The 71,039-nt window shown below is 39.9% G+C and overlaps 5 protein-coding genes and 2 long non-coding RNA genes across 10 annotated transcripts; 2 read left to right on the top strand and 5 right to left on the bottom strand.

Moving 5' to 3' along the window:
• Positions 1–1,675: 1,675 nt before the first annotated feature.
• On the top strand, positions 1,676–7,164 carry LOC141656255 (uncharacterized). 2 transcript variants are annotated; one of them, XM_074463082.1, is made up of 9 exons: positions 1,680–1,795; positions 1,912–1,959; positions 2,525–2,572; positions 3,632–3,686; positions 5,290–5,326; positions 5,523–5,587; positions 6,095–6,180; positions 6,490–6,575; positions 6,906–7,164. In XM_074463082.1, the coding sequence occupies exons 1-9, from the start codon at positions 1,767–1,769 to the stop codon at positions 6,950–6,952; spliced, it is 501 nt and encodes a 166-aa protein (XP_074319183.1). In that variant the 5' UTR covers positions 1,680–1,766; the 3' UTR covers positions 6,953–7,164. The 2 variants fall into 2 exon arrangements, with proteins under 2 accessions (XP_074319184.1, XP_074319183.1); XM_074463083.1 differs by lacking the exon at positions 5,290–5,326 and having other exon boundaries at positions 1,676–1,795; positions 3,632–3,698; positions 5,501–5,587.
• Positions 7,165–9,876: 2,712 nt separating this feature from the next.
• On the bottom strand, positions 9,877–14,493 carry LOC141657879 (octanoyltransferase LIP2, mitochondrial). Of its 2 annotated transcripts, XR_012548879.1 has the most exons (3): positions 14,399–14,493; positions 12,910–13,877; positions 9,877–10,390 (listed from the first exon to the last, which is right to left on the bottom strand). XR_012548879.1 is itself a non-coding variant. In XM_074465268.1 (2 exons), exon 2 carries the CDS (start codon positions 13,872–13,874, stop codon positions 13,191–13,193), a length of 684 nt encoding a protein of 227 aa, XP_074321369.1. In that variant the 5' UTR covers positions 13,875–13,877; positions 14,399–14,493; the 3' UTR covers positions 9,877–13,190. The 2 variants fall into 2 exon arrangements, 1 of the variants encoding a protein (XP_074321369.1); XM_074465268.1 differs by having other exon boundaries at positions 9,877–13,877.
• Positions 14,494–15,588: 1,095 nt separating this feature from the next.
• Positions 15,589–21,100, bottom strand: LOC141657877 (uncharacterized). Its single transcript, XM_074465265.1, has 8 exons — positions 20,658–21,100; positions 19,036–19,145; positions 18,756–18,812; positions 18,232–18,531; positions 17,372–17,619; positions 16,642–16,948; positions 16,295–16,568; positions 15,589–16,059 (listed from the first exon to the last, which is right to left on the bottom strand). Exons 1-8 carry the CDS (start codon positions 20,958–20,960, stop codon positions 15,805–15,807), a joined length of 1,854 nt encoding a protein of 617 aa, XP_074321366.1. The 5' UTR covers positions 20,961–21,100; the 3' UTR covers positions 15,589–15,804.
• Positions 21,101–22,438: 1,338 nt separating this feature from the next.
• Positions 22,439–28,173, top strand: LOC141657880 (protein EMSY-LIKE 3). 2 transcript variants are annotated; one of them, XM_074465269.1, is made up of 10 exons: positions 22,439–22,881; positions 24,143–24,351; positions 24,843–24,952; positions 25,039–25,270; positions 25,818–26,000; positions 26,103–26,171; positions 26,869–27,111; positions 27,217–27,285; positions 27,384–27,447; positions 27,801–28,173. In XM_074465269.1, the coding sequence occupies exons 1-10, from the start codon at positions 22,854–22,856 to the stop codon at positions 27,953–27,955; spliced, it is 1,362 nt and encodes a 453-aa protein (XP_074321370.1). In that variant the 5' UTR covers positions 22,439–22,853; the 3' UTR covers positions 27,956–28,173. The 2 variants fall into 2 exon arrangements, 1 of the variants encoding a protein (XP_074321370.1); XR_012548880.1 differs by having other exon boundaries at positions 22,554–22,881; positions 27,384–27,539.
• LOC141657881 (uncharacterized) lies at positions 28,102–29,690 on the bottom strand. Its single transcript, XM_074465270.1, has 2 exons — positions 29,255–29,690; positions 28,102–28,703 (listed from the first exon to the last, which is right to left on the bottom strand). The coding sequence occupies exons 1-2, from the start codon at positions 29,592–29,594 to the stop codon at positions 28,381–28,383; spliced, it is 663 nt and encodes a 220-aa protein (XP_074321371.1). The 5' UTR covers positions 29,595–29,690; the 3' UTR covers positions 28,102–28,380.
• An 8,001-nt stretch (positions 29,691–37,691) lies between these two features.
• On the bottom strand, positions 37,692–39,026 carry LOC141656257 (uncharacterized). Its single transcript, XR_012548451.1, has 3 exons — positions 39,001–39,026; positions 38,146–38,357; positions 37,692–38,027 (listed from the first exon to the last, which is right to left on the bottom strand). It is a non-coding gene; the product is annotated as an uncharacterized LOC141656257 (long non-coding RNA).
• A 5,678-nt stretch (positions 39,027–44,704) lies between these two features.
• Positions 44,705–47,836, bottom strand: LOC141656256 (uncharacterized). Its single transcript, XR_012548450.1, has 4 exons — positions 47,692–47,836; positions 47,525–47,592; positions 46,407–46,493; positions 44,705–44,984 (listed from the first exon to the last, which is right to left on the bottom strand). It is a non-coding gene; the product is annotated as an uncharacterized LOC141656256 (long non-coding RNA).
• Between the last annotated feature and the right edge of the window lie 23,203 nt (positions 47,837–71,039).

Raw genomic sequence — 71,039 nt, forward strand, 5'->3', positions numbered from 1 at the left:
TAAGCTCTCTAACATCTCAATATAAAAAAACCGTGCATTTATGTGATTTACACTTATTTTTATATGGTATGAAGTTATTCTACTGCATATATGAAGCCCTTTTATTCCAGGGCCCAATGGGCTTAAATTACGTTGTCTTCAGAATTACCTGTTTTTGGTTATTTTCCGATATTAGTGATTTTTTTGCTAAAACTAATGAGATTTTTAGTCGAAAACTTGTCGGCGGGACTAGTCCGCTAATAATGACCATCACAAAACTCGGAACAGATAAATGATGCAAACACCTTATTTCGTCTATTTCCGACACAACTTAAATGGTATTCTTAAGGCCTTTAGTTGTGTTCATTTCAATTTGTATGCCCTCCTTGTACCCGAGAAAATTTTATATTGTATGCAGCTGTTCTGGTGTGAATATGAGCCATTTTATTATGGGGCTCAATGGGCCTTAAATACGTGGATAATAGCTTTCAAAATATGTAATTTTCGGCTAATTTCGACATCAGCGAGTTGTTTCCGCTGAAGTTGGAAAGGTTTTGAAACTTGTCACCTTAACGAGTATGCCTGATAATAATTGCTATTACAACAACTCTCCAATAAGACTCTCTAAAGCAGCACTAGCCGAGACTGATTTTGTACAAAAAACAATGTTTGAATTTATAGTCTAATTTATCTGACTTGTAAACCATCATTTAGACCGCTTTTATACTTCAAGTCCCGATATATCGATGAAATCAAAGAGCGAACTTGTAATCTAATCTAGTCCAATATACATAATTTGCGTGCTATCATTTGGGTCAGTTTTACCTCATAAAATTTCAAATGGACCTTAAATTTTGACCTTCAAAAGTGGCCTCACCTTCCTCTAATTGTGGTAATCGTTATGTCTTTATTATATGGGTGGGGCTTCTATGTGTATATATGTCTGATCGTTTAGGACTATTATATTTGTGATGGTTCTCTTGAATTTTGTGTAATTATTGCATATCATTCAGTCGGAAAAATTTATGCTCTTTTTACTTCACAACTAATACACTAGTGACATTTGGTTTGTTTGTTCTCTTTTTGAAGGATATGTGGGATTATTACACCACTTGCATTTGTGAAGGTATGCGGCTTATGGCATTGTTACTTCTTAAGTTTAGTATTGAATTACTACCCCCACAAGAAAATAGGTAAGTTGAGACGAAGTTACCAGAATCGTCACGAATAATTCCGGCGTCAGTATTTAGTAGAAACCAACCAAAGGCATGGTACATTGGTACTACATTGTAAGACTGAAACATAGGTGTCGTTTGGTTGCCCCATTAAAAGTAGGTGAATTGCAAATTCACGTGAATTGGAAAAATGAAGGCTGTTTGTTTGCCCAAAATCACGTGAATTGCATTTTCCTGGGAGTTCTCAATTCCTGCGTTAGGGAGGAGTTTAATTACCTAGGCCCCTCCCTAGGTAATTGGAAACTCCCACATAAATCCAACTCCAGGATGTCAAACAAGTTTTTGGCAATTCATGTAAATTGACCAATTCACGTGTTTTGTAAAATCATGGGAAATTAATTCCCGTATGACAACCAAACGAGGCCATACACTATTGTATCTCTGGCACATTATACTTAACGATGTCCATTATATCTTTGGGTTGGTCCAACTCGTACTCGTACCGAATCGCTCACGACCCATTACTCTTCTCATTGCACTTGAGAAGAGCTTGGCACGCTAATCAGCCCGAACATCATTTGGTTCTCCAAAACTAGGAAAAGAGTTGTAGTCATGGAAGTCGAGAGCAATTCGCGCCTTTCGTAAGTCCCGCTCCCGCACCTTCCTCCATCTCTCTACTTTTTCATCTTCTTACCCTAAATTTCGTCAATTTTATATAATTCGTTTTATTAATTCCTATTTGTTGTTCCGAAATTAGGGTTCCTGCGAACTGTTTAGAGGATGAATTCGCTTCGAAAATCACTTTGTAAGTCCTTCATAAATCATACTAATATTTCATATCGTTATTTTGTTCTGGAGTTTTTATTGAGCAAAATAAGGGGATTACGATAATTGTGAGGGGTGATTCGAACCTAGGACTTATTGTCGATCTTTTCGACTTATCGTTTGAGTTGAAACACAATTATCAATTGTTGTTCCAAAATTAGAACACCGGCGGACAGTTTCGAGGGCGAATTTTCTTTGGAAAAGACTTCGCAAGTCCTTGATCGTTGTTCCATCGTATTCTATTTTTATTTTGGACTGTGAAACAAGTAAAACAAGGGCATTACGATATTGGGGAGGGGACATTCGAACCGAAGACCTATTGTCGATCTTTCAGACATACCCATAGACATATTAATTGAGCTCAGTACAATTTTTTTGAGCTATTATGAATAATTCTTGATTATTGTTTTTTTGGTGTGTTGCTAATGAGCAAAACAAGGGCATTACGATAGAGGGGGGTAAATTCGAACCTAAAACCTATTGTCGATTTTTTATAGATATTAATTGAGTCATAACACAATTTTTAACTATTGTTCTGAAATTAGGGCACCTACAAACAGTTTCACGGACGAATCCGATTTGGAAACCACTTCGTAAGTCCTTAATCACTGTTCTATCCTATCGTATTTTTATTATGGATTAAGTTATGAATAATTCTTGAGTATTTTAAATCTTGAGTTAGTACTCGGTCCGTTCCAATTTTTAACTTATTGCACTCTTTCCCGCATAAGTTAATCCCAAAAATATATTTCCTTTTTAAATTTAGCAAGGACAATGTTTGGTTATCCAATATTGCCCGCTTAGATAATTCACTCACTACCACACGTTTCTACCCGGGGGCTAGTGGGGTACCAAGTAAAATTTTCAAACTTTGAGATGAACTTTTCGAGTTTACCTAATGACATTACTCTTTCCGTTCCAATTTTGATTGGAGTGTCTAATAAGTAAAACATGGACATTAAGAGGGGAGGGTAGATTCAATCCTAAGACCTATTATTGATCTTTTAGACATAGTAGTTCGAGCTCTCACACAATTTTTAAGCTATTATTATAATTAATTATTGAGTTAATACTCGCTCAGTTCCAATTCAACTTATCGCTCCTTTCCTGCATAAATTAATCCCAAAATTGTATCCCCTTTTGAAATTTAGCAAGGACAATGTTTGATCATCCAATGGTTCCCTTCGATAATTCACTACCACCCGTCTCTACCTAGTGGTGGATATAAGGGGGCTAGCAGGGTGAGCTAGGTAAAATTTGAAACTTTCAGATGAACTTTTTGATTTTTTTTTAAAGTTTATTTTATAACATTACTTGTTCGCACCTTCTTACAACAATCTTGGTCTCGCGACTTCAACATTCCACCCCCATAATAGTGTCTCAATTTTCTTTAAAGCTCTTTAATTCAAGGGTGAGGTAGAGCATGACAGCATGTAGTTTATCACTTTTCCTATAATTGTCTCAAATAGAAATTTGGGTGGAAGGAGTAATGTTTATTGGAGTCTACAAGTTCATGTAAAAGAACAAACAATCGGTGTTGTTATTTTTGTTGTTTTGTTTTTGTTTATGTTTTTTTCTTTCCCTAAAAATAAAGCTTTTATTTGTTACAATGTTACCGATTCTTGTTTTTCGCTGTCTTTGAACCCAAATAGGCTAGATGATGGATGGTGGGACAAAATGGACGAAGAGTATTGGCTACAGGTTGAGGTATGCCTATTTGTTGAATAGTTTTTTTTGTTCTACATTTGAAGATGAAACTGTTGGAGTAGGGTCTTATGTGGGATAGTTTCTCAAGGGTATTATAAATATTTTAGGACTGGGTGAGACTAGTCTACGTCAAAAGCTCCGGTTAAATATTCCCTCGGTCTCTTAAGAAGGTACATTTGAAGATGAAACTGTTTGAGTAGGGACTGAGTGAGAGTAGTCTACCTTTTCTCATTTACTTTAAAAATATCAACGAGTTAATCATACTACGCGGGGTAATAAGTGTCGTAAACAGAGGTTTTAGTAAGAATTTTTGACGACTTTACTAAATATATTTATCAAACCAATTAGCCTTTCTTAAGCCACAAATACTATCGTACAACTAGTTGTATAATAGCTATGTCAACCGAGTCAAAGTTATCGAGCTCTCACACAAAGTTGTTGAGTTATTTTACAAGTTATTGAGCTATTTTACGAAGTTATTGAGCTTAATAATTAACAACTTTGTATCATAACTCGAGAATTTTGTTAATAGAGCTCGACAACTTTGTAACAAAGCTCAACAACACTAAATAAGTTGTATATACAACCGGTTGTATAATATATTAACTGTTCTTAAGATGGATACATCCGTTTTAAATTAAAATGGGTTAAATGAAGTCTCACTTATATGGGAGACAAATATTTTGTGAGTTCTTAAGAATTTTATTTGTCTCATTTAACATATTTGATCGAGACTTAAGACGGATATTTTCTTCTTACACAAGAATTTTCATTATCAAACATAGGTGTTGTCGGATACTCCGATACGTATCGTATACGATACTTCTCTTCCGTGTTTGAGTAACATAGGTGGTGACCCAATTAACATGACCTTTGCTTGGAGATGGTCTTAGTATACACATAATTTAAGGATGGCGTGGATCAGGAAATGGATGGAAATGAAAACTCTAATAACCACTAAATCTAGACAAAAAAGGATTAAAGCAAAAGGTGGACCTTATTGAGAGACGGCCTTGAAAGGAAAGAGTGAACCTTATTGAGAGACAAAGAGTTTACTATTTAAATTAGTTGGATACATTTAGTTTTTTGGGATTAAAGCTCTGATGTTATTGTTGTTGTGGATACATTTAGTTTTTTAATTTTAGCGCCTTCACAAAGGTAACTACTCTCCGCCTAACATGAGGCTTCAAGAACTGTGTTGCCTTGTAGCTCTTAAGCATTTTAAATGATATGAACATAACATTCTTATTCTTGAGATGTTTTATGTTTCTTGAGCAAAAGATCTCTATCAAGCTCTGAATATGGTCATTGTCATCTTATAAAATTATGGGCGCCATTATGTTTCTATTACATTTGTGGGTTTTCTCATTAACTTTGTGTATATTGTAGTAATCGTTGACGACTATATTATATGTGTGGGGCTTCTATGTGTATATATGTGAATATGTCTGATCGTTTAGGACTATTATATTTGTGGTGGTTCTCTTGAGTTTTGTGTAATTATTGCATATAATTTAGTCGGAAAAATTTATGCTCTCTTTACTTCACAACTAATACACTAGTGACATAACTGACATTTGGTTTGTTTGTTCTCTTTTTGAAGGATATGTCGGAATGTTACACCACTTTCCTTTGTGAAGGTATGCGGCTTATGGCATCGTTACTTCTTAAGTTTCGAATAGGGTGCGATTTTTTCCTGTGTTTAGTGTTGGGAGTCTCTTCTATAAAGTGGACGTTTTGAAGCGTTTAGTCTATTTTTGTTTCTATCTTTGATGTTGAGGAGTTTGTGTTTTTCTTCCACTAGTAGTTAGTAGTTACTATTGAATTGTCTTGCAGACCTGGGTTCACATGTTAGGACTGTTACTATGAATGGGCAGAAGGTTGAAAAACCTGCAAAGCGGGCAAGTATCGTTAACTTCTTTTCTTTCTTCAATTCTTTTTTGTAAATCCCATTATACTAATAATGTACTCCCTCGTTTTCCTTATAATGTTCCCATGGATTAAAGGTCATATTTATTAAAAAAAGAGGTGATAAAATATCCTATTATTAACTTTATATTCATATGTCGTTATATGTTACGTTTCTATTTTGCACTTTGAAGTTACTTGATTTAGGGGGTTGGGTACCATTTATTTTACTAAATTTAGAAATGAAAGTATTAAATTGGATTTTGGAATGACCGAGAATGGAAACAGGGACAATAACTGAAAGATCTTGTGACATGTTTATGTATCTAGCGTGTTTGTTCTGGGTTATATTGTAATAGTAATTAATCCTAATTATTTTTCTTTAAAGCATGTAATTCATACTCGATGTGTTTTATTAATTTATAGTCTTTTTTCTACCACAAGTAAGAATGTTCTACTATCAAAGAAACCAATTTTTGTTCTCTTTTCCCAAATTACAGTGGTCTATTTATCTGAATGATGGTCCACCAGAAGGTTGTACACAAATGGCATACCATTTGGACATCTTGAAACAAGTTGTGGGCAGGTACTTCAATTAAATCTCCAAATGTGTCTTACTTGTGACGGACTGACGGTCTCTTCAAAGAGACCTCTCATAGTCCCTCCCCACTTGTTCTCTCACTTGCCCCTTTGTCTCACGTCTCTTCAAAGTGAGGGATTTTGTCCGTCACAAATGAGAATTTGTGATCTCTCATATTTATGGTTGAAATGTGTGACAGTTAATGATCTATCTACTACCTTGTGGGCTTGTGCCCCATCTCATACCGTTACTCAAATATTCTATTTTTTTAGAATATCTCAGGTGTTAATAAGGGCCACTTTTTTTATTCTTCAGTGATGCATCCGAGGTTTATGAGAGTAAAGGAGTTGATACTGTGTTTCTAGCCATTCTTACAAACGAGGAGTGTGGTAAACTAAGTGGTTAGTTATATTTTTTCTCTTGAGCATACGAAGATTTAATGTTTGGATTTATCAATGTCATTGGCTGGCACTACAAGAGAAGGTGTAAGAAACAATTACTCAATTTGTTGGCCCCTCTTAGAACCGGCAGATCCATCTTAAGCTTTATGCTAGTCCTCAAGCATTTTTTTTTGTTTCATCTATCTATTTGATACTCCGTACATTTTAAGCATAAGATAGATATGCCCGTTTCGAATTTAACATATATGCTTGTCTTGGACAAAAATTGTATTGAATATATACATACCATAGACAAGTGTTTATTTAGGCTTCTCTTGTGTTGTGTTTCAGGCTTGAAACAGGTAAGTTATGTCTTGGATGGTAATTTTTTAATGTGAGAAGGGTGGGTTCCAGGAGGTTTGCTGATTAAGTGGTCGTGACATCTTAGCTCATGGACTATAAAATTACAAGAGTGATTGTATAATTTGTATCTTTGAACTCTTGAGACTATTTCATGCGGTTTTCTCGATATTTTTTTTTTAAAATTATTACTGTTATTTTGCTATGTTATTGTTTAATGACTGGAATTCCCAAGTAAAATGGTTTGAAGTATTTTGTTTAATTAAGTGGAACTTATTAAATTAAAAAAATTACAATTCAGTAACATCAACATCCTATATGAATATTTCGGGATTTGTCCTTTTCAGCACAATAAACACAGTTACTTGGACGAGATTGTTTTTTTTTTTCTTTTTCTTTTTGATGAAGATCTCATAAGTATTGCAGGTACTGTGAATTGGTTTTAATGGGTTTTTCATTGATCAAGAATATCAAAATTTTCACGACTCCATATGTTTGTTAATTAGCAGGGTTAGTGTAGCTTGTTATGTTAACTAGGGTAACGAAAATACGGCGATGAAATTCTAATACGTCGATGAAATTTAAGAATGGATAAGGTTGAAGTCTTCAAGTCGAACCTGACATGAACAATGAAAAAAAAAGTAAAATGGAAGTTTGATAAAACTTGGTGGGGGCGATCGGTTTGGAAGAGGATCGTCCATTTCTTTGTTGTCCATTTTCTCTTTTCAAGGAGCGTTTTTATATCTCATTTTCATTCATTAACTTTTTTCTATCAAGAATAAGAGCCGGACCATTAATAAGGTAATGGGCACTTTGAGAAAATGGAGATAATTCTCGCTAACATATCTAAGCAGTTTGTTTAAGAAAACTAAAGTTAAATAGACAGTTCTAAGCTTTTACTTCGATATTCATTTGTAGGAATTACGTATATACATTTATTTATTACATTTGTAATTTTGCATCTACATAGTATAAAAGAGAGTCTTTTAAAGCTCTCCTATTGGTTCCCTTTTTGAGCTGAAAAAAAAAATAACTTTTCTACATAACCATGTTGTTTGACTCAATCAAACTTGCCTTCGAACCCACTGAGTAAGCAAACGGAATAATTGACCATAGGCGTGCCAATCGAGTGTAACCGAGCAGATCTGAGATCGAGCTCGGGTGGGCTTGGAATCGGCTCGGAAATTTGAGCTTGAGCTCGGAATCGGCTCGGAATTCTCCGAGCTCAAAAAATTAAAGCTCGGAATCAGCTCGGATTAGGCTCGAGCTCGATTCGAGCTTAATTAAATTATTATTTTCTTTAACTTTTATATCTAATTAAAAATAATATAGGTTAAGTTAACTGATATACAATTTTTATAAACTACTGTATAATAAAAATATACTCATAAATTCTAAATAACATTTTACTAAGAACAAAAATAACTGTAAAATGCCAAAATTAAATAATAATAAAAAAATAAAACGAGCTCACTCGAGCTTCCGATCCGAACTCTACTAAGCTCGAAATCGGCTCGGATTTTGTAAACCTCGGCTCGAGATCGGCTCGGAATCAGTTTTGACCGATTTCGAGCCGAGCTTTGACCGAGCTGATTCGAGGGCTCTACGAGCCGGCTCAGATTATTTACAGCCCTAGCCAATCCAACTAGCTTGACGTGCCATCAATTGAGTTCTTGGAATATCACTTGAACCAGCCTTTGAACTGTCCATAGAACTGTCCATATCGCTCACGGCCCATTACTCTTCTCATACTAGTACTCTCATTGCACTTAAGAAGAGCTTGGCACACTGATCAACCCAAATGTCATCTCGTTCTCCAAAAACTAGGAAATATGGTCGATTTGAGATCGATCACTTGTAAGTTGTAACCTAAGGGAAGCTGAAATGTGCATGCATACCTGGATGAGTCTAACACTGCGCTAACAAATTTAGATGCCTTGCAGTAATCTAGGAAGACATACAGTACAATTCACAATAGTAGTAAAGAGTTACAGAGATGAACATTATTGACAGGAAACCAAAACAATTCACAATAGCAATATTTTCCTTGGACTCCTATAGTCGCCACATCACCCCATACATGCACCCTCTGCCCTGATTCAACTTCTCTTCTCCGAAAAAAAAGGCTAAGGCCAAAGGCCCCATGAGTGCTCTACCTCCGGCCATCGTATTTGGGAAGCACCACTAGATCTTCAACAAGGTGAAAATACTCGCAAACTGAAAACTTTGTGGTGTAAGACAAGCTGGTAATGAGTAAGATCCTATTCCCAGCGGGAGGATCCTTCTTTTCTTTCGCACCTTAGAAAGCAGAAAGTCTTAGTGTAGTCGATCTCCTCTTTCAGAGAAGACGGGGGGCCGGCCAAGCCTGAATTTTCAGAGTTTGATTTTAGAATTCCCGTCAGACTCCTGGATCTGGAATAAAGGAAGTCTCCGATAAATCCTTTCTTTTCATCACTTGAGTTTAAACCTAACTTCAATTACACATCTCCATCAATTGAAAAACTCAAATAATTTTGCAATATTTTCTAATCGATCCTCTTAGTAACAGTCCGTCCATCCATATTCCATACAGATTCTTCTCAATAAACTTTGTATCAACGACAAGAGATTGAACAACAACAACAACAACAACAACAACAACAACAACAACATCAGAGCCTTAATCCCAAAATGATTTGGGGTCGGCTGGCATGAATCATCCTTTAGAACCGTCCATAGGTGAACGCACACCTCAACCAAATTCCGATTCATGTCCATAAAATGTGACACAGTTTTTATGCTGGCTGCCACAGACCAGACCTACCGCAACCCTCCTCCTTTATCCGGGCTTGGGACCGGCAGTGAATGCCCGAAAACACTCACAGGCGGAGTTAACGACAAGAGATTGAAGCAAATAAAAAAAAAAAAAAAAAAAAAAAGCAACACACTGATATAAATAACAATGTGACCGGTATTCTGCAAGTTTCATCAAATCGGACTTGCCGAGTCAATTTTAATTTCAATATCAACTACTATCTTTTACATCAAAGTATTCTAACTTTAGGATTCCATACAACATATATAGGTGATCCTGTAGATACAATTACTCTAACCTCACTAAATTACGTCATCGAAGAACAAGACCAATTACAAATAACAAAAGAACCCTTAAAGAGTGAAGTAATTAAAGATGTTAAGAAAATTCTCGGCAAACCCCATTTGGGAATGACTGCAGAGACTTGCAAAAAGGTAGAAAAAGTAATGACAGCTAACTTACTCTTTCCTTTACAGATCTATCTACAGGCTAATTAATAATGAGTAGGGAAGTTGTTTTGGGAAGGATTGGCAACGCTTCTCGGCGCCCGCTTCAAAGTAGTCGGCAACATACTTTGTTCCGGAGCAAGCTTCGCTCTATTCAGTTTTCCGATATCTGCCACCACCAGCAACTTTCTTGAGTGGCTTCTTTCTCCTGTACTGTTAGTCTCTCCTTGCTTATACTTCACAGTGAAGAAACAAGCGATAATACAGTGAATTAGTATTAAGGCAATTAAAACAGTCACAACTCTCTCTGCAGTTTTCATGGTTTTCAATTTTCAGCCAACAATGTAATGTGATGTTTGTCAAGTTCTCATAAACGGAATATAAACATGTATGAGTTCTGACATAATGTCTTATACTTGACAAAATTTGGAAATTAATATAATAATACAAATTGGAAGATGGTACAATAGTTTAATACTCAATCAAGCATTATTAGTAATATGTGCAGATATGGGCAAAGGGTTTGGTTGCCTCCAATTCCACTATAAAGACTATAACCAATCTGGTCAAGATACAGGTGATCTTGTAATTGGAATACCTGCTCTCTCAATACTACGGGCTCTACCAATCCTTTTAAGTAACAGAAGCGGCTTTACATGTACAAGGGCAAGGCTGTGTACATATAACCCATATATTACGTCCTTACCCGCCCTAGCTATGGGAGTTTCATTAAAGGCACCGACGTGTTGGTCACAGTAACAATAATTATGGATAGGTGGACTACGAGATTTTTCTTTTAGATTCCCATTTTTATTGTCAATCAAAAATAATCAATTGGTCATCCCGGAAAAAAAAATTGCCTCTTGTCCAATCCGAAATATCTTGAAAATCTCACTTTTTGTCCATCCTAAACTAATTACTCTTTATGAATCTAACAAAAGAAAATGGTAAAGTTCACCACAATTCCAAGCTAAATACTTTGTAACAAACTTCATTTGTCCCGTTCATAGTTTTATACTCTCGGTGAGGAGGAAATTATAAAGGTCATGTAGAGGCTTGAAATTCGGCTGAATCTGGATACAAGGAAATAGGATTAATATGAAACATAAACATCATGAAATTTTCAGGAAAAAAACATTCTATAGTTTTTACAGGCCTGGTCAGTAGTCAGAATATCTGAGACACGGAGTATAAGGTTCAGTAAATATCCAAATTTATCAACTCTCTGAAGAAGTCAGACTAGAAAACAGACATGGATCATGTGGGTATGGATGGCATTAGATACATATGTCGTTATGTTTGACTGCTGATCTATCAAAAGCTTTAAAACAGACATGGCTCATGTGACTCATCACATGTCATGTGGCTCATCACATAACTTCCCTCTATTTTCTGACCTTTATTTTAGTGACACCAGAGAACAACCAAGATTAGCTGGAAAAACATGCTTCCATACTCAGTTATCACTTATCAGCTTATAGTAATCGTAGTTTCTAAGATCATGCCTTTATCAGTAGCCTTATTCCATCTCTCCACTTCCTTAAAACTCCTCTATCTACCAAACTATTTATTTTTCACCTACTTTCAATCCCGAGGCCATGAAAAGTAGCATGAGTGTGAGACGGGTGAAGATTCTGTCCCATATCTAACCGTACCCCATCTTGTGTCCCTCCAACACATAATCCTACAACGACGACAACAACATTACCCCACTGTCTCAATGGTTCCCGCAACTGTGTTAGCAACACAAAGAGGTTGTTTTTAAATGACTCAATATAAAAAATAAAAATAGCGTCAAGAACTACTTTGAAGTACTTATACTTCACAATAGAATGAAGCATAATCACAAGATGATGATGTAAAATAATTGTCTGAAGTTATATTAAATGGATGATGTGTCAAAACGTAAAGGTATAGGGACACAAGATGAGACAGCGGATCTACAGCTCGTCTGAGACACTCGAGAATGGTAAAGATACGTAACACTTAATTTTAGGCCAAAACGTGAATTTTTTACATAGCTGAATCCAAAACCCAAACATTCCCGTGTATAAAATACTTATAACCTAATCCAAGCACAATAGTCGAATCATGCTTGACGGGGTGATAAAAAGGACACCCACCAGCAAAATCTTGTTATTTATACATCTAAAGAAGAAAAGTTGTCCATCAGTCCATGGGGACATGGTATAGCACATCTTGGAAATTATGACAAAAACTCAACATTATGGCTTTAAATGAAGGTTTCTGTTGATTTGGAAACAGGGCATTATGGGGGTAGACAAATTGTATATTGGCATATGGGGAAAAAGATTATGCTGGAAAAACTTGTATTAATTTAGAACTAAAGAAAAAGAAAGGACTAAGTGATGTTGCTCGTCTCCATGCCATACTCGGTCCTTTTTACAGCATGGCAACCTCATCTGTGAATAATAGACCATGCAAAATGGATTTCACCTGTGAGCAGGAGAGCATAACTTGATAATAAAGCAAAGGCTCAAGTCTGCATAGAAGCTTGAAGGAACATTGTGAGGAAATGTACGAAGTTATGATGAATAACTGAAAGTTCTTTCCTTTGTTATAGGAAATCTCAAAAGTCTGCACCCAATCACTACGCCATACACATACAACAACAGTAACACAACTCTTGGTCCCAAAATAGCCCCAATGGAGCCACACATGCAAAAATTTCAAAAGAACACATATGAACAGGAGGAAATGTACGAAGTTAATGAAAAGGCGAAAATAAACTTACCCTGAGCCCCTTCCCATTGCGAGCGTTTTAAGAAGTAGCATCAACATCAGGAACACAGTAGCCAAAGAAGACCTCATTGCTAGATCTTTACAGCATCTGTGAAACGTTATGAGGAATAACTGAAAGTTGTTTCCTTTGTTATACAAACCTTTAAACTGGCCTGTTCTGTTCTCTTCCCTTTCAACTGCCCAGTTAATCATACCTAGAGCAATTTGATTGAGAACTTTATGGTTTAATAGATCGTCATTTCACCAAGAAAAGAATATGGTAGATACAAGAGTTCATTGAAAATGGGTTTTATCAATCATTACTGGACTAAAACCAAACTGTCTAGCAAAACAAGATATCAACTGTTCCTGAATGACTTCATCACAAGGAAGATCCAAACTTGTCTCCCTTCTCAAAGACGTGACTTCTTTGTCTGCAATCCCACATGGCACAATATGCTGAAAGTACTTGAGATCCGGATTAATATTGAATGCTAGACCATGAGAGGTTACTCCATTTTGAATACGTACACCGATGGCACCAATCTTTTTGTCTCCAACCCACACCCCAGTTTCACCTTTTTGTCCCGGGGAAGCTATTACACCATATATAGAAGCAAGTTCAATCATTGTTAATTCAAGTTTTTCTACATAACTACGAGCACCAATCCCAATACCGCGAAGGGAGATGATTGGATATAAAATAGCTTGACTAGGACCGTGATATGTGACGTCTCCTCCTCTTTGAGTGTAGTGAAGTTCAGCTCCCATATTCCTCAACTCAGGCTCAGAAACTAGCAAGTTGTGTTCGGTCTTTCGTTTGCCAAGAGTGTACGTTGGAGGATGTTGCAAAGATATAAGAGTATCTGTTATCTTCTGAGCCTTCCTTTCAGAAACCAGCTGCTCTTGCAGCTTAAGCGCACCCAAATAGTTAAAAGTGCCCATCTTCCAAACATCAAGACAACGACGAACACTCATAACCTATAAAACCAAGGCATAATTAAAAACTTGGTTACAGGTATCCAAGAAAGAGTACACCACAACATCATGAACTGCACAGCCACTCAGGGGAGGGGAGGAGAGGAGAAGAGAGTAAGGAAAAGATTACTATATACTCCCTCCGTCCCGGTCATTTGTTTATCTATTCCATTTTATTAAAGGCAACAAGTTAACATAACCAGTCTCAATTATCGTTCGGAAAAGGAATAGTTTCCTATTTGTGGGTTGAATCTCAACTCCCGTATTTAGCAAATTAATTAATCAATTAGACACTACTACAGTTGACAGTGAAAAGTAAATATAGACAGCAGCAAGAATCGTGTAAATGAATGGAATCAATACATAATCAACAGAAGCTAGGATATAATCAATCAATTGCTACATAAAATCACTACTGACAATGTACATTTACAATAATCGAAACAATATTAAGGTAAAAACGAGGAAGAACATAATTGAATTGTTATAGAGATGAGAGGAAGGAATGGTCAATCGTAAATTACCTTGGGAAATTCAAGAGATCAGCTCTACTTTATCTGCTACCAAAACGGGAGAAAATCTTTGTCTTCAAAAAACCAGGAGAGAATGATGAGATGACCTTCTTATTTGTGACCGTCAGGCTAGTCGGGTTTGACTTATATCGGGTTAGCATACTCTTTTGGGTTGGGTTTAGGTCGGGTCATCAATTTAATCTGGTCACAATATCAGATCGGGTTCATATCAAGTTCGGTCGACTGCAGGTCACGGATTATCAATCAGGTCAAATTCGGTTCACTAATCTCATGTTTTGTCTGATCGGGTTATTAGGGTCGGGTCAGACTTATCAACTTTGTTGCGAAGTTAGCGACATGTGCCATCTCATAACCGTTTAAATTGTTAAAAAAAGGGGGGTTGTGAGATGTCAATAGTCTGTTGTCACAACTCACAAGCAAGGATATCTAACAATAAATTGAGGAGATTGGGTAGTTCATGGAAATGTTTAAAAGGAATACCACATAATCCAAAAACGTAAATTCTTATTTTAGATCATTATTTCCTCAATTTTCTCATAAAATCTACTATTTTCTCGATAAAATAAAATTAGAGTTTGCAATCAATGACACGACACCTAATTCAATACTGAAATTAATCGGTTTGTAAACCTATATTTAATAAAAAAAAAAAGTCACGATGTCAAATTCTATAACCTGGTAAAGTCATAAGAGGTGATACTCGTGACCTGGTTCAAATCCCGTTAGTGACGAATTCCCCCTTGTAGCTCCCTTTAGACCAAAAAAAATTATTATAATTTTATAAAAATGTATAAGTTTGAGTTCATCTCGTGTTTAAATAAAACTTACAAACAACATACCGTATTTATAAGCAATGAAAGTTACTCAGCTCATTTACAAAGTCATTGACCAGATTTTAGGTTAGTTCAATAACTTGTAAGATCCGATAACATTTTAAAGGACAAGCTTCTTTGAAACGTAGTTCCTATATAAATATATAGGTCTATTTGTATGTGATGAGAATTTGCAGAACTGTCAATGATGCAATAATAACAATGACAATCCGAACTAGCTTTGATCTCAGTAGATAAACCCTAAAAGGTGAAAAGGCTTTTAATTGTTGGAGGTTTTGAGAGTATATAGAAGGCAACTTAATAACTAAAGAATTTAACGAAATGGGTCAACCGTCAATACATAGGATACAATCCAATTGAATTCGCTAAGCAGAGAAGTAGATCAAGCAATATTACAAGAAAACCAAAATGGCATAATGGTGTTTTAATGTTACATCTAAGTACTTTTGTATTTGCACTACTAAATTCAAATAGTAAAACGAAAATTACAAGCTTGATTACTCTCTATGTACAGAAACTAGCCCTGCATTATTGTGTATGGTGGGTTACAGGCATAAAGAGCTTTCATGATGAACAAGAAAGCATACAGACACCAGGGCGGTAAGCCCAGGCTGGGGGTAGGCGCGCATATTTCTCCATCCCAGGCTGCTCATCAAAGGGTCGCTCCATCACTTTCAACAGTCGGCGCACCTCTTCAAAGTCCCCTTGTTCTGCTGCATCGATTGCACTTTGACACAGGTAATTCCGAAGGATGTACTTTGGATTCACAGCATTCATTCCTGTCTTTCTCTCCTCATCTGATACTTCGCTAGAAACCAGCTGACCCAAAAGAAAAAAGTCCTGTCAGAACTCATACGGCACAGGAAGTCCAATGTGACAACAAGTAACTGATGATTCATCACAGAAATGCAACACAGTAGTGCCATGAGGTATAAACCAATACCTCAGAAGTCCTAGTTTTTTCGGTATCATCAGTGTTACATTTCATCTAAAAGTCTAAAACCGCACAAGTAGAAATTGGGAATTATTTGCAATAAATTAGTCGACACAGTACCTCTTGTATATAGGATTTCACCCAGCTGGTCCATGCCTCCCTACGTTCCTGGCCAATATCTAGCAGCACGGCCTTGAGGGGAGTTAGCAGTTTAGCATCAGGAATGTTCGGGTCAGCTTTGACGTTGGATAGTAGCCGAAAGAAGTTTGTGTAATCAACTTTATCGACAGCCATGTTGTTAAGAAGTTTACTGATTAGCTCCTTGTTGTATTTGGGCAATCCAAGTTTTTTAGTCATGATAGCTTGATACTCATCCATGAATTTGGTTCCATATCTGAATATGTAACATGAATTATTCCTCTACATGTCAAACTATCAAATGAAAACAAGTACGGATGAAAAGTTACCTTTCCATGACATAATTTGCTTCTTTTTCCTCAAACAACTTGGCTGCTTGTAAGGTTGCAGCAAATTGCGCGATATTCCACAAGCCTATATCAGGCTGATTCGCAAAGCAGTACCTTCTCCCAGGAAGATCAGTTGTATTTGGGGTAAAACTTGGATCAAAGGCATCTAAGAACCCGAAAGGGCCATAATCAATTGAAAGACCCAAGATGCTCATGTTGTCGGTGTTTAAAACACCATGTGTGAATCCAACCCCCTGCCAGCCAGCAACCAAGGAAGCAGTACGCTCAGCAACTTCAACTGCCCAAGCTGATCCAATCATAGAAAATGTAATAGATATCACTCAATGAATCTAGACTAATCTATTAACTCCTCATTTTTTTTCTATGTTTTGACGCTAATTAAATGTTCAATGCTGCAAAAGTACTTTCTAAAAAGGGCAGTTGTCATATTGCAATGCAGTAAATAATTTAAAGGGTTAATCACTGAGAATGCTTTCTAAATGCAGCGCGTAACACACCATGGTCAGTACCTTATCTAGTGTGTGAACACATCTTTTCAACTAAAGAGTAACTCACAGACTGAAGTTGTACAAAACAAAAGTTGCACAGGCAAGGTCATAGTTCACAACAGCAGAGAGCGTACTTGCGAGAAAGAAGGGCTATTTGTAGCAAGAAAGGCATTAAAAATGAGGTAGTCAGATCGAAATATGAAGAATATATAGAAATAAACCTGCATATTTATTAGAAGTCAGATCCACAACAGACTGATCCTCTTTGCCAGTGTCGAAAGACAAACTTTCACTTTGATTCATGTTCTCAATATGGGGGAAATGGTGTCTGATTGCGTAATCTGCAAGGCGACGTACAATATCAAGATCCTCTTTCCCTCTTGAGGCATGAATCTGGTATGAACCAAAGCGTAGGAATGATGGAGCCACTCTGCAAACAATTGCACCAGGTTCCTCCTTTGCATTCCCACTGCATAGTGTAGAATAACACATCAGCTACAGACATGGTAAGGTGACTAAGAGTGTGTTTGGACACACTTTTAGGAACGAATGGGTTGTGTGGGGGTAGAAGAGAGGAAAGATAGGGAAAGGGGGGAGAGGAGGAATTGAGATTTATGTTTTTTCTAAAAATCTTTACTATGTTGGAGGGATTTTGAATTGGCTTGGAAGCGGGAAAATGGATCCCTCCATTTCCCTCACCGTTCCATTCCCTCCAATCCATTTTGCTACCCAAACAAGAGACATTGTGTTCCTCCTCATCCCTCCAAACCCTTCAAACCAAACAAACGGTAAGCATTCACTAGCTTTGGGAGCAATTTACTGCATTCTGGGCCAAGTAGTTATTTCATATAAGAAGGCCATAACCCATAAGATGATGAACACAGGGTTTGGATAGCAACAGCAATTAATTAATGGGCTACCAAAAGCATCAACGAGGGGCTAAGAACAGACTACGCATCCTGAAACACTTTGGCGTACTCACCACTCTCTGCCATACTGAACAAGTAATTCAAGCAAATCCTAAACACGAGAAGGGATACTGTTCAAGACTTCAAGTAAAATGCCAAGAAGGTTAACATACTCATAAAACATATCACGCATCACAAATTTCCCGGTTGTCACGAGACAGAGGGCGCGTGTTGATGGGATTCCAAGACTATGCATTGCTTCGCTACAAAGAAATTCGCGAATGCTACTACGAAGAACAGCCAATCCATCTGCAAAACGGCTATATGGAGTCTTGCCGGCTCCTTTAAGTTGTAGCTCCCACCTTTGTTTCTTGGAAGTCACAATTTCACCCAAAGTTATAGCCCGACCATCACCTAACTGACCAGCCCACATGCCGAACTGATGTCCTCCATAACATTGAGCATAAGACGATCTGTAGAGAAATGACAAATAGCTCATGAGACGCAAACCACCAGGAGTTCTGGACATGAAAAATTACCAATGAATGTAAAGGAAGTTATGAAGCTTTATGGTAGCTTGTTGGAAGAATACGAAGATATAGATAAATCACTAATCTATTGGTTGATCTAGGCCAAAGGCAGACCTACATAAAGAGAGATTATTTTTTCAAAGCATTAGGCAATTCAACTGACTTACGATCCGGGAAGTGGAGATGCCCCGGAAAAGAATAGTGGGAAATCCGGTCGCTCAAACCTGAACAACACGAAAGTGGAAAATAATGAGATAAACATGGGAATATCAGTACAATTCACAAATGGGTGAAGAACTTATGAGGGCTACAAATGTTTAATTCTGAACAACCATAGATACAAAGAGAAAAAATTCGAAATCCAACAGTAAGCTAGTAGAAATACCAGTAAGGAGATACTTCTAACATTTACACCTAATTTCACATGGTACGGGATAGAATACTAACTCTTTAGGATCTAACTCCAGATTTTCGGCCACTGACTCAGACCAAGCAACAAGTTGTGGATTATCCACTTCTGCAGATGGTGAGACTTTTGTGTAGCAAGCATGAAAGACCTGAAACGACAAACAAAAGAGTTAGGTAATACACAGACATCAGCCATTATGGGACTTGAGTAGCAGCTCATAAACACCATACGCATGCAACGAGAAGTCAAGCTAGCATAAGAGAAGGACTACAGCGTCATTACCTAATTCAACACATGATTATAGAACAAATCCAAAACTTGATTTCGTGCCCTCTGATGCTAGTTTTCAGAACGTTAATAGTCAGTTATATAAGTTAACAGGAGAAATAATGTTCTTGATTCGTTTCGTACCACTCTTGTTGGCAAAATGAAGCACCAGCTATCTAGAGTTGAATGATTTGCAACCACGAGAGCCTTTTTCAAACAGCATAAAGCCTAAAAGAACTCGGTTAACTGGGTGACACACACAGTCACCTTTAGGGTTTGTGCGTGTACCAATAGTAAAGGGAAAGGGAGAAGAGAGATGAGGGCATAAGTGGAGGTCCACATCTCTCCAATAATTGAAGATCGGTTTCAAAAGAGGTGAGCAGCAGCTACATGACAAGAGCTTGCACCTCATGCACAAGAAGTGCACCATTTTTTTTTTTTTTGAAGAATATCGGAGTTTTAAGTTTATTTGAGCATCAATATTCATTGACTTTTACAGAAGTGAAGAGCTTAAAGCAAAGGGTAATCCAGCAAAGGGTATGACAAATTAAGGGAACCGGGAAAGGAATTCATGGAGCTACAAAGTAAGGTTCTTTTTTACTAATCCTGCCTTATTATAAAAATATTCACTTGAGTCGTCAGTTAGAATGCGGTCAGGCAGTCTTTTCAAAAGTAAGCACGGAAGGATTTGTTTTTTAAAGGTTGTATCTTTTTCCTCTAATTCCATATCCCCATTCCCCAAATTCAAGCAATGGAGTAAGGATTCATCACAACCGACTGCAAAAATGGGTTTCAACTAATTTTGCAGTTGCACAAGAATTTAAAAATAACATCTTGATAGATTGCTTGAATAGACAAGCTCTATCAGGTAACAGTATCCGATTTGCACGGAGAATACGCTACGCCATTGTAATTTGTATAGGTTACCCTGGTATATATAAACCGTACGCCCTCGCAAATTTGTCAAATCATGGATAGCACACAATTAGCCTCTAATCTAAAAGCATAACTGAAATCACACAAGTAAAGACACTAACCCTAGGGTTCCATATAGATCAACAGCTAGTCTTGCTTGTGTCACAACTCACAAGCTTGTGACCTCTCACAAAAAGGGAGAGGGGACAAGGTGGGGCACCCCCATGTGCTTCCCACTCACCTCTCAATGGGCATTTTGTGATTGTGAGAGGAAACGGTATCTGTCACAAGTTTGTGACGGATATCGCCCGTCTTCAATGAGATTTTGTGATAGATCAAAGGTTAAAAAAATCGATTACTTAAGTTTACTCCCTTCTTCCCAGTCTTTTCATTCTATAATCAAAGGTAAACAAATGATTGGGACAACCGGAGCTATTAAAAGGCGGATCAAAATGAAATTAATTAAAAAAAGTTAAACCTGGCGAGGCATGTTATCAAGCCTGGGATCAGCAGGGAGTTCGCGGATGAAGGAATGATCCCAATCAAGGTTATCGAGCTTCTTTAATTTAGAGAGAGAGTGATTGTTGAAATCTGAAGTGAGCTGATCGACGGCGGCGGCGGAGGAGGATGAGGTGGTGGTATCCATGGCGGAGATGGTGAAACGGCGACGAAAGGCGAAAGGGCGGTGGAGTTGACGGCGGAGGAGGGCGGAGAGGTTAATATGCGTGAGAGAATGTGATACAGTTGGGGAGTTTAGGAGAGATATATGAGACAGCAGCATTTCTGTTTCTTTTTTCTTTTCCCTTTTTAATTTTTAATTTTGGGGGACTACTTCTCGGGTTCTGTTCAACAACAACACTTCAACTTGAGTTCCTAACTTGTCTTCTCGGTCGCTCGCTACTTCGAACTTGTAAGTTGTAAGTAGGTGTTCGATGTTTGTTTCATGTTGACGTGGGTCTACTTGGCCCTTGAGCCTTGGGATGTCTACTCTATCACCAATTTTATATTTTATTCGTTCCAGTTAATTATTATCGTTTGATTTTGATACATTGATAAAAAAAATAGGAGATGGTAAATTAATAAATGACAAGTGGATCATATTGGGTGTAAATGGTCAAATTGTTTCTTAAAATAGAAAGGACAACAATTGACTAAGACACCCCAATATGGAAAAAGACAACAAATAAACGGGGCTGAGGGAGTATATCTACGAGTCCATTTCCTCTCCATTTCCTAAAAAGAAATGTATAGGGCATTTTCTCTCAATGGTCAAGATTGTATTTCGGTGCAATCTAATGACTCTATATTTATGCATAAACATAAAGGAATAAGGGATAGTAGAGTATATTTTATTAGTTTATGATTCTTAGAGACGTAATGGACTCTCGAAATGGCCCGGCCCATGCGTAGATAACTTTTGTATTTTTGTATTTTATTTTTGTGTTCTTTGCAAATGTAAAGGTCATACTTAAAGGTCTCTTCCTATATGTCGTATATTTGATTGCAAATTAAGAGCTCAACTTGTTAAGCAAATACAACTTATCATTATCGTGCATGCTTAATATTTCATGTTCAAAGAATTATACTATCAAATAAGTCAAGATGGTAATGTTATGAGTTAATTATGACCCATAGAATGACTCATCTTTTACCCGTTACCCATTCGATTAGGTATTGAGTTGAGTCGACCCCGGTAGACATAGTCGCGCTTGTATTATGAGTCGGTTAATTGTTAATTGTAAAACATCATTTTGAAAATGTTTTTTTTTTTTTGGCTTTTAACTATGAATTTATACTTTTACCTTATTCATATTATTTGACGTGTTTTAAGTTTGAGACGGACACATCAATATTAAATAATAATTTGTGATTTAAAAGTAAATAATAGTAACATATTTACTTCTCTGTTAACTTTAACGACATATTTTAGGTTGTGTCACTACCCTCTCCTATAAGTAAACCCCTCCTAAGTCCCAACCCTTGTCCTGTCCCACACCCTCACTCAACTTTACCTTTTTTTTTTTTTCCTTCTATTCACCTTTGTATTTTTCTTTTAGAGACATGATCTATTCCAACTGTGACCACGTCGACATTAAGTCCCCAAACTCTCTTAAAGGTTCTTTTTCCAGCTCCGACCACCCCGGATCATCGTAAGGAGTAAACTGGGATCGGCGGGTGGTGGAATGTGGTGGCAAGGGTGGTGGATGTGGAAGGTCTAAAATAAAGGAGCGGGCTGCGGGCCTAGTATGGTATGGTAGACAATAAAAGCGTAAAAAACACATGCAAGTCACAAAACAATGTAAACTCAAAAAATCGGAAGACAAAAAGACAATGAAAAGAAAAGAAATAAAAATAAGAAAAGATGTGTGTTTGTGTTGTTTGTGTAACAACAACAACAAGAAGAGCGTGTATGTCAGCAACAACATCAACCCTGAAATATCATCTATCTTCCAACTTCCACCACCACACTACTCTCTCTCTCCACCGCCTTCCTTCCTTCCTTTCTCTTTCGATTTCATTCTATTATTATTCACTTTCATCTTCCGCATTCAATTTCATAGATTTCGATCTATCTTCGTAACCCTAATTTCCTAACCCCCAATTTCGCCGCCATCCTTTCCATCTCCAAACCTAATTTCTGCGATTTTCGCCGATTTCTGCTCCTCATATCGTCATGGAGTACAATCAAACCGATAGCAGCGGTATTTTACTCTCTTTTTTACCTTTGATTCATTTTCTTTTATTTATTTGTTTTTTCCGAGTTTTCGAGATCAATTTTATTTTAGTATTTTAGGGTTTCAGATTCCAATTTTGTTGTTATACCAAGTTTCGATTCTAGTTTACTGAAGACAGTTTGTTCGTCGATCTCCTTGCTTCAATCGGAACTTAGACTTCGGTTTTGTGATTTTCTAGTAATGTTTTGCAATCAAGTTTTCATCTTTTAATAGATTCTTAGGTAATTCCTACTTTTGAGGTTGGTAAAGCGATACAAGTAGAACAGTTTGAATGTCTGAATTAATTTCACAGGAAGCAAGCTCTGTGTGTTTCTGCACTCCCCTAACCTCAGTAGATATACTTTCGAAGTTACTATGAGTGGGCAAGTAGAATTGCTACAGGTTTAAACCGTTTTTCGTTGTATTGGCGGTCTGAGCTTCAGTTGCAGGTGGATTGTGTAACCTCACTTGGAGCGACCAATGTTTCGCTCTTTTCAGAGTTTTACTTTTTACATTGTTAGTGGATATTATTGGCTTTTTCTGGCAATTTATTTGTAGCCTAACAATGTCAACGTCGTTTTGCAATGTGTTTGGCTGCGTTGGCTTTTGTTGTTGTTGTTGTCATACTTAGCTTATGTTTCTTTTTCATTTGACATGCAAAATTTCGTGACAAAATAAATGCTGGCTGAGATAATTAAGAGGGCTACTCGCATTAGGCGTCAACTTAACTTTTCTCTGTGGGAACGGAAATATCTTCCTCTTAACATTTTTTCACAGTAAAAGCATTTATGTTTAAGAAAATGTTGCCTAGTCGTTGAATTGAAGTTTCCTTGTTTGTAAAAATATATAACGGAAAATGTGGAATGCGTGTAATGCAATCTTCTTCTCTCTATGTTCGCTTAAATTTCGCATTTTATTAAAGCCCGACAGGTTTGTATTTGTAACTGCATTCAGGAACATATTACATGTTCGCTTTATCTTTTGATACGTTGTTTCTTTCCTACTTTTTTTAGTCCATTTCTCTAAAGTCATACGACTTTTTATGTTTTTATTTTTGTAATCTTGACGTCGAGTGTGATCTCCTCTTATGGTCTTGCCACTTAGGGTTATAGTGTTAACATTATTTTTCAAGAATCTCACTTATTTTTACTATAGTGGGTAGGACATTTTGAAAGGAGGTTAGTATTATTCTTTGTCAAGCCTGGATCATGATAGTTAACAATAGCGATCTTCTTTAATGTTTCTACAGGAACAGATGATGATCTACCACCGCCTCATCAAAATAGGTTTGCGAGAAATGCACGTGTTGCCGGAAATGGGAGATCTGCGGTCTCCGGCTCTGCGCCATATTCCAGAATGCATAATAATGACATGGAATCTGAAATCCATAATACTGAACAAGAGGCATACTACCATGTTCTACGTGCATTTAAAGCTCAATCGGATGCCATTACTTGGGTACCTTCTTTTTCTACTCTCCTCCTCTTTTTAGACGCTTTTCTTACTTTTAAAAGGCGTGGGGAGCATCGAGACAAGCGCAAGTCACGAGGAGAAGGCGCCCGCCTTATAGACATGATGCGTTCAGTTTTTACCAACAAATTTGATTTTTTAGATAAAGTTATGTGCACCATGTCCTGGCTTGGATTTTAAAGAGGGTTAACTCGTAAAGGGGAAAATGTTAGGGACGATATGCCAATGAGTAAGGCATTATAAAATAACTAGTAGGAAAAGTTGAAATATCATAGTAGTGTGCCTCGTTGGCTGTGCCTTGTCTGAAAGGCGTACGCGTACTTAAGGCGTTTTGGATAGTGCCTCACAAAGCCTTGTACATAAGCGGGACCAGTGATTTTTTTTCTTTTTGTAATTTAAGGTGCCTTTGAAGGTCATACATTGAAAGTTTTAGTGAGCCATTTCGTTTTGTTTAATACGTTCATATTTTTTTTCTGTAGGAGAAAGAGGGTTTAATTACAGAACTCAGGAAAGAGCTTAGGGTATCTGACGATGAACACAGAGAACTTTTGTCAAGGGTCAATAGTGACGATACTATTCGGAGAATAAGGTTTGATCACATTATGCACTTTTCTTTCCATGCTTAAACTCATTATGTTTTTTGATTATAGACAATTCTTTCATTGCCTTTTTAAGGGAGTGGAGAAAGACAAATGGGATTCAACCTGGTGGGCTGAGCTCTTCTCAGCCTGTACATGAATCCATACCAAGTCCAACAGTTTCGGCATCGCGTAAGAAACAAAAAACAGGGCAGTCAGCTGGGTCATTATCAGTTGGCGCGCCTCCTGCCCTGCATCCTCCCATGCAACCTCCGTCGTCGGCGTTGAAACGAGGTCCACCTAGTGGAGGTCGAGGCAAGAAACCTAAGGTAAGTTTCTTTTAAGGATATTTTAGGATTGCTATGTATCTTCTTAACATGCGACCATGTATGGTAAGGCTCATAGGAGGACTAGGAGTTTGATATGGAGCCCGCAAAATTAGAAAATAGCCATGATAGTTGGCTGCTTCGTTTATATAGTTGTGGTTCTATGCAATTTATTGTTACATAGTTTCTTCCCTTTAAGAGTTTAAGATACGCCACTTTCTTCTGCGCAAATACGAAGAGATTTAATACGGAACGAGAGAAGTTATGTAAGTGAGGTTATTCATTTAGTACAACTGATGCTAGTGGATGTCGTGTGGCACTTATAGTTACATTTTTGTAAAAATGAAATGATCACGAGGACAATAGGATCATATCCTTGTCAAATAAGGAAATAGATAAAAGCGAAAAATCAGAAACGTAGAAAATATTTGTCCATGTTGGTAGAGCTGGGATGATGTCTTGAGCTTGATATTGCTGAGATTTACCAGCTTAGTGTCCAGTGTACGTCCATGTAGGTACGATTTCCTGATGATAGCATACTGTTTTGCAGGCTGTACCGTACCCTCCTGCGACTCATTCTGGAAGGCCTCTGAATGCAAATCGTGGCAATGCATTTGGAACCAGTGAGCCGGCTGAAGCCGCAAATTACGATCCGTTGATTGGTCGGAAAGTGTGGACAAGGTGGCCTGAGGACAATAACTTTTACGAGGCAGTAATAACAGATTTCAAAGAGGTACAGTATTTTACCCAAAAGAGAACAAAAAAAAAACAGGGAGGAAGAAAAATATAAAAAACAAATGAGTTATGAGTTCTGACATCCTATACATTTTTCCAGGGCCGGCATGCTCTAGTCTATGACATGAATACCCCCACTGAAACATGGGAGTGGGTAAATCTTAAAGAAGTAAGTTCAATTTCTGAATCCTTCATTCGATTGGTTGATAAAAAAAGACTATATGTGACCGCATTTAAGTTCTAGTATAACAACATTTCCCCATGCTCCTGCAAATTGCGAGGTAAGGGGGGCTGGATGTACGCAGCCTTACCCTTGTGTTAGCAACACATAGAGGTTGTTTCCGAATGACCAAGATGAAAATTGCGTCGAGAACTGCATCTAATGATCTTTACTTCAGATGAGAAAGAAGTGGAGCCACTTTAGTGAGCCATTTTGAGTTATTCCATCATAATCCAGAACCAATTTTAAGTTGTAGTAGTGAAGTCAAATTTATGGTCTAGTAGTTCCTTTAATTGCTATATGCAAATTTCTATTTTTGACGTATTAACTGTTATCACTTTGTAAACCCACTAAATTTGTTTGTGATGATGATTGTTTATTCTGATGTGGTTCACCATGGAATTGTTTTTGTACATTTTTCCTGAGACACGACATATTGCAAGGACTCAGTGAGCAGCGTTAATCTTGTTTTTATGTTTGCAAGAATCCATGTACTGTAGATATACATTTATTGCTGAAACATTTGTGGATGATTGTGGCTTTATGAGTGTTGCTTCCTTTAACATCAACATTTAAGATCAAAAAGGTTTAGTACCTTTTCTAATACGTGGTTAGGTAGTTGTAAATTAACGATGTCTTCTTTCAGATATCTCCTCAAGACATCAGGTGGGAAGGTGAGGATCCGGGAGGCTCTCAAAGAAGTGGCAGGACTGGACAGGGCCGTGGAATAAAGAAACCTTCTGTTCGTGGAGGCGTTAGTGGTGCCGGAAGAGGCCGCGGCATTTTAAAGGGTCTGCCCAAGAAGGATCTACGACCTCCCCAAAATGGTATTGGGAGAAAAGGACCGGCAGATATTGAATTGCTACATACTGATACACTAATTAAAGAGGTGAGTCATTGATGAGCTCAATCAAGCCGTGCATGAATCCAGAAAGTTCATCTTTCTTGTAAAGTGCTTACAATGTCGAGTGATTGAAATGTTGGCATTCTACAGGTGGAGAAAGTATTTAACGGCAGCCATCCTGATCCGACGGAGGTTGAAAAGGCCAAGAAAGTTTTGAAAGTAATTATTAACCACCTTTAAAACCTTTGTTTGGAGAATCATTGTATATTTTTCATAATCATACAGAGAAGGCATCTGATTGAACTGGTATTGTGCAGGAGCACGAACAGGCGCTAATTGAGGCTATTGCTAGACTTGAAGATGCATCTGATGGGGAAAGTGGTAATACGTGACTGCTTTTGTATTTGTAAAATTGAGAAGGCTCCTTGTGTGGTTTTATCCATGTCTCCATGTAGTTCTATAGATTAGCCACTGTAAGTTGTATAATCAGTACACCAACCTTTCCAAATCATTATTGAGCAAGATAACTTTAGATTTCGCGTCATTCACTTGTTCTTGTGTTATTAGTTCTTTAATATTGAGCTGATTATGTTCCATTCTATTGGCTTGATATTATATCAGCTAATGCAATTTGACAACCCAAACATTTTTCATTATTCGGCAAGCGTTATCTTAGTACAGAATATTATGCCTTGTGAAAACTGATGACGACCATTGTCTTCATTCTAAATCAGATGGAGATCATCCCTTTCCGCAAGAACATATGATGGAGCAAGAGATAGGATGGAGGAAACGTCCATATGAAGAGATGCGTGGAGATGGTAGGGGCGGTCAAGGTTCAGACGGTGATAAAGGCAGGCACGCTATAGATAAGCAGCTAGAAGCGTAGTGCCAAGTAATTCGCAGTTGAGCGATTGACGAGTTAGAGGTTGTAGGTCTTCATTTAGGTAGGTTGGGAAATGTAGATTGTACTAAAACTTTTCTCAATTATGTATCTTAACCTGTTGTTGCATAGAAGAAGCTTGCTCATGTATACCAATGTTTAACAGTTAAATTATAGTATTCTTTTCAAGATTTCTTGGACAATAAAATTTGATGTTTTACACCTCTTTACAATCTGAAATACTACAGACACCTTTTTCCCATGACAATCTCACAGTTGGAATGTCGGATTCTGCAAATAAGAAACTTCACGGAAATGGGTGATTGTTCATGGTGCTAACATATATCAATGATGAACCACTAAAAACGCTCCTGAAAAAAGTACCCCATGGCAATGTCGAATTGTAGATTACCTTACAAATTAGCTCCTGGTTAAAGAGATCTGACGAATTCAACAATCAAATTAGTCATTTGGGCATCAAAATCGGGTCCTTCCATTTGAAAGTGGCCAGCTCCTTGAATTAGATGGGTTTCAACGCGACCTGATGCTGAACTTAGCTTCTTCTTCAACTGATTGACAGTGGTGAAACCATCATGAGTTCCCATGATGAAAAGCTTGGGCTTTGGAGACTGTAATATGGCCTTGTGGTGCCTTCCAAAGAGTACTGATGCCAACAAACCGAATGGGTATCCTATGCTTACGTAGCCTACAACTTCCTTGATCTCATCGACTGCAGAACCGGCAATTGGAGCTCCTGTTCCAAATCATTCGACGTTTTGTCAGAATCCTGCCAGCACTTGCGTTTATGGGAATGCAAGAACAAGACTGCCTTTCTACGGCTTTTATGCTTAACATAAAATCTCACTATAGACGGGCATATCCATCTATAACAAGAGACGGGTCGGATAAAAAAAAAGAAGAATGATCTTAGCAATAGATAAGAACAAAAAAAAAAGACATGCAATTTATCAGCGGGTACCAAATTACCTGCAATTTATCCCAAGCCATCGAATATTCCGATGATTTAACTTGAAAGGCAGGAAGAAATATAATTATGATTATGATGATGAGTTTGGTAAGATGCCATAATTACACCAAAAAAGATGAATGATTTTATGAATAGATAGATCTGATTCATTTGTCAAAACCTAACCAATCACTGTCATCATCATACAACCAGCAAAAGCAATACATAATTCACACAGCAAAGAAACAACATACTATTTCCGTATCAATCATTTGTTTAACTTTAATTAAAATACGGGTCACATATCAAAAGTAACAACAATTGACTGAGACGAATACCTGCAGAAGAACCAACCAACAAAATGTTGGGAACAGAGAGATTTTGAGAAACCCAATTGCAAACAGTAATAACATCTTTCACCTCAGCAAACCCGGTAATAGATTTACTGCCAGTAGACCTACCAACACCTCTCATATCAAAAGTAACAGACAAATAACCAGCATTAGCTAAACCAGTTGCTAATCCTCTTAATAAACCTTGAGAACCACCTAATATTGAATATGGATGAACTAATACTACTCCTAATTTTGCATCTTTGGTTTCTTCTTTTGGGTTAAATATTCGTGCACTCAGATTAATTCCATCACTTCCTTCAATTATAACGGATTTGCTTGACATTTTTTTTTCTGGGGAGAAAGAAAGAAAGAGAAAGATGGTTTTGAATTGATGGAGTTTGTTTTTGACAACTTGTGTTTAGAGTTTCAGCAAGTCTTGCTATAGACGGATATATTCATCTATAGCAAGACGGATATATCCGTCTATAGCAAGAGACGGGTCAAATACCCTTAAAATGGTAATATTTTTGAGCCCCATCACACAAGTTGTTGTTTGTCTTATACGTAATGTGGTACTCCCTCCATTCAACTCCACACTACACATATACCCTTTTCATCCATTCAACTCCACACTACACCTTTCCTAAAAAGGAAATAAAAAAGACCATTTTATCCTAATTCCAACAACTTATTTACATCAAATGCCATTGTTGGCCCACTCTAACCCACCATAAAACCCCACCTTTATATTTTTTTAACATTTTTAACCCCACCATTCTTTTCCCTATGTACTTTTAAACGTTTTTTTAATCCGCTCCTTAATACCCGTGCAAAAAGCGTAAGTGTAGTGTGGAGTTGAATGGAGGGAGTATGTTACTTGGACCGTCTTTAGTTATAGACGTATAGTTGCCGTCTATAATGAGATTTTGTGTTAGAGTTTAGACCTGGGATTCTGAGAATCAAATATTTATACGGGTTGCGCTAAGCCGCTAATTATGTTTCTTAGCTTAAATATTGATCATTATTATTGGGAAGACTTAGTAGGAGCAAGATGGTGCACTGATGAGGGTTGGGTTCTAACCGAGTCAATCTGACCTCTAGCTCGGCTTGGAATTTTGAGCTCGAGGACGGGCTCAGCTTGATTTTCGTCGAGGCCAATATGTTGAAGCTGAGCTCGAATTTTGTTATTATATTATTTCACTTTTTACTTTTTGATTCTAATTGAATACACTCCCTCCATTCAACTCCACTTTGCATATATGTTTTATGCACAAATATTAAGAAAATTATATATAATATCAAAAGTACAATAAATGGATAGAAAGTGTTATGATTTTATGTAATTTGTGGGCCTTAATAGTGGAATTGTAGTATTATAGTAATAAAAGTATAACCAAATAAGGAAAGGTGCTATTTGGAGTTGAATAGACGAAAAAAGGAATACATGTAATGTGGAGTTGAATGGAGGGAGTATAAATAAGATTATAAAATAGGAAAATAGCATATTATAATATATTTATAAATGCAAAGATAACATAATATTTGAAATACATTTAATACTCCAATGTAAAATTATATATAAAAAAAAAACACTATAAACAAGTCTAGACAAACTTCCGAGCCAGACCTTATTGAACTCGGAATCGACTCGAACTCGAGTTTTAGCTCCGTTTCACCAATCATGAGCACTGCAAAATAAGTCCCTCTCCCAAAAACCCTACTTCTCTCCATTTATCGGGGCGCAAAACAAACACACTCTCACTCCTCCCTCCTTCTTCCAACCCTGAAAAAAAAACCATGGAATTATTCGACGCAACAAAAAGATTTAGAGAATCTATAAAATACTATTAAAAGGCATCCTAAAAATGCCAACTAGACAAAGCCACGTAGGATGTGGAAAAGCCACATAGACATTCACATTGCCACCTTGGTTAAGATTGACACACGTCTACCCAACCATTCTCCACGCAGACATCTATACTATATAGTTAAAATGCTACTTATACCATTTAATTTTATTCCACATGTTATTTTAGATTGGTTAATATTAATTAATTTTAATTTATATTGCTTGATTAATGACAATTGACAACATAATATTAACTTATAAAATTAACATTTTAATTGAATGTTTTGTAATAAAACATGTTAATGAATTGATTAAAGTTTTTCATAGGTTTTTTCTTAATTTATTTTCATATGATGAAATGTTGGTTGAAAATGTTGTAAATTTTTTTTTGGTAAAAAGTTAAACTTAAATTTCCTGAAATTGTACCATTTAAAATTTACACATACATCTATTTATTTAAGATCGTTATACAATTCCTTTTAACTAAAACTAAAATAATTGTGAAGTTTAATAATATTCTTAAAAGTAAAGGTATGGCATTTTATTTCAACCACTATTTAAGATCAATAATAATAATAGTAATTTTCATTAACATTTTTTCCTATTTGTTTTACCTCTTGAGCTTCTCACTAATGAATTATCTTATTTAATAATACTCATAACTCAAAAATAAATAAAAAGGCAAATTAAAAGATGGGAAGCAATAGTTTATAATGACTATTAAACATACAATAATTATCATTCACTAATCCTCCATTTAATAACTATTACTCATGAATTTCCAAATTACAAACTATATTTCATGGTTGAATTAAAAAATTCCAATAAAAAAAATATGTAACTTACCAAAATTCACATCAAAATTTCTTAATTTACAATTAAAATTCCCATTTTACAATAAAAAGAAATGTTAGTGAATCGATTAACATTTTTCATAGTAATATAGCTCATAAAAGTTATACATTTATTTATTTATTTAAAATTACACATACTTGAAAACAAAAATAAATGAGCTTAATAATATTTTTAAACGTAAAATTATGACATTTTATATTCAACCATTATTTAAGTTCAACCCACGATAATTTTCACATAAGTCCAGTGATTTTCTTAAAGCCATCGTCGAATTTTCTCACAAGTCTCTTTTAATTCCCTACCCTACCCTAACCGTTACTCCATTTAACTCTCATACTAATTTTGCAATAATTCCTACTACCATAAAGATTGTATAAAGCAACCCACTATATACAACCCTTTGAATGCTTTTGTATTTTTCCTAATTAATATTTATGTCATTTAAAGTTTATGAACACTAATTTTAGTGTACATTATTTAACTTCCAAATTAACATTATTTAGCCTCTTCTATTTAAGAACGTCTCATTTGTTTTCCTCCAAAACAATCATTTGTGGATGGTAAAATTTTGCAGTATTTTCTTTAACTTGAATTTGGAATGACGAAATACTAATTTGTATATTATTTTTTGTTGTACTTTTGTTTTAATTTGTAGGCAATACGAAAGAAAGACCTTGTGGTGAAGTCGTATGGTTAGCGGCTAACTCTTGATGCCATGCTCATGCATACTCCACAGGTAAATTTACTTTTTATACAACTAGCAATTTCAATATTTTAATTTGGTTTTAAGTTTTCTAATTCGTACATAATCAGATTCTAAAATTTATGAATCTTTATTAGTTGATGATCAAAATTAAAGAATAGGCATATGATCAATGATGAAATAAATTCCGATTTCATTTGATATTCACCAAAAAAATCAACTATCTAAATTTTTAATTTTCCTAGAGATAACCCGTGATTTTCACGGGTAACAAAATTAGCTTTACCTAAAAAGGATAATAAAAAAAAGTAAAAAAAAAACATGAAAAGACAAAGTAGCAATTAATATACTGATTTTCCACATTATGTAAACCACCATCTTCCACGCATAACTTCACTTCATAACCACAATATTTCTACTTAATGCCAAACTTTTCATATTCTATAATTATGAGATCAATTCGATAAAATTTTGCCTAAAAAGATGATCAATTGATAAGAACTCTAACACATTCCTAGAAAAAAAATAACATAAAAGGTTGTCTATTTTCACCTATATATTTTATTTTGGTTTGATTTTTCAAAAAAAAAAAATCATATTTTTGCTTTGTGGTGAGTTGGAATCAAATTAATGGATGAGAAATTAAGAGATAAAAGGGAATTAGAATAAAAAAGAGAACAACATGACACGTATTTATATTGTATAATTCGCTATTGCCGTTATCGAATGTTGTTGAAGATACTTGAGATTGTCGATAATCAAATATAATTATCCATTATGCAAAATGGAGGTCCAACTTTGTTGAATAAAACCCAAACTTGATCAAATTGTATAAATTTTTTTAGTCTCACTTTTTTAATAGGAATGGAATGTTTTGGGACATATTTTTAATATATTCGTAACTGTTAATGTGTATTTAATTTATTCAGACTGATATTAACAACATATTACAAATGCATCAACCAAAGCAAATTTAGTGTAAATATAGTATTCTTTATGTTTTTTATCAAGTGACTTAAAAATAAATTTATACTTTCTTTGTAGAAATAGTATACCTTTTAATTTTAATGTAAGAAGGTTGCATGAGTATTGATGTTGCTTTGTCTATTACACCTTTCTCATTTAAATTGTTTTTACTTGATTAAACGTTACAACGGTTAATAGAATATGAGGGAAAATAATAATTAACTTTATAAAATATCATTTTTATTTCCAAACGTACAGAAAAAATAAAAATAAGTATATACCTATGATTAACACTTCTTATTATCATTTTGATAGAGTTGGACTAAGAAAAATATAATTCAGTCATCGAGCAAAATTTATATAATTCCGTAACAAAAGCCAAAATTAGAATAAAAGAATTTCTAGTAAGAGAGAAAATATTATACATTGTTTTTTGAGTACTTTTTAAGAGAATTGAGATTTGTGGTGGAAAATAGAGGAAATGGAAAGTAAGAGAGAAAATATGGGGTCATAAGTCCTAAGAATCACAAATTATAGACTAATAAGGAAATTGGAAGATCTTAGTAAATTGGTCGTTGTAGAAAATGTGGAAGATGTTAGAGAATATGAGGGATTAATTCGCAAATAAAAATATAATAATTTCTATTTTGAAAAATTATTTTTGGTTGAATTAATTACGTAGCTCAACTGTTTTTAATGAAAGAACAATAAAATAAAATAAATGACTGGAATGGAGGGAGTTTAATAAAAAAAAGACTTAAAAAAAAATCAAAGACAACAACAACAATAATAACAATAATCGTGGTAAAACACTAATAAACGTAGCAATATTAGTGACATTATACAAATATACGTATTGATTAATAGATTTTTTTTTCTTACAAGACCTTTTTGTCCTCAGTATTCAGTGCGATCGCAAACATGTGTTTGCATAACACATTAACAATCTAACGCCCCAACATAGCTAGACCCGTGAATTTCACGGGTAATAAAACTAGTTAATTTTAAAAAACTAGTTAGATGTTGGTTTACCCGGAAAATTCTCATGGGAAGATTTTACAATTGAAGGTAATAATTTACTTCCTAAACCTTTAGATCAATTACATAGTCAGTTATGTGTTATATTTAGTTTACAACATTTGTTAATGTTTCAAAAGAATATAATCTCAATTACTGAAGAAAATGTACCTGATGTGTCATTGGATTACCTTAAGTCCATTGTGGGTGACATAAGATATGTCGAAGGTTTTGTGTCTAAGCTCAGAACCAGTCATATAATGGACGAGGATGAGTTTAGTAAAGGTGGAAATATTCAATTGATAGCGTGACTATTGACGCTAAGGACGACAATGTGGTTGATTGATTTAACTAAACAAGCTGTTAGTGATTTTGGAGGGGCAATAGTCACTGTTTATCTATATGCCGTTGGTAGAGATGATAAATTTAGGGTTAATACTGATTGATCCTAAGGATATGTATCCGGAAAACAATCCGAGACATACACACGTTTCTTCGGATTCTCCCTCTCCCTCAGACGGCTCGGACTCCGATTTTGGGATCCGTAGAAAAAGTGTTCCAAAAGGTAAGAAGCGGAAGAAGCTTAACAAGCGGAAAAAGCCACAAGTCGCCAAGGTACATTTGTTTGCACATGGCTGGGAAACATCTGCTGATGGACTCAAATCCATCCTTTAGGCCTCCCAAGGGTTTCGAGAAAGTGGAAGATTTTAATGATATTATCTGCATTCAAATATGACGCTGGTGGTATTGGTATGTTTGTTTATGTGATGGTTGCTTATTATTTTTGATTTTTAATCATTATTGTGTTTGTTTTACCCCATAATTTAAGTTTGATTTATTTAGCATTAGTTTATGCATATATAAGTTGGTTTATTTAGCATTAAGGACTTGATTGCTAGCTATCATTCTGACTTTCTATAGTTTGTATAAATTTTTATGTATGATCTACTAGCATTGTTATTTGTTAATAGTATATAGCCATGCCTTGTCTTGGTAGTAAAAGATGTAACCGTTACGTGAGTTAAACTCGTGATAGGTATATGGAAAATGAAGTGGGTAGTACTTGAGGTTTATTTAGGGTGCCTCCTACCGCAATATTTCTATAACATGCCTTATGTTCATTAAGTTTATAGGTTAGAATCATCCTTTCAATTGTGGCTTAATGCCTCTTTGTATGTCTACTTTGCTTGTAGATACGTCAAACTGGTTCATGGTTGTGTTTATGTGTGTGTGTAGTCAATGAAAACCTTGTTATAAGTAGACTTTGTTTGGGAATTGGTTTCATTCTAAGTTGTATATATGTTTACGTTGTGGCTATGTGTTTTAGCCTTTAAGCCATGATTGTAGGATGTTGGATGTGTTTAGCATGATCTGTGTGTGATTTACATATCTCTTTGATTGTTTAATTGGTGGTTATATTGCTTTCGCATAATTGAGATCTAGAGGCCTCCTTCCCTGATTCAATACTATTGTTTGTTAATGGTTTTGGTGAAATCTGTTACCGCTTGATGGTAGATGTTAATTATGCATCTTTATTGTAAATTATGGTTGAATTCTTGGCATTTGAGTCAGCAATGGTGGCTCGTATATGATTGCGTGCTGTTTGCTTGCTTAGCTTAGTAATCATGTCAATTTGTGGTAGCTTTTGTCATGGTCACTAGTTGCTTTCCGTATTCACATGTATTGATTTTAATTTCTTTTCATTGGTCTGCTTTTAATGGATTGAAGAAATCTAGTAATGATTCTTACTAGTGATATTGTTGAATGGCTACGTTTGTACAGTGAGCTTTCATAAGTAATGAGTTCTTGACTTACTTGTGTTGCTACTTGTTGTTTATTATATCTTGATTGCTTCACGAGTGGAAACTCGTACCCTCGGAGATATTTGCCAATAAAATTGGAATGACGGAAACTCACTTGATATTGGCTATGTGAATCGCCTTAACATGTGACTTTATAGATATTGTGGTTCAATTATGAATGATATAGCTTGTGATTAGAGGCGTTGCCTCTTTCTTTGTATAGTTACTAGTAGTCTTAGCTGAGTCTACTTGAGAGGTAGCAAGACGGGTATAGTTATGGCCCAACGATTAAGCCCCATGCTTCCCTGTCCTTTTTTGTTGGGTATCAACTTGGATCGTTTTTACGTCGTTGATATGTTGTCCAATGTTATTATATGTTGTGTAACTTGTGTTCATGTTTATTGACCGGTTTGCTAATTTTAGATGTCCCTGGAGCACGAAATGTGGAAACTGAGTCCCTGAAAGATGAAGAGGAAGGTCATGAGCTGACTGGTGCTAGGAAAGATGAAGTTGCAGCAGCCGTAGCAAAGCATTCAGAGGGTTCAGTTGGCAGTACATCAGCTTCTGGAGTATAGGCTACTAATATTAGTCTTTGACGTAGTAATTTAGCTTCGAATTTGTGTTACAGGATTGTTAAACTTAATGTTGGGGCTTTTTTGTTGATATCATGATAGACTAATATGTCCTTTGTTGATAATCCACGAGGCTACTAATATTAATCTCTGATGAGACTGATTTAGCTTTGGTTATCCGTTGTAGATTGCTAAACTTAATGTTGAATCTAAATATCATTTCTGTGTTTTAAACACGGTGGTGTTCATTTATTACATCCTTCGTTTATCGTCATTTCCATATTCTATAGCCGTCAATATTTTCAATATTTTATTATCATTTTGCCACTCGCTCACTACCTGTTACGGCCCAACGATTGAGGACCTACATGACAGTCGATCAGTTTTACTGCATGCCACTCGTGGCGGGTGAGACTTTGGAACTCAGGCTGCCCCGCGCGCCATAAAATAACAGATCCACCTTGCGCGTATCCATCACCTTGTGGAAAGTGGAAACCCACTTGCTATTTAGTCGCAGCAGGTAACTTTTAACTCGCTAAATCCTGTAAAGATACCCACTAAACACACGTAATACTCAATGTATCACAATCTTGGGTTACCAAATAAGAGAAGGAGTCACTTCATTGTGTCTCTTACTAGTTTATGTTCTGGGAAGTACTTAAAAATGTAGCAAAAACAGCTATTTTATTGTTTCTCTTACCAAACATAGTTTAACATTATTAACATAGTTCAAATCCAAGCCATAGATGGCTAACACAACACCACTAATATACATAGGCAGATCATTACTAGTTCAAATCCAAACCATGAAATAGAGTCATTACAAAGTTCAAAGCACTAAGCACCAAAAAAAAAAAAAAAAAAACACAACACCAGAGGCTTATGCAATCCACTTGCTAAGACAAAACATTCAACTAGAATGAACCATCCAAAGAGTCTTACTCCATCTTCCAATCCTTAGGATGATTAACTAGTCTCCGGCAGAATTTGCAACCACCAAGTTCCGGTTTCTCTGGAAACACAAAAAAAAAAACAAAGTTCAATTTATAATATCCAAGTCCAACAAATAGTCTTTTGGTAAAAGCATTCACGAACCAAACAAAGAGAGGAACTTAATATATAATACGTACTCCAATGAGGTACCAATCGAGTTGGGCCCAAGCTTACACAGCTATTAACCAGCATATACGAGCTCTGTGTAAGTGTGGCAAAAAAGGTCTCCATCTCCTCCAGCGGGCTATCGACTTTTTTTTGCTATGAAATTGATGTGAAACGTCAAACCATGGTATAGGTGTATGAGAGTAGGACCAAGCGCCACAAGCTCGTGCTTTGTATCAGCATCCTACAGTTTAGAAGATATATCAGACGTTAAAACTAGCTATACAACCTCATTTACAAAGGAAAATGTCTTGGTGTTGTTTGTATCATTTTGTGTCTCCATATAGCATATGCTTTATACAGCAAGATTCCGCTAGAATCAATTAAACTGAAGCACAATTTAGAAACAGGCAGTTGCTTGGCATCTCAAAGCAAACGATTAAATTAGAGAAGCAGCAAAAGCTTCTTAGTATGATCGAAGCAGCAATTTAACAGTCTAACATTCGTATTAAGATTTCAGTGTGAGTCTTAGTTTTAAGAGGCGATACAGGGCCGTGAAGGCGAGCCGCAAGGGAAAAGCGCACGATTTTCAAACACGAGGCGCACCTATTAATGGAAACTCGTGTATTTTGTTAATTTTAGACAACAATACTTTTTTTTAGAATTAAAAAGGACTTACAATATAAAGAAGTATTAGTAGGTAGAATAACAATTTAGCTCTCAGTGGCCGCGGCTCATCTAGAAAACGCACATAAAGCTTTGTAAGGCGTTCTGCCTCATCAGAAGTGCACCGGTTTTCGACGAAAATCAACATTTAATTTCAATCTAGAACCTGGTGAAATAGGTAGGAATTCTAGAAAAATAGTAAAGGGGCCTTGAAAGTTTACCTTGTTGAAGAGCTCTAAGGAAATAGTGTTGGAGCTTGTGTCCTCTACAAATTAGTGTGATAACATTTGTAAATCTCTTACATGTTCACAAGGGTATACTTCGTATATTTAATCAGTTGATTAACGTTTACCTAATAACGGTTGGCTTGCTAGAAAGTTTGACGTTATTATCATACAGATGGCGGTGATCAACTGGTCCCTAAAGGTCACACCTATAGGATGTGTTTGAGAACTGTGGTTATAGAAATATAATCACATTGATGCCCAATATGACTAAATAGTTAGTCAATGTGTTGATGAGATAATTATTTAATGAAAATTAAATAATATTAGTTGAGACGAATTAACTGTCAATTCGTAAATTAAATAAAATAAGTTATATTTAATTAAATGTATATAATGTTAGGTTGGACGAATTAATCTGTTAATTCGTAATTAAATATAATCAGTTATATTTAATATCAACAAGTTGAATGTGTCATAGTGGTAATAGTGAGGGTACACAAGCCAAGAGGTCATGGGTTCGATCCTCACTAGATGACAATTCAACACACTTTATATATTTTTGGAAAGACCAAAAATAAGGAGAATATACTCCTTATTGACTCCATAATTTCGGTCAGTATAAGAAAGAAAGGGAGAGAATTATTCCACCCTAATTCTTTTTCTTGACCTAGCCTCTCTCTCATCAGAAAAAACACAAAAACCTAAATTTTACAGAAAATTTTGGATCGATTTCTAGCATAATCAAAGGGCACATCTCATATCGTCTTGGGTGCAACTGATAGGCGAATATCAATTTTGATATTGTTCTTAGGCCGTTTTTGCTAGGACCGAAGGTTATTTCTGAATCCTTTACTTTGTTTATGTACTTATTTTATGACTTGTAATCGTCTTAATTAAATTCGTTATAATCCTTCATAATTAAGGGAAGTATACAGATAATTTCCCACAAGTGGTATCAGAGCTAGGCCATGGATTTTAATTTTGATGATTTTCGTAAAATTGTATGTAAACAATGAGGAATTTCGAAAAAAAAAAATAAAAAAATTTGTTTCGGCTGAAAATTTTTTTTGCCGTGAGGTAAAATTTTTTTTACCGTCTGTTTTTCTCGTTTTTTTTTTCTCTTATTGTTGATGATTTATTTCCATTTGATTCATACAAATTATTGTTTTAATCAGTTAAGATGATAATAAAATGAATTTGTAGATATCTTGATTTAATTCGGATTAAATTAAATTGTTAATGGAATAATCATGTCGATGATACAAGAACTTGTTTTTGCTATATAGTTTTAGCATATAAGATTAATCATGTTCATTAATTCATTTGCTAAATCATGTTCTATATGGCAACTGTAAACATTTTCTTCATCGGGTTTGTTTTAGGGCAATTCTTGCCGCAAGTTTTTTTTGTGTGACGGCTGTTTTATTTTTTTTTGTCGTTGAGTTTTTTTTCCTGTTCGGGTACTGTTCACCATGAACAGTGTTCATAAAAAAAAAAAAAAACGAGTATAAAAGTAAACAAAACGGGCTGTTTTGTTTTGTTGTTTTGCCGAAAAGAAAGAAAACAAAAGGATGGGCTGTTTTTTTTATTTGGGCCGTGAGCTAAAATAAATAAATAAATAAAAAAAAAATTCTGTTTTTATTTTTTGCCGAGACAAAATTAAAAAAAAGGATTTTGTTTTTATTTTTATTTTTATTTTGGCCAATTAGACATTGTGAAACGGTTCACAATTTAAAGATATCACATTATTTTAAAGCAGTTTAAATTTTGACGGATAGAATTCATATTACAAGTTTAATATGGATTAAGAATGAAATTAATGTGATAAATTGCGGAATTGTCACTTAATTTAATTTAAATAGGTGGTTTGGATAAATTAATCAACATAATTAAGGAATTGTGTCATGTATGTTTAATTTATTTTAGTTGATGCTTTAATTTTGTTGAATGAATCGAATGAATGATTTTTATTTACGTATTTAATATTGCAATCGGTTGTAAATTGTAATACTTAGTGTGACCTTAGTCAAATTATGTTTTCGTAATGAAGGAAACATGATTTTTTTATGTAATTATGAGATCTCGAATCTCCTTTATTTTATTTTAGTTTTGGGTTTTGAAATTAGAATGTAATAAATAGGTCAATTATGTAATTTATTTATTGTAATTTCAAAGAAGACTAAAGATGGAGATTGGAGCTCACTCCCGCTACATGGATCAAGATGGAACATCAAGACAAGCTTCTCGGGTCCAAGGATGGATTCCAAATTTGTATTTATTGTTCCTTTTGATAGGATAGGCCACACTAGGACTTTTACTGTTTTTTTTACGTTTTCATTCTTATTGCTTTTCATTCACATGTTAGTTTTTTGCATCATATTCCGCCTAAAACCAAACCACCTACTACTAAAATGCATGAAAATTGACTCATATAGGTTGTATGTTAGTTTTCATGCACATGCAGATGTCACAGTCTATAAGCCATCACCTTAGTTTATTCATTCTCGCATGCTAGATTATAGTTCACTTAAAATGAATTAAAATAAAGATGATGGGATCTTCCTCTAAAATGGAAATTGAGATTAGTCTTTATAAGGACAAACATCTATGAATCCCTTCTTCGTCGGTAGGCCTAATATGACCCCTTCTACGTTGGGTAAGTAGTTGTGTTGACTTAGTTTACCTCAACATCATAGTCCAAAGAGTTTCTCGTGATTATGATGGACTAAAGATAGAATTTACAGAAATGTATCGACCAAGAATTCTAACGGTAGAATTAGCTAAAAGGTTAGCTTATCAATTTACAGAGAATTGAGTCTTGGGATCATTTATATAATTCTTGAGGGAGGTCAATTGTATAAATGTTTTGAGTCTTCGCGTTATGACATTAGTTCATTAGACTTAAAATCAAAACGATGCACATGCTTATTATTTTATTCTTCTTTCACAGTATAGAACACGATTATTTTCGATAATACTGTTACAACAAATGGCTGGAAATAACGCAATCCCAATGCCTAGTGCCACACTAGATCGTTCGTCCTGGCTAAAAATGTTCATGGACCAAATGAATCAGTCCACGCGACTGAAGAATGATGGGTCCAACTTTACGGACTGGGAGGCGGCACTACGGAATGCTGCCATTGCTGACGGTAAGCTCAGGTATTTAACTGAGCCAATACCGGTCAACCCAGGCCCGATTGCAGGAGTCAACGAGTCACTCGCTTATTGTGATTTCGTTATGGAAGCGGGTGCGATAAAGAACGTACTCATCTTTGCAATGGAAACCAATTTGCAGAGACGCTTCATTGCCCAAGGTGCAAACAAGATTTTCACCACGCTCACTAACGAGTTCTCAAAGGCACCGAGAATCGTTACAAATGAGCATACTTGTCGCTTCTTTGATGCGAAACTCCAGAAGGGCCAACCGGTTAGCCCACACATTCTTCACATGATTGAGAATGTCGAGAAGTTGGAGGCACTGAATTGTAAAATCGGTGAGAGCATTGTCATTGACCGAATGCTTCATTCTCTTCACGATGGTTTTGCTCTTTTCAGGGCGAACTACTATATGAATGACTTGAAAAAGAGTTCTCATGAGCTACACTCCCTTCTCGTACAGACCGAGAAGGATATGAAATTGAGTGGGAGCGTGAAGCAGGATGTTCTCACGATTTACAACAAAGGTAAAGGTAAGGGCAAGGCTCATGGCGACCTAGCTGTAGGTAAGCCAAAGTTCAAGAAGCCAGGAAACGGTAAGAGTGCGCCTGGTGAGACTAGTGACTCACATGGCAAGACAAAGAGTAAGGCCGGTGACATTGAGTGCCACCATTGTCACAAGACTGGACATTGGAGGAGGAACTGTCCCGTGTACCGTGAGGACATAAAATCAGGCCGCGTCGTTCCTGTTGGTATGTCATCTTATATTCATATGATAGAGATTAATCATGCAAGTTTCAGAACTTGGGTACTAGATACTGGTTGTGGTTCTCATCTGTGTAATAATTTGCAGGGCCTAAAGAACATCACACCTCTCGAAAAGGGTGATGTGGACATGCGAGTCGGGAATGGAGCACCGATTCTTTGCGGTCTCGAAGGGAACATATGTAATCCAACTCCCTAGTGGTTTTGAGTTATTTTATATAACTGTTACTATGTACCCAGTTTGTCTAAGAATATTATTTCTGTTTCCGTACTTGCTAAAGACGGTTTTGCATTTTCAATAAAGGATAATAGCTGTATTTTCTCTTTTAATGAAATGATTTATGGCAAAGCAGTTTCCATGAATGGAATTTACATCTTAGATAAAACCACGGAAATATTACACATGAATAATAAGAAATTAAAGGTTGGTGACAAAGATCAAACCTATCTATGGCATTGTCGAATGGGACACATAAATGAGAAACGCGTGAAGAAACTCGTCGATGATGGGACTATTCCCGCATTCGATTTTTCTACATATGGCACGTGTGAATCATGTCTCATTGGCAAGATGACTCGAATTTCCTTCAAAGGTGTTGGAATGCGCGCTAGTGACCTATTAGGACTCGTACATATGGACGTATGTGGACCTATGTCAATTACCGCTAGAGATGGCTATAGATATTTTATCACTTTCACGGACGATTTGAGTAGATACGGATACGTCTACTTAATGAAGCATAAAAGTGAGTCCTTTGAGAAATTCAAGGAATACCAGAATAGGGTACAGAACCAACTGGGTAGAAAGGTTAAAGCACTCCGTTCAGATCGGGGTGGCGAATATCTTTCAAATGAGTTTGATCAACACCTGAAAGACTGTGGAATCATTTTGCAGTTAACTCCACCTGGAACACTTCAATTGAATGGTGTGTCCGAACGGATAAATCGAACCTTACTTGATATGGTTCGATCCATGATGAGTCACACGGTAGTGCCTGGTTCATTATGGGGTTATGCTCTTTTGTCAGTTGCTTTTATACTTAACCGAAGTCCCTCTAAAGCTGTCGACAAGACTCCATATGAAATGTGGAAGGGAACGGTCCCTAACTTGTCCTTTATTCGGGTTTGGGGCTGCGAGGCTTATGTCAAGTGGAGACACGAGGATAAGCTCGGTCCGCGATCGGTCAAGACATACTTTATAGGTTATCCAAAAGGAACATTTGGTCATTAGTTCTATTCGCCTACCGAACATCGAGTTTTTGTTGCGGCTAGTGCGGCGTTCTTAGAAAAAGAATTTCTCGAGAACAAGACGAGTAATAGAACCTTCGAGCTGTCGGAGATTCCAGAACCAACGACCGAGGAACGGATGGAGGAAGTGGTTCCTCCAACTGATGATACGGTTAATATTCCTGAGGAACCTAGGAGGTCGGGTAGAGACTCTCATCCTCCGGACAGATACATTGGTATAGTAACAGCCCAAGGTAACCTGCTAGCGTGATATTGTCCGCTCTGGGAGACACAACCCCCTCACGGCTTTAAAACGCGTCACGTTAGGAAGAGGTAGCCACATGATTATAAACCATGCTTCGTTCCCCTCTTCTACCGATGTGGGAAGGTCACCTTCCCTCCTCCCCAGAGGAGAAGGCAGCGTCCTCGCTGCCCACCGGCACAGGCCCCGGCTCTGATACCAACTGTGACACCCTCATTTATTGCGGAAAAGTGAACACGTAATTCTACAGAAAAACTGACAGGATATGTTTGTAGTTGGTTCAACTAATTAAAACCTGTCATTTTTAAAACTTTTCTAAACCATTCACAAACATTTCCAGAAGGAGGATGCCAACACCTGCAAATGCTAACAGACTAATTTACATAACTATGCTAAAGCTGCGAGAATAAAGTGATACAAACCAAAGAAAAAGAGGGAGACATATGTCCCTAAAATGTATGTGACACAAAAAGGTTTAAGGGTCACAATGAAATAAAACCAGTCTAGGTCCCAAGGTTACTTTGCTCGCTAGCTCGTCCATGTACCCCATATATGCATCACCTACCTGTCATTCGCATTTTATACAAATACGAAAGCCACGGTCGGGGGAGTAACTCCGAGTTCTCCCAGCCACGAAATGTCATAATTAATATAACATGTAAACATAAGAATATGAATACGAATCACACATAGCCTTAGCATATAGATGCTAGACAATCGTGCTTATCATGTGAACTACAATATAACAACACATAGTCCTAGCCAGTGAATACTAGACCGACTCATACTACACTATCATGTGAATCACATAACATCCAGGAATCCAAACTCTATCAACCATAGCCGGCTTGCATCTCACCTTCTATGATTCATAGAATCATCAAACAAGAAAGGGCAATATATCAAAGACAGGCATAAGTTCTTAGCACGGTCAATAGTCACTTTGTAACTCGAGTCTATACCACGAGGTAGGGAAGGTAATCGAACCGGTATCTTGGCTCAGCGGTTACTATTAAGAAAACATGGCCAAGAGACAACACAACCCTAGCCTAAAATCTGCGCAGACCTAGACATGCGGATACACACCACCGCACCCAAGACCCACAACTTTTTTTTAAAACAAAGTGAAGTGAGTACCCTAAGGACACCACCGAAGGGTTGGCTAGTACTTAAGCTGACCCCATACTATCAAAATAAGTACCTGAGGTCATGCCCCAACTTGGATATAAATCCACTAGTCAGGAACACAAAGGCTATCAAGCAGTGAACATATACTCGTCAGAGACTATAAAGACCTATCTATGATGAAGGCCGAAACACTCACCTAGGACCTAGTCCCAGCTAGTCCCAGCTTGAATACTTTAGCCCACACCACACAAGACAAGTAAGACACCCACTTAACCATAAGAGGCAAAGAGTCCAACTTACCAACATAAATGCTAACATTCTATCATGTGAAAGGCTATATAAATGTCTATTCAGCAGAACAATCCAACAATATCCTCAATATCAATAATAATCCAAACTCCAGCTAACCGTTAATTTCATAATTCATGAGAACAAACTAAAATGGCAAAGAGGCAACAAGACTGAAGTATAAGGCAACCAATTCATCCAACAACCAACATGTGAAATGATAATTACAAATATTAAGACATAACATAAAATTTCCAATAACAACCAATCTCACCTCAAAGACAAACCCTCGACCCGAGTCCCGCGACGGGTCATCGGTCAAATCGAGGCTGACTGGTTTAAACCTAGTTTGACCAAACTCGTTCGGTCAATCTGGCCCAGCTCAGAGTCTTGGCCTACTTTGGCCCAATTTACAAATTTTATCGCAATATTATTCTCATGCTATTTCCAATTTCTATCATGTGAAAAACGAAAGTAAAACATTACCAATCACCTAAACACTTATCAAACAACAAACACAACATCAACTACTAATGTGACATTAATTCGTCGAGTAACTCGGAATAGTTACCTTACGCTAGCAAAGAGACAAGTAAAAACTTGAGAAAGCTTCTAAAACCCCAAAATTACTCTTCATCTTCAACCACAAATGAGTCACCTAAAATAATTATGTGAAAGGACGATATTAACGAATTATCTTTATATAAAAATATGAGACGGGATTTAAATAACTTGAATAACTCAAATTTGTCTTATAATAATAAATATTCCATTATATAATTTAACATGCCGAAATATACGAGTGACCCAACAACCACAAGGCATGTCCAAAACTTAACATAGGATATGAGAAGGCATGAAACAAAGGAGGAAAGACGGTCACGGACTACACAAAAGACGGGCTGGACACACACGGATTAAAGCCGCGCTACCCAGCCGGCCTGCTCGCCCCTGACCACTGCCCAGGCCTGGCCTGGCCCGGCCCTGCACAAAAACACGCACAAGCAGCCTGTAGTAGACAAACAAAGCCGGCGAAAGACAGAGCACCTCAAAAAAAAACGCAGCTCCCCCTCATTGCCCAGCCATCTTAGAGCGGTTTTCTAGGCCAAATTAGGACGGATTCAACCCGAACCAAAGACTCAATCCAAACACGTACATGTACTTGAGACAAAAGCAAGAAAGTTGGTTCAATTTAACATAAAGAAACCCGTCAAAACAGCCCGCAAAAACTGCTCAACAAAGTCCATTTTCACGATTTATGAAGATCATTTGTAACCGTCTTAAGACGAAATTTTAAGCATGAAATGGACGGAGTTTCTTACATACAATCGACCCAACTCATACCTGTATATGTACACATGACACGAGCTATCAAATTGACTCGTATCAACAACAATTTTAGTCTAGAAATCGCGTCCAAAACTGACCCAAACGCACCGCCCATGTTATCAATTAGATAAACCGAATTGCTAAACCTTGCGTAAAACCCTTTATTCCAACATTTACCATATAACCTAATCCTAGAAACCCACTGACAACTTACCACCAAACAGTAAACCTTCTTTCATAAACAAACAACTGAATTATAAGCGCTCATGTTTATCCCGCATTCCAACAATTAAATTAACTTAACAATAGGAAATATAATAGCTAGTATTATAAATAATTCGAGTAGCCTATCACCGTTACCTTAAACGCTCCTTATTCTTCGAATAAATGGTCCACAAGGCATGAGCCTCACCCCGGGTCTTCGAATCCTTCATAAAAGGGCAAGAAAACGGAATAAAGAAGCTAAAAGACAACACTTTTATAAGACGGCGAAAGACGAAACCACTACAAAAAGGAGACTTTCTTACCTTAAAAGGAGGAGGAAGGAAAGGGGAAGAGAATGGTACAAAAATTACGGAATTTGGTTGAGAATGGAGGCGGGATCTGGGGTTTGAACGATGGGAAATGGCATACGGAGGAGCTGTTGTTTCACTGTTGTTGTTGTCTGTTGTTTGCTGATAGAACGAAAAAGAAAGGAAAAAAAATGAAAGGGGAAAAGAAAGAGTCAGGGGAAACGGGTGAGGGAGTAATAATAATAATTAATATTAATAATAATAATAATGATACACCAGCTAGCTTGCTAGCTACTAATTATTAGAGCTGATCAAATGGCCCAAGCCCATTGGCCCTACCCGGCCCGGCCCGGTTTTTTGAAGGGCTTGAGCCTTTAGTTTTGGCCCAAAAAAGCCCATGGGCCGGCCTAAAAAGGCCCAAAATATTTTGGGGCCGGGTTTGGGCCAAGCGTTTGGCCCAAATTTTGGCCCGGCCCGGCCCATATTTATTAATAATGAATATTTTCTAATAAAACCTACTAAAGTAGCGTTAAAGTTATACTCAACTCTTTACAAACTCAAGTATATTTTTTTAGATTTATAAAACAAAGTATACATAACATAAATCATATCTAAGAATGCATGATTAAGCATTCTAAAGTGGCGATTTTTGTCATTATTTTATTTTAGAGAGCAATTAATATGCATTTCATCATATTTTGTGCAATTTTATACACTATGTATGTTTTAAAAGTTGTAACTGAAGGTATTACGCTAATTATTTCCTAGGGTAAGTCGTAAATTTTAGGGCCCGAAAAAGCCCATTTAGGCCCAAAAGCCCGCATTAGCCCATAAGGGCCGGGTTTGGGCTTGCTAAATAAGCCCATGCATCTGGGCCGACCCGGCCCGGCCCACACAAATGGGCCGCTTTTATTAGAAGGGCCCGACCCAAGCCCGCATTAGCCCGGCCCATGATCACCTCTACTAATTATACGTACGTTTCTTCGTCGTTAAGAAACTTCGATCGTTATTAAAACCGTTTCGAGTTAATAAAATCGGTTTTTAGTAAAAGTTTCAGTAATAAAACGGAATCAATAATAAATAAATTTAATGAGTGAAAATAAAATAAACTCAGCTAGTTAACGTAAATAATACAATATCAGCTTGAATCGGAATTATTAGCGATTTTTACAAAACTAACGGATATTAATAAAAATTGCTAATTTAGTGAAATAAGCTCAAAATAGCTAATTGGACGGTTTTGTTCCCAAAATCCATCTCGGGTTTACTTAAAACAACTTTCATAAGGACTCGTAAAGAAACGGAAATGATTAAATAAATAAACTCGGACTAATTTCAATAAACTCGAACTAACTTTAAATAAACTTATTAATGATTATTAAAATTAACGTATCGAATTATAATGAAATTAATTAATTAGCTGAGAAAATAAATATATAAATCGTTAACCAACGTAATTAAATATAAAGTAACAATTAAAAGAATTTTATCCAACTTAATAAAATACGGGGTGTTACAATCACCCCATCTTTTAAAAAGTTTCGTCCTCGAAACTTGAAAGTATAAATGAAAGGTTATAAAAATAAAACTGGAATTGGAATCGGTAACCAAAACATTTTAAAGGTTATTTATCGTAAGATTCAAAATTCTTTCAAAAGTTTCAAATAAAATTTTCCGACAGAACCAGATTCTCATCAAGGGAACGAAAGTGTTCTCGTTACGTATTCAAGAACATCACATTCCAAATCAAAGCTAAGGTCAAAAGGCAAATCATTTGTATATATCAAAAATCAAAATACCTTCAAAAACATTAATGAAGAGTTTTCAAAATTATAAGTCTCATTCATGGAACGGAAATGCTCTTGTCGTGCACACAAGAACGCTAACTTTCCAAGTCAGAGACAAATTTAAAACAAAAACTATTCGCCGACAATCGTAGAACAAGTTATCAAACGTTTCCAATAACTAGTTCTAACATCCGATCAACGTTAAAATCAAAATAAGAGAAAGGTAATCTTCTCAAATGTTCTTTTGCAAAAAGCCAAAGTAGAAATAAAGGTTTCACCTTTAAACTAAAAGGGGAGTTAAATTCCGGAAATATAATATTAAACTTTGACAAAGAAGTCATAAATAGATCAAGGTTAATAGAAATTGGATAAAATTTAAAGAAATTTCGGGTCTAGTAATTAAAATTACGATAAATGAGTTTATATTCAAGGAAGGAATAGGGAACTAAATCAAATTTTCATTTTCAAGTCTTCAAAAATAGGTTAGGTTTGCAGAAGTGACATAAACTTTTAAGAATGAATCGAAACTGGTAGCTTGAAAGTTTAGAAGTTGTACAAAAAGGAAAGTAACTTAGATAGCATAGAAACAAAGTATGTAGAGAGCTCAAACTTAAGCAACAAGAGAGCTATAATGAATTTCATAGGGTAGAAATTGAAGTCAAAATTACAAGGATGTCAAAGATAGAGTTTCACAAGATACAAGTGTCAAACTTAAAGGAGGAGCAAGATGAAGCGAGGAAATGAGGTATGAACGGTAACGCTTATGATCAAGGAGAAAGGAAAATTAGACAACAAGGAAACTTAAGCAACATGTCAGGGTGTGAGACTAAAAGAGTCGAATCATAAAGATAACTAGTTAACAACCAGTAAGAGATATTAGAATTAGGGAGGTATTCAAGACAAGGAAATAACGAGTAAACTTTTATACTTAAGAATCAAATCCAACCAAGGTATGAACGAAAGAGAGGAAAACGATTAATGGTACGAAAGAGGATTTTAAGGCTTAATCCATACGCTTCCAAAAACTTAAGGTTCTCTCTAACAAGGTCACGTCTATTAGGGTATTGTACCTTCATGACAAAACGACCAAATCCCAAACAAGGGTCAAGGTAAAATAAACGCTCGCTTAAGGGGTGATAAATCGGTTAGATACTTCTTCCACCTATCTTATCACATGTTAGGATTTCCCTAAATCAAATCTACCACTCCGTGAGGGGGTTGGAAGGTGACCTTCCCACATCGGTAGAAGAGGGGAACGAAGCATGGTTTATAATCATGTGGCTACCTCTTCCTAACGTGACGCGTTTTAAAGCCGTGAGGGGGTTGTGTCTCCCAGAGCGGACAATATCACGTTAGCAGGTTACCTTGGGCTGTTACTAATGGTATCAGAGCCGGGGCCTGTGCCGGTGGGCAGCGAGGACGCTGCCTTCTCCTCTGGGGAGGAGGGAAGGTGACCTTCCCACATCGGTAGAAGAGGGGAACGAAGCATGGTTTATAATCATGTGGCTACCTCTTCCTAACGTGACGCGTTTTAAAGCCGTGAGGGGGTTGTGTCTCCCAGAGCGGACAATATCACGCTAGCAGGTTACCTTGGGCTGTTACTAATGGTATCAGAGCCGGGGCATGTGCCGGTGGGCAGCGAGGACGCTGCCTTCTCCTCTGGGGATGAGGGAAGGTGACCTTCCCACATCGGTAGAAGAGGGGAACGAAGCATGGTTTATAATCATGTGGCTACCTCTTCCTAACGTGACGCGTTTTAAAGCCGTGAGGGGGTTGTGTCTCCCAGAGCGGACAATATCACGCTAGCAGGTTACCTTGGGTCACTGTTACTAATGGTATCGGGCCGGGGCTGTGCCGGTGGGCGAGCGAGGACGCCGCCTTCTCCTCTGGGAGGAGGGAAGGTGACCTTCCCACATCGGTAGAAGAGGGGAACGAAGCATGGTTTATAATCATGTGGCTACCTCTTCCTAACGTGACGCGTTTTAAAGCCGTGAGGGGGTTGTGTCTCCCAGAGCGGACAATATCACGCTAGCAGGTTACCTTGGGCTGTTACTGGTATGGTCGAGGAGAATGACGTTTTACTTCTAGAAAGTAATGAACCCGCAACCTATAAATGTGTTTTGGCCTGTTCCGACTCAAAGCTATGGCTTGAAGCCATGCAATCCGAGATGGACTCCATGTATGAGAATAACGTATGGGATCTAGTTGATTTACCTAATAAGGTAAAACATCTACAGTGCAAATGGCTTTATAAAATAAAGCGTTCTGTAGACGCGCAACCAGATATCTATAAGGCACGACTTGTGGCAAAAGGTTTCACTCAAGTGCACGGATTGCATTATGATGAGATTTTTGCACCTGTAGTCATGCTACGTTCCATTCGGATAATCTTAGCGATTGCCGCATTTCATGATTATGAAATTTGGCAAATGGATGTGAAAACCGCCTTCTTAAACGGTTATTTGGAGGAAGAGTTGTACATGGTGCAACCCGAAGGTTTCATAGATCCTGAACATCCTAAAAAAGTATGCAAGCTTAAGCATTCCATTTATGAACTTAAGCAAGCTTCTCGGAGTTGAAATCATCGTTTCGACCAAGTGATCAAAGAGTATGATTTCACTCGATCGGTCGAGGAACCATGCTCATATATCAAGTCGAGTGGGAGCAAGATTTTATTCTTGATATTGTATGTCGATGACATACTCTTGATTGGGAATGACATTCCTCTCCCATCTTCGGTTAAAGAATGGTTGAAAAACCATTTCCAGATGAAAGATCTGGGTGAGACACAACGCATTTTGGGAATCCGTATCTACCGAGATAGATCACGACGGACGTTATCACTTAGTCAGGAGTCTTATTTGGATAAGATTCTTGATAGGTTCAGCATGACCAACTCCAAGAAGGGGAACCTTCCAATGACGTGTGGGATGCAGTTGAGCAAGTCTCAAGTCACCCACGACGCTTGAAGGGGTTGAACGCATGAATCGTGTTCCTTATGCATCAGCTATAGGATCAATCATGTATGCCATGATATGCACACGTCCAGACGTGGCATATGCATTGAGTATGACGAGTCGGTACCAAAAGAATCCAGGTACCTACGGAGGACTAAGGATTGGGTATTGACTTATGGAGGAGATACTAAGCTATGCGCAACCGATTCTACGCAGATGCTAGCTTCCAAACGGATCTCGATCGTTCGTCTTCACTCTTAGTGTGTTGTAGCAGATTCTACTACTGAATCATTGAATTATGATAAGCATGTAGGGCACGTCATTTCCATGGGAATTAAACGTGTTCCTGAGTTGTAGTACTTGATTATGGATTTGATACATTATCTTTTTCATATACTATTTATAACTTCATCGTTTTATTATAATATTTTGTTTTTCATGTGGATTGTACTGACAACATTGAACGCCACAAAGTGAACTGAATTACATTATATTTGTTTTGGTCCGTAATCGCCAATGTGAGCTGATAACTCCGGCTATTATATTGTGCAGTCGATTGATGGTGGGTTCAACGAGCCATAAGTCAAACGGTTGACTGATCGATCACAGATGCGAGATTATAACGATACCTCGTAGGACAACTTTTTGTGACAACGTAATGGAGTCCTAAATGTTTAAATAACATTCGGTGCCAGGTCGTGGATAGGACATCCATTGTGTTCCTAGAGTCGATTCTTTTGACTATCGACTGTCTCTTGAGATTAAGGCAGTTTTTGGGTGACTTTGGTTTCTTTCTCACGGTCTGCCGTAACTGGAGGCTAAGTAGATTTTTTCTGGGTCATTTCATACTGTGCTTACATCTGCATGATTCGAGTTGAGGAAAATATCCAACCCTTATCAGGTATAGTTATTTCTCAGGGCCACTCGAGGAGTTGTAACTGAAATGCATGGCCATGCTCGAATGATGATTCGTTTATCAGTTAAGTTACTCTCTAGTCGGGGAAACCACTCTTGATATTGATCGTTTGTAAAATACGACCTTTGTGAATACGGATTTGCAAATTATTTTACATTGAGTGGGAGAAAGTTTAGGATATGAGAATCGGTTATCGCACATACACTTGTGAGGACAAGTGGGAGTTTGTTGGAGCTTGTGTCCTCCACAAATTAGTGTGATAACATTTGTAAATCTCTTACAGGTTCACAAGAGTATACTTCGTATATTTAATTAGTTGATTAACGTTTACCTAATAACGATTGGCTTGCTAGAAAGTTTGACGTTATTATCATGCAGATGGGGTGATCAACTGGTCCCTAAAGGCCACACCTATAAGATGTGTTTGAGAAATGTGGTTATAGAAATATAATCACATTGATGCCCAATATGACTAAATAGTTAGTCAATGTGTTGATAAGATAATTATTTAATGAAAATTAAATAATATTAGTTGAGACGAATTAACTGTCAATTCGTAAATTAAATATAATAAGTTATATTTAATTAAATGTATATAATGTTAGGTTGGACGAATTAATCTGTTAATTCCTAATTAAATATAATCAGTTATATTTAATATCAACAAGTTGAATGTGTCATAGTGGTAATAGTGAGGGTACACAAGCCAAGAGGTTATGAGTTCGATCCTCACTAGATGACAATTCAACACACTTTATATATTTTTGGAAAGACCAAAAATAAGGAGAATATACTCCTTATTTCGGTCAGTTTGGCCGAAATTAGGAAAGATTTTTCTTTCCTAATTGACTCCATAATTTCGGTCAGTATAAGAAAGAAAGGGAGAGAATTATTCCACCCTAATTCTTTTTCTTGACCTAGCCTCTCTCTCTCATCAGAAAAAACACAAAAACCTAAATTTTACAGAAAATTTTGGATCGTTTTCTAGCATAATCAAAGGGCATATCTCATATCGTCTTGGGTGCAACTGATAGGCGAATATCAATTTTGATATTGTTCTTAGGCCGTTTTTGCTAGAACCGAAGGTTATTTCTGAATCCTTTACTTTGTTTATGTATTTATTTTATGACTTGTAATCGTCTTAATTAAATTCGTTATAATCCTTCATAATTAAGGGAAGTATACAGATAATTTCCCACAAATAGTTGCACAATAACCACATATATTTGAATGATCGTCGTGCCGATTCCTGCCATGATAAATGAAATATCATTACATGTTTATATTATGTGTCTAACAAGTACTAAAGTAGTCTACCCACCAGTCTTCCTCATCTTCCTCTTTTTCCTCCTCTTCCTCTTCCTCTTCTTCCTCTTCCTCTTCCTCTCCTTCTTCATCTTCCTCTTCTTCTTCTTCGTCTTCTTCGTCCACTTTCATGTCATCAGAGGTCGGGGGTGATCCGATACATTTTTCCAGATGAGGAGTAAGAAGATATATGGTCCAGAAGTCTGCGCCGCATTTTTCGCAGATAAAATTTGGTTGTATGTCATTGTCGTCCCTTACAAGGAAAATCCAATAAATTTAATCAAATTTAAACCTAGCATATTTGATGAATTAACCTAACCATATTTTGACACCCTAGAATCAGTCAATCAATCAATCAGGAGGTATCACATTATCCGTCAGTACCGCCACAAACAACTGCCAACATTCGACTCACTTAACTAAATCACATTATCAGTCAGTACCGTCACAAACAACTGTCTTTAACCATTAATATCTCCAAATATACATTGACTTTTGAGGTCAAAACACTCAATTCATTGACTTTAACCATTAATATCTCCAAATATACATACGATTACAATCACATTCCATCAGCCTTAACTACTAGTTCCTCTTCCAGTCTTCCTCATAATATCAACACATCGAATTTCAACTAAAAATCATCCAACAAAAATGCAAAATTTAAGCAGCATATCAGCTCAAAATCAAACCCAGCAAGTTAAAACGATAATTAATCAGCATAAAAATGACAATTAACAGTTCAAAATCAAACTTTGTCAGCTAAAACGATAATTAACCAGCATGTAAATGACAATTAACAGTTTAAAATCAATGTTTGAAAGCTAAAACGATAATTAATCAGCATACATTTGACAATTAACAGTTCAAAATCAAAGGTCGCCAACTAAGGGTGTGTTTGGATTGGGGTATTTGGAGGGAAAAGAAAAGGAGGGAGAGTAGGGAATTTAAAATCCCTTGTTTGGATAGCAAATGAGGGTAGAGGGAAATGGAGGGGGAGAGATTTGGAGGGATCTAATTTCCCTCCTCCAAGCCTAATCAAAATCTCTCCACAGTAGACAAGATTTGGAGGGAAATTGTATCCAAACAACCACACTCCATTCCCCCTTCCCTTCCCTTCTCTCCCTTCCCTTCCCTCCTTCCCCCTCCCCTCTCTTTCCCTCCACTTTTGTTATCCAAATACACCCTAAAAGTAGAGAAATTACAGCGAAGTATGAAGCGATTTGGAAGAAAGAGGAAGAGGAAGACACGGTTTCCGACGACGAGACCTAACACGCCCAAATTGACGCCAGAAACTTGCGATTTTACCGATTAATAAAGAATCTGAAGAAATTGGGAGAAAATTGGAGATTTGATTGTATAGATAATTTGAGTATTGCGAAGTTAGGGTTCGTAAATTTGATAATTGATTATTTGAAGAAGATGAAGATTCATCATCAATCTCCATAATAATTTAATTTAATTTGTTTTGTTTTCTCTTCGTGAATCTTTTTCTTCGACGTTCGCTCACGATTTTGCTGTTTCGCAGATAAAATTTGGTTGTATGTCATTGTCGTTCCTTACAAGGAAAATCCAATAAATTTAATCAAATTTAAACCTAACATATTTGATGAATTAACCTAACCATATTTTGACACCCTAGAATCAATCAATCAATCACAGACAGTTATTTGGCATCTTGAAAATTAATTAAATATGTTCCGGGTGTAATTCCAGAGCAAGTATAGTTACCACCCGTGGCTTGTTGAATGATGTCTTGAGTTGGATTCTCCCTTGGCCTTAATCGTTCCTCTCGGCCTCTCCTGCAACAATGAACGAACTGAGGGCTTGGCTTTGAGCCAAGCGTACCCACTCCGACGCCCAAGTCAGTAAACTTAGATGTATAAGTTGTATGCTAATTGGCTAGGAATATATTGTAGAGAGATAAGGAAGATTATACCGGATGAATAGTGTATTTAGGTTAAGTTGTATATTCCTGGATTGGATGCTTTCCTCAATGAAGGTTGAGGAGTATTTATAGACTTCACCTTTTGTCACGTAGTGGCCAAGTGGCCAAGTGGCTAGCAGGTGGAAAGACTGATCTACCCCTCGGCCGAGGGACCTATGGCAGGCCGGCGGGCCATGTTGACTCACCGCCGAGGGGTCTTGGATATGAGTACGCGGATGTGTGTCCCGGCTGACAGGTTGCCATGCCGGGACCCAGGTTGGCAGGCCGATGGGCCGCATCGGCTAGGTCGCCTAAGTCGTTGACTTGCTGTGGATATCTTTGACCTTGCTCAATATGTTGACTTGGTCAGCGGTGCAGAATATGCCCCATCAATTTGCCCCCAGCGTAGTCTATGCCGTGGTATGGGCTTCGATGTACGTCTGAGCGTATATTCTGCGCAAGAAGTTTGTAGAAAATTTTCTGCATCGGCTTCTCCTGCGGCGGCTTCTTTTGCCTCTGCCTGGTCTTTCTTAGGCCGTACCATATCCCCCCTCCACATGGATGTTGATGGGGCATATTCTGCACCCGCTGACCAAGTCAACATATTGAGCGAGGTCAAAGATATCCACAGCCAGTCAACGACTTTAAACAGCATATCCGGAATCTAACCTAAGAACCACTTAAATTGGTATTATCTCTCTCATCTCTCTACAATACACGTCATCAAGCAACATACTACTTAATCACAATAAGTTCACTGACTTGAGCGTCGGAGTGAGTACGCTTGGCACAAAGCCAAGCCCTCAGTTTGCTCATTGTTGCAGGAGAGGCCGAGGAGAGCAGTCAAGGCTAGAAGAGGCATTATTCGACAAAGCTAGCGTGGTAAACAAACCTACTTCGGAATTCATACCCGGAACAATTGGCGCCGTCTGTGGGAAAACGTACTAGAAGCTAGTCATTCCCAAACCAAAAAAAAAAAAAAAAAAAAAACCCACCCAAAAAGCTAAGAAGATGTCAAAAGAACAAGAGGTGTTCGTAACCGAAGAGCCCCTCCACCCAGATGATACCGTCCACAATTCTGGAGTTGTGCAGCCCTCCACCACCAAATGGATAATTCAACCGGAGTTCGGGATGCCAATAATGCCGATACGCCGCGCCCGCCGACCACCAGTCACCGTCATGGGGCGTGTGGTTGATGCGACAAAAAAAGCCGGCGCTCCTGGACCTGATTGTCAGTGCGCCGGCTCACACTGTCACACCGACAAGAGCGGCGGGACCCATCCAGGAAGCTAGGGCCCAAAAGGTGACTCCGAGAAACCTGAACGAAGCACTAAGAGAGGCTGAGCCTACCAAGACGCGGGGAGCCCGAGTGTCGGTGGTAGAACTAAGCCCTTCCCGCACTCGCGGAAGGACGATGTCACCGCGACGCCCACGAGGCATGCCCCACCGAGCGAAAGAGTCCGACTCACCGAGTCGGAGAAGGAGTCCGACTCACCGAGTCGAAGAAGGAGTCCGACTCACCCGAGTCGAAGAAGGAGTCCGACTCACCAGAGTCGGAGAAGAAGCCCTTCCCGCCACGGGGAGAGGGGCCGGACTAAGGATGCGAGGAGCCGATCGCCGCGTGTCATTAGACACGTGGTCAGACAGCCCCTCAGTGCCTACGTCCTAGAGACCCAGGTGCCGCCAAAGCTAAAGCTACCATCTATATCATACAAAGGAGAGGGCGACCCAACCGATCATGCCGAGGCTTTCGAGTCTCACATGTCGGTGTGGGAGCAACCCGACGAGGTCTGGTGCCGAATTTTCCCAACGACCTTGGTTGGAATGGCGCAAAGCTGGTACAAGGGGCTACCCGATGGGTCGGTATACTCCTATTCCGACCTAAGAGACGCGTTTTTGGCCCAGTACTCTACCAATAAAAGGAGAGCCGTCGAGACATCGGATCTCCTGACCATCAGGCAGGAGGGAGGCGAGTCACTCCGAAGCTATGTGAAGAGGTTCGATGCCAGGGTTCAGCAGATTAGGGAGCTGAACAGCGAACTAGCGGCCTTCGCACTGATGAAAGGCCTCCCCAGAGGGGACTTGAAAAACGAGCTCATCAAGTGCGGTGGCCTGAGCCTTGAGTCCGCCAGGAAATTGGCCGACCAGGCCATTAAGGTCGAAGACTATCACAAAATATGGATAGGCCACGGCGAGGCCGGGCACTCAGAAAGAAAGAGCCACCGGGAGGACAAGCCGGATGAAGGGCGCCGTGACAATAATAGGTCGCGGACCGACAGGCCCGCCAGAAGCGAGAGCCCACGACGGGGGAGTTCGGTCCGTACTACCATAAGAAGTACAAAGATCACACCCCCTGGTCGTATCGGCCGCCGAGGTTTCCTCCCCGAGCGAAACGAGGGGCGAGAGTGGGAAAGGCCCCCAAACCTAGGGGACGGTGACACGAGCCCGTATTGTGAGTACCACGGCCACACCGCCACTTAACCAACGGCTATTTGCATTTGAAGAATGCCATTGAAGAGCTGATCCGAAAAGGGAGCCTCGGCAAGTATGTTGCCGGAGGCCAAAAGACTAACACCGGTGGCTCAGATAAAAAATCCGTCTTTGAACGAATAGGAACAATTCATGTTGTCATCGGGGGAAACGAGAACGGCGGATCCGCTCGCGGACACAAACGGCACCTGAACGGACTGTATCAGGCCATCAACTTCGTGCCCACTACAGCGGCCCGCGCTTCCAACATCCCGAACATAACTGTTGGGAAGGAGGACTACGAAGGAATCATCGCCCCGCATAGCGACCCACTCGTAGTCCACTTAGACATAGCCAACCACCTGGTCATGAGATGCCTGATTGACACGGGTGCTTACACGAACATCATGTTCAGGGAGTGCTTTCTAGGGCTCGGCCTGAAAATTGCGGACCTTAGCCCATGCACCAACCCATTGTACAGCTTCTCCGGGGCAGGCTTGGTCCCCCTGGGGTCTATCAAGTTACCGGTGATGTTCGGCCAGTCTGACGCGGCCAAGAATGTGATGTCCGAGTTCGTGGTCATCGACGGCTCATCCGCATATAACGTTCTCATCGGTCGTATCACCCTGAGCGAGGTCGATGCTGTAATGTCCATCCGGGCCCTGACACTGATGTATGTCTCGGACCGCGGGGAGGTTCATAAACTCGTCTCAAAGAACGAAAAAGACGAGGTGGTCAACGTCCAAGTATCGGCCAGAGGATGCAACATGCAATCCTTCAAAGTAGCAAAGAAAGAGGAAAAAGGGAAGAACCCATCCTTACGACAGGAGGACGAACCGATGAGCACCAACCACGTCGGCATGGTCGAAGGGGCAGAGACCGAGCAGATAGAGATTGATCCAGGCCGCACCGAATCGCTTCGGTGTCGGCCTGGAACCAAAATTCAGGGCCGATCTCCTAGACCTGCTGAGGAGGAACAAAGATGTCTTTGCGTACTCAGCCGCCGAGATGCCAGGTGTAAGCCGGGAGGTCATCGTTCACAAGCTGAACGTACTCCCCAGCGCCCGCCCTGTGAAGCAGAGGATGAGAAATTCCTCGGCCGAAAAGGAGGATGCCATCAAGGCCGAGGTTGATAAGTTGTTAGAGGCAGGCTTTATCATCCCTTGTACATACCCTGAATGGCTAGCTAATGTTGTAATGGTTAAAAAGTCATCAGGGGGGTGGAGGATGTGTGTTGATTTTACGCAACTTAATAAAGCATGCCCGAAAGATTGCTACCCCTTGCCTCGGATAGATAGCTTAATAGACGCAACGGCAGGCTACACAATGCTGAGCCTGCTCGACGCCTTTTCAGGATACCATCAGGTATTCATGGCAGAGGAAGACATGCCTAAATGCGCATTCATCACCATACACGGCACCTACATGTACAAGATGATGCCGTTTGGTTTGAAAAACGCCGGCGCGACTTACACAAGACTGGTGGACAAAGTGTTCCAAAATCAAAAAGGGCGAAACATTGAGGCTTACGTCGACGATGCTATTGTCAAGAGCAAGTCCGACGGCGAGCACCTAGCCGATTTACACGAGACATTTTGTTCACTAAGGAAATACAAGATGAAGCTTAACCCTACAAAGTGCAACTTCGGTGTCCGGGCCGGCAAATTCCTCGGCGTACTTGTTAGCGCCGGGGGAATTGATGCCAATCCGAGAGAAAGTCCAAGCAATTCTAGACTGCCGGAGCCGAGGAATCGCAAAGAGGTTATGATACTTGACCGGGAGGATGGCGGCCCTTGCCGTTTTATCTCTCGGTCAGCCGACAAGAGCACCCCATTCTTCAAAGTGCTAAAAGGGAATAAAGACTTGGCTGGGGAGGAACAGAGCACGGCTTTCAAACAACCGAAAGCCCATCCGCAAACTCTCCCGACCCCGTCCAGACCGACGCTGGGGAAACGCTATATCTATATTTAGCAAGAACCTCGGCCACGGTCGATCTTAATCGTCGAGAAAGAAAACAAGCAAAGCAGACCAATATACTTTATCACCATACACTGTTTCGCCGCCGAGAGAAACTACCCGCTGATTGAAAAAGCAGCCTTTGCCGTGGTTGTTGCCGCAAGGAAGTTGAAACCCTACTTCGACGCACATCCCATGACGGTCTTAACCGACCAGCCGTTGGAGAAAACACTGGAAAAATTCGAACAATCAGGCAGACTTATCAAATGGGCAGTGGAGCTATCTGGCTTCGGCATTCAATACAAACCAAGGCCTTCGATAAAAGGGCGGCGCGACTTCTTGGCCGAATGCACGTATCAGGAAGAGTCATGTCCCGGCATGTGGGAGGTATATACCGATGGATCCTCCACAACGAACGGCTCAGGAGCCGGCATCCTTATCATCAGCCCAAACGGGGACGAGTTCGAGTACGCTTTGAAGTTTACCTTCTCAACCTCAAACAACGAATCCGAGTATGAGGCAGTGATAACCGGAGTTGAGTTAGCCAGAGCCGCCGGAGCAGAACACATCATTTTGAAAACAGACTCTCTCTTGGTAACTAACCAATACGAAGGAGAGTACGAAGCTCGGGACGATGGGATGGTAAGATACCTGGAAAAGGTAAAAGCCGAGACCTCAAAATTGAAGTCATTCAAAATGCGACACATTCCCAGGTCTGAGAACAACCGGGCCGACGCTCTCTCAAAACTGGCCAGTTCAACCATCAGGAATGTCAGCTGAACCGTGCTAGTGGACATCAGGAACGCTAAGAGCATTGACGAAACCATCGGCATGGTGTGCGACGTGGAAGCCGAGACGACATGGATGACTCCGATAAAGAGGTATAAACTGACACATGAGCTACCGGAGGACCGCAATCTCTCACAAAAGATAAAGAGGATCGCAGCAAGGTACTTGGTGTTTGAAGGAGAGTTATACAGGAGGTCCGTGACAAGGCCACTCCTGAAGTGTGTCGGTCCGGCCGATGCGAGCTAATACTTGTGAGAAATACACGAAGGCATCTGTGGTCATCACATGGGGGCAAGAACACTAGCCCACAAAGCTCTCCGAGCCGGCTACTTCGGCCCACCATGCTTGAAGATTCCGAAACAAAACAAAAAAATGCAACAACCGTCGGATGCATGCTCCTGATACATGCACCTTCCCGAGACTGCGGCACCGTGCTTAGTCCTCTTCCTTTTGCACAGTGGGGAATGGATCTACTAGGGCCATTTCCGACGGCATCCGGAGGAAGAAAGTTCCTGATCGTCGCCGTCGATTACTTCACCAAATGGGTTGAGGCCAGTAGCAATGACTCGCCAAGACCGCGACGGTAGTAAGAAAGGTGATCTGGGAAAACGTCATAACTCGTTTTGGGTTACCCCAAGTCATGGTGTTCGACCATGGCCGAGAGTTTTGGAGTGATACAATAATGAGCTGGTTGGAAGAACTTGGCATCAAATTTGCATACTCCTCCGTCTGCCACCCCCAGAGCAACGGCAGGCCAGAGGCAGCCAATAAAACAATCCTCAACGGTTTGAAGAAGACAGTTGAAGACCTAAAGGGAAGATGGGCCGATGAACTACCCGGCGTCCTGTGGTCCCTGCGAACCACGGAGAAAGAGGCAACGGGGTACAGTCCATTCCACTTAGTCTACGGCTCCGGCCGTCCCCGCCGATTGAAGCAACGGTGCCAACGTTCAGAACGGCCACTTTTAACCCGGATGAAAACGAGGAAGGCCTAAGAACCTCCCTGGACCTGGTCGAAGGAAGCCGAGATGCAGCACGCCTCAACTTAGCGATATATCAGAGCCGAATGAAAAGGGCCTACAATCGAAGGGTCCACAAAAGGGATCTAACGGTAGGTGATCTGGTCCTAAGGAAGTCAGCCGCCACCAATAAAGGAAACATTCATGGCAAGTTAACGGCCAATCGGGAAGGTCCCTACAAGGTAGTTGAAGAAATGAGGCCGGGTACATACCGGGCGACGGACATGGGGGATGTACCTCGATGAGCCATTGGAACACCGACAATCTCGAAAAATACTTTGTATAGCAGCGGAGGTGCCCAAAACGATTTTTGGCACCCCAATGCATGTTCGTATCTAAATAGGAATCATCCCCATTTTCCATCAAAGTGTTAATCCCCTCCATAGTCATGTCGAGGAAAACACAACGGTCACCCCGGTAAGAAGGCATGCTAACGTATGTACACAAAGTGACAGAGCCAAAACCTCGATCACCTCGGCCTTTAACGGGAGTGACGAGGGGACGAGCCGATATGCTAACATATGTTCAACGGCGGTCAAAACGTAAACTCCGTTGCCCGTGACTGGCCGGGGAAGAGACGAGTGAAACGCGACGACCTCGGCAAATTAAGACCGAGTTTAAAGACGTTAAACACAGTTGAGATACGCATTCTAAACTGCCTCGGCTAAAGCCAAAGGTAAAAACGAAAAGCGCTCAATTAATTAACGCAACTGCCCTCGGCAAATTAAGACCGAGTTTAAAGACGTTAAACACAGTTGAGATACGCATTCTAAACTGCCTCGGCTAAAGCCAAAGGTAAAAACGAAAAGCGCTCAATTAATTAACGCAACTGCCCTCGGCAAATTAAGACCGAGCTTAAAGACGTTAAACACAGTTGAGATACGCATGCTAAACTGCCTCGGCTAAAGCCAAGGGTAAAAACGAAAAGCGCTCAATTAATTAACGCAAGAAGACAAGTGAAGGAATAAATCAAAGGCCTCGGCCAAGCCAGAGGCGAAGCAAGCAAATTCTCATTAAGAAAAAGATAACGAAGTTACAAGAAGGAGAAATACGGACGACGGCCCCCTTTGGGATAAGCCAAGATTCTACCTACCAAGGTTTTACAAAATACAAGGAAGAGTAAAGCAAAAGGTTACGGACTGATTCTTTGAAGCGCCAAAAGGATGGCAGGGAGAAAAGGCTTAATAGTTGGCCCCCGAATAGCTGAAGCTATCCGAGACGCCGGGTGAGCCTGGTGACGACCGCCCGTCTCCCTATGCCTGTTGCTGCTTGCCCTTGCCGCCATCAGCAGCATCATCCTTGGTGGGCGACTTAGATGCAATCTGGGCAGCCTTAGCATCCTCAGCTTTCTTGGCGGCCTTAGCATCCTCAGCTTTCTTGGCGGCCTTAGCATCCTCAGCCTTCTTGGCAGCCTTAGCCTCCTCAGCCTTCTTGGCAGCCTTAGCCTCCTCAGCCTTCTTGGCAGCCTTAGCATCCTCAGCGGCCTTGGCCTTAATGGACTCTTCTCTGGCCGCCCTCGTCTTCTCAGCAAGGGCCGCCTTTTCCGCGGCCGCCTCTTCCTCCTTCTTGGCCCTCGCATCCTCGGCAGCCTTGACCGCCGCAGCCTTCTCGTTAGCCTCGAGCCTATCGTCGAACAGCCCGTCAAATTTTGGCCACGGAAAGGAGCCATCCGGATACAGCTCCCCGATCACCTCCCTGAAGGTTTCTTCGGTCAGGTCCCTATATTGAGCACACATGCGGGGGATAATCTTCTTTTGAAGCATCTCAATATCCTTCTCCCTTTGGGCAAGGATAGCACTGGTACCCCTGTGTGACTCCGCCTGGAGCCGGTACGCCCTTTTCGACTCCTCCCTTTGGGCGACAACAACGTCGTAGCCGCCCTTGTACCTGTCCCGTTCCTCCCGCAACTTGGCGGCGGCGAGGTCAGCAGCCTCTAACTTGGCCTTCTCGGCCGACAGCAGCTTCTCAACTTCCTCCACACGCGCTCGTGCAGCAAGGAGATCAAGCTTAGCCTTCCCGGCCACCCCATTTGCGGCCACAACATCGAGCTTCAGCCGTTCTATCAACGGTCCCGTCTTGGTCAAGGCCTCTTCTTGCTCCCTAATGCGAAAGCCGGCCAGTTCGGACCACTTCCCAATCCTCTTGCCCAGCCTTGTACCCTCCGCTATGAGCTGGTCGTTGGATATCGACGCGAGAATAGAGTCGGCGGTGGCATTTTTTCCCGCCGTCTGCACACCCGCTCGATAGTTGGGACAGATCGCGCGGTTGATCTACAAAAATTCAATCAAAGAGTCCACGTCAACGTTCACGGATACATAGAGCCGGTCATCGGGTATATCTAATGAGCCAAGCTAAATGAGCCGCAAGTTAGATCTGCATGCGGAGGGCTTGCTCTTCTTGGCCGATTGACCCGTTCCCTCGGCGCCATCGTTAGCATGAGCTGTGGCAGCAGAATCATCGGCGGTAGGGGTAGGCCTCTTCCTCTTACGCCTAAGTGGAGATCCCTCAGCATCGGAATCCTCCCCGTCGACAATGTCGACGATTTCCACCTTCTTCTGGACAGCGGGAGTTGGAGGCGGAACTGAGGTTGACACCGTAGCCGCCGAAGACTTGGCTTTTCGGACCGGCGCGGAATGGCGGCTACCTCGGCCCGAGCCTCCGCCTCGTCCAAGCTCTTCACTTTTTGATCCATGAGGTCGATGGCGACGGACGGCGGTCATGTACATCGACCTTCGGATTCCTCTCCTGCACGTTACCATCTTTGTCAAGTCCCATCTTCTTGAGGAATTGCTCAGACAGAACGGAGCCAAAGTTCTCTGTAAAAGAAACAAAGTAAGAGTTAGACAAAGGAACAAGTCAAGGCACAAAAACAAGAACGCTAAAACAGAAATGGGCCTCACACCGACCCCACTCACCCCGTGCTAGGGCCGGTATGAGGCCGACGTGGCAAAGCGGCTCGTCCATCAGGATGACTTGCGTCGGGGGCAACCAAACTTTCGGCGTCCCATCGTCATCGACCTCGAAAAGCTTCAATGCCCGCGTCTCGTCCTCGTTGAGACAGACCTTTGCGGCGTCCATCTTATTCTTGCCCTTGGGGATCATCTTCTCACGCTCCCCCTGCTCTCGCACCGCAAGTTAACGTGGTCTCTGAAAAGACCGAGGCAACGGATAATCATCTGGGACCTCGACATACACCCACCGTTCCTTCCAGCCCTTGCAAGAGGTGAGCTTAGGCACGGTGAGATAGCCTCGCTCGATCGGACGCTATACCACCCCCGGCCACCTTGAACATTCATTCGAAGAAAATGAATTCGGCGGAATAAGTTTACCGTTGGGATCACCCCCCCCGGACGACACGGCCACACGAAGCCGACTATAGTCCTAACGGCCAAAGGGTGAAGCTGCGCCGCTGCAACGTTCATCGCCTGAATTATGGTAGAGACGTACATATTGAGAGGAAACCGGAGACCATACTCCAAGTGCCTCATATATACGCCAATGTGACCCGGGGGAGGACAACAGACGGCCTGACCCTCTCCAGGGATAACAATGTTGTACCCCTGGCCAAAAAAGAAGTGATCTTCGAAAAATTCAGAGCCAGAGCAGCGGATGAACTTATCGATAAAACCACGATCGGCGCCGGTAGTACAGGCATCATAATGATGCGGGATCGTGCTGACCTCTCCCCACCGGAAGGATTCCTTTCCTCATCATCATCAACATCGTCATCATCCTCCCACTCCTCCAGGACTTTGCGGTCAACTTCAGGAGAAGGAGACCTACGGCCCCCCGACCTTAACGGAACGGCGGCTACCGCCTCCTCCTCATCAAAACGCGCCGGGGAACCCCCCGGTGCACGGTAACTGGGACCGGCGTCAGCAGAAGACATGGTTCACAACAATTACTTAAAACAAATTAAAAGATGATAAGTTTTTTTTGGTTTACCTTGAAGAAAAGTGCTACGCCGACGTAAAAATTCTGAAGATTGGAAGAGAAAGAAACACTTGAAGTTCTAGATCTAGAAAGAGGGAAAATTTTTGGAATAAATGAAATTAGTAACCAATTTCACTTCAAAGATCTGGTATTTATAGGCCAAGGCCCACAAAGGAGGACCAATCAAAGCGCAGCCCATGAAGCGTCAGCCAATCAACGAAGAGACATATGTCAAGCATGCTTACACGGAATGTCAATCGACGCAACAGTTGAATGTCAATCAATGCAACAGTAACCAAGCGTCTTCAACACGCCCCTTCATATCCCTTTGCCTATTCATCTTCCTCAGCAAAATCCTAAAATATCTGTTCTCCGCCGGCAATATGACTAACCAAGCTAGGTAGCACCGGCCTGGGGCAATCGAAAGCACACCGGCACTCTCAACCTTGGGTCCGCCGGCCAGCAGCATCTTCTCTTCCACATTTGATGTCCAATACCCATCCATGTGGAGGGGGGATATGGTACGGCCTGTACAGAAGTAAGCCGAAGAAGAAGAAGCCGGGGCAGAAAATTTTCACTTGCGCAGAATATACGCTCAACATACATCGGAGCCCATACCACGGCATAGACTACGCTGGGGGCAAATTGATGGGGCATATTCTGCACCCGCTGACCAAGTCAACATATTGAGCGAGGTCAAAGATATCCACAGCCAGTCAACGACTTTAAACAGCATATCCGGAATCTAACCTAAGAACCACTTAAATTGGTATTATCTCTCTCATCTCTCTACAATACACGTCATCAAGCAACATACTACTTAATCACAATAAGTTCACTGACTTGAGCGTCGGAGTGAGTACGCTTGGCACAAAGCCAAGCCCTCAGTTTGCTCATTGTTGCAGGAGAGGCCGAGGAGAGCAGTCAAGGCTAGAAGAGGCATTATTCGACAAAGCTAGCGTGGTAAACAAACCTACTTCGGAATTCATACCCGGAACAGATGTGTATTGGGCATCCGATGTGGATAAGAAAGGGACGCTGGCCGAGACCGGGGTTGAGACTGCCGGTTTTTTTGATTGCCCCCGGCCGGCGGTGTCTGGCTTGGTCGATCATGTGGCCGGCGGAGAGCAGATGCTTGGGAATTTGTTGAGGAAGGTGAATAGGCGGAGAGATTTGAATAGGCGTGTCGAAGACGCATAGTCACTGTTGCATTGATTGACGTCTAACTGTTGCAACGATTGACATCCCGTGGTTGCATGTCCGACACGTGTCCGCACGTTGATTGGTTGACGCTTCATGGGCTGTGTGCTGATTGGTCCTTCTTCATGGGCTTTTCCTTATAAATAGGGCAGTTGCTCCGTGAAATTGGTCACCAATTTCATTCTCCAAAATTTTTTCTTCTCTCTAAACGTTCAAGGGCTCCTGTCTTCTAACATTCAGAGTTGTTATTCCGGCGAGTGTTTTTCTTCAAGGTAAACAAACAAACTTCTTCACTTTTTATTTCGTTAAATAATTGTTGCTATTATGTCTGCTACTGGCGCCGGGACTAGTACTTCTGCGCCGGAGGATTCCCCGTTGCGTCTTGATGGGGAGGAGATACTAGACGCCATTCCGATAAGGTTTGGGGGCCCTAGGTCTCCTTCTCCCGTAGTCGATCCACCAATTCTGGAGGGACGGGAGGATGAGGGTGAGGATGCTGATGACGATGAGGGGACCCCTTCCGATGGTGGGAGGCTGTCTGTCCCGGATCATGGCGAGCCCTGCACGACTGGTCTTGAACGTGGTTGGTTCCATAAGTTCGCCAGTTGTTCCGGCGAGACATTTTTCGGAGGCCATTTCTCGTTCGGTGAGGGGTATAAGATCGTTATTCCTAAAGAGGGTCAGGCGGTCTGTTGCCCTCCACCGGTCACACCGGCGTGTACATCGTGCATCCGAGTATGGGCTGCGGTTTCCTCTGAATAAATACGTCGTGGCCATTATCAGAGCTATGAACGTCGCGGTGGCCCAACTACATCCGCTGGCCATGAGGACGATAGTTGGCTTTGTGTGGCTTTGTCTCTTTAGGGGGGAGATCCCGACAGTCAACTTATTCCGCCGACTCCACAGTCTTCGACCGTCAATTGCCGGTAAAGTGGGGTGGTACGGCGTCGACGGAGCCGGCTATGTCTCCGTGAACAAGATTACTTCTGTAAAGACGCAACGGCGGTGGGTTTATGTCCAAGTGCCGGAGGATTACCCATTGCCCCGGTCTTTCCAGAGCCCTGTTTACTTGCGGTGTGAGAACCGGGAAGAGTATGAGGAGTGTACCTCCCGGGGTAAGGTGAAAATGGACGCTTCGAAGGTTCCTCTTACTGAGGATGAGGAGCGGGCGTCTGCACTGCTCGATCTTTGAGAAGGATGGCTGCCCCAGACTCGATTATTCTTCAAGATGAGCTGCTCTGTCACGTCGGCCTCATACCGGCCCTCAGCCAGGGTGAGTGGGGTCGGTGTGAGGCCCATTTTTGCCTGTTATGCTCCTGTTTTTTAAAGCTATGTTCTATTCCTGTCGTGTAATTCTTGTTTGGTTTTCTTTTTGCAGACCGGTTTGGCCAGGATCTGTCCGAGAGTACCTTGAAGCGGTTAGGCCTTGATAAGGACGGGAAGGTCGTTGAGCAGCATCCCACGGCTGAACCGCGTGATCGTAGACCGTCCCCCAACGAGCTCATGGATAAGCAGTTGAAAGGGGTAGATCCGGTGGCGGCCCAGGCAAGGGTTCTCGGAGGCGTGCCAAAGAGAACGAAGAAAACGACGACAGGTCGGCGGGCGTCGTGCCGGCTCCTCTTCGACCTTGGTGGTTCGAAGGAACCCGTGGAGGTCGTTGATATTACCGGGGGTCGGTGACCGTTGCTAAGGAGCCACCGCTTGCTTCCCCGGTGTCGGGAGAAGAGGAAAGATCCGCCATCTACCTCCACCGTTGGCGGGGAGAAAACTGGCCCTCGAGCGAAGAGGGTCCAAACTGGTACGGATCTAACTTATGGTTCGGATTTAGCTGGTTCGCTGGATATCCCAGATGACCGGCTTTCTGATGTGTCAATTCAAGGTGACATGGATGCTTTGTGCAAATTTTTTGCAGATCCTCCCTCGGCGTCCGTCGTTCTTATTGAACGGCAATCAGGGAAGCAGCCCGAGAGGGTTATCGAGAAGGCGGGTGACGGAAATGTCATTGTTGACTCCTCCGCTCGGAAGATCTCTCGCCTCCGAGCTTGTGGCGGAGGGTGTGAAAATGTATAAGAGGCTGGCGAAGTGGACCCAACAAGCCGGCTCCTATATCGCGGAGCGGGAGAAAACCATGGCCCAAGTCTGCCGCCGATGGCGAAGCTTAAACTTGACCTCTCCGCCGCAAAGGGGGAAGCCGCGAAGTTTAAACTGGATCTCTTTTACGCCAAGAAGCGCGTGGAGGAGGTTGAGACGCAGCTGGGGGGGCGAGAGGGCCAAAGTTGAGGAAGGCGATGGCGCGACCGCCAAGATGATGGAGGAGCGGGATAGGTACAAGGGTGCTTATGACACCGTGGTTGCCAAGAGGATCGGTGGAAGGATCTGTTCGACAACCGGGCGGAGGCGCTCGAGGGACGCGCAGCCGCCGTCGCCCAAAAGGAGAAAGACATTGCAATGCTTCAAGATGAGCTTCTCCCTAAAATGTGCGCTCAATTCCGGGACCAGGCCGAGGAGGCGACCAGGGAGGCAATAAGGAAGCTCGTCCCCGAGGGCTCTTTCCGTGGAATAAATTTGAGCGACTTTTGGACGAGATGGCCGAGGCTGCGGAGGCGGCGGCGGCGAGAAGGCGGAGACGGTGAAGGCGGCTCGGTTTGCCGAGGCCAAGGCGGTCTATGATGCCAAGGTGAAGGAGGGTGACGCGCTAAAGGCACTTGAGAATGTCGAGCCCTCCTCGAGCCGACCACCGAGACTGCCGCTGTTGATGGAGGACAAAGAACGAGCATAGGGAGACGGGCGGTCGTCACGGACTCACCCGGCGTTTCGGATAGCTTTAGCTGTTCGGGGGCCAATTATTGAGCCTTCTCTCCCTGCCATCTTTTGGCGCTTCAAATCTCAAGTCTGTAACCTTTTGTTTTTTGTTTCCTTGCTTTTTGTAAAGCTTTGGTAGGTAGAGTTAAGGTCCTTATGGGGACGACGGTCGTCGTCTCGACTCTCCTTGCAATTATTTTCGATAAAGTTTTATCTTTTGGTCCTTGGCTTTGGCCGGGACTTTGATCATCATTCTTCACTTGTCTCTTTGCGTTATTTAATTGAGTGTCTTCGTTTTACCGTC

This window comes from Silene latifolia, chromosome 5 (genome assembly GCF_048544455.1).
Source record: "Silene latifolia isolate original U9 population chromosome 5, ASM4854445v1, whole genome shotgun sequence".
Taxonomy (NCBI): Eukaryota; Viridiplantae; Streptophyta; class Magnoliopsida; order Caryophyllales; family Caryophyllaceae; genus Silene; species Silene latifolia.

Excerpts from the sequence above, each read along its gene's own strand:
- LOC141656255 (XM_074463082.1), top strand. The coding sequence starts at position 1,767 with ATGGAAGTCGAGAGCAATTCGCGCCTTTC. Across the intron at positions 3,687-5,289 it reads AGTATTGGCTACAGGTTGAG|GATATGTCGGAATGTTACAC; the intron begins GTATGCCTATTT and ends CTCTTTTTGAAG. Across the intron at positions 5,588-6,094 it reads TTGAAAAACCTGCAAAGCGG|TGGTCTATTTATCTGAATGA; the intron begins GCAAGTATCGTT and ends CCCAAATTACAG.
- LOC141657879 (XM_074465268.1), bottom strand. The coding sequence starts at position 13,874 with ATGAGTGTTCGTCGTTGTCTTGATGTTTGGAAGATGGGCACTTTTAAC.
- LOC141657877 (XM_074465265.1), bottom strand. The coding sequence starts at position 20,960 with ATGCTGCTGTCTCATATATCTCTCCTAAACTCCCCAACTGTATCACAT. Across the intron at positions 18,813-19,035 it reads CTGGAGTTAGATCCTAAAGA|GTTTGAGCGACCGGATTTCC; the intron begins GTTAGTATTCTA and ends CGTGTTGTTCAG. Across the intron at positions 16,949-17,371 it reads GACTTCTAATAAATATGCAG|CTTGGGCAGTTGAAGTTGCT; the intron begins GTTTATTTCTAT and ends TGATTGGATCAG.
- LOC141657880 (XM_074465269.1), top strand. The coding sequence starts at position 22,854 with ATGGAGTACAATCAAACCGATAGCAGCG. Across the intron at positions 24,953-25,038 it reads GATACTATTCGGAGAATAAG|GGAGTGGAGAAAGACAAATG; the intron begins GTTTGATCACAT and ends TGCCTTTTTAAG. Across the intron at positions 27,112-27,216 it reads CTGATACACTAATTAAAGAG|GTGGAGAAAGTATTTAACGG; the intron begins GTGAGTCATTGA and ends GGCATTCTACAG.
- LOC141657881 (XM_074465270.1), bottom strand. The coding sequence starts at position 29,594 with ATGTCAAGCAAATCCGTTATAATTGAAGGAAGTGATGGAATTAATCTG. Across the intron at positions 28,704-29,254 it reads GTTGGTTGGTTCTTCTGCAG|GAGCTCCAATTGCCGGTTCT; the intron begins GTATTCGTCTCA and ends GATTTGGAACAG.